The following is a 71,648-nucleotide window of genomic DNA, read 5'->3' as shown; positions in this document are numbered from 1 at the left end:
CCCTGTGTTGTTACAGTGGAGCCCTCTAGTGCTGAACCCCAGCTTTACCATTATGCATTTACTAGGATCTAACAAGGTACCTGCTGCTCCAGGCTCTGTGCTGCTGCTGCTGCTGCTGCTGCTGCTGCTGCTGCATGTGTGTGTGTGTGTGTGTGTGTGAGACGTTCATGGTCCAGTGTGTAAGAATTAGAGACGTCCAAAGGTGAGACTGCAGGTGAACTACGGTGGCCTTCACAGACCAGAGAGCATGCAATCATCGTGAGCTTCTGCATCAGAATGAAAACAGTCATGCGTCTGAGCTGCTGCAGAAACATGGCCAATAATAAATCATCTTAAATGTTACACACTGGTCCTTTAAAACACAGATATATAAACATTCAATTCGCTTATATATCAACGTTTATTCATGATTCATTTTTGGATGGAGAAAAAAAAAAGCATGCGTCCTCAACAGCTTTCTGCTGAGTGTTTGTTGTGCTCTGTTTCGGAGGAATGTCGCCATCTACAGGCGGCGCATGTAAAAGCATGTAATAAACGGCATCATTTCATATCTGTTCATTGTTGAATGACAATAAAAACTTGCTCTCAGGGTCATCAGCTGCGAGGAATCCGAGGTTTGTTCAACCGCTCGTCCAAATCCTCGGGGCTCCGGAAACGCTCCATCAGTGATCATCTGCTGCGACGCACGGCCAGCGCTCCAGCCAAAGGACGGAAGAAGACAAAGATGGTGCTCTCAGAGACTGTGGCTTCAATATCAGAACAAAGGAATGGCCCAGGAGGAGGAGGAGGAGGAGAAGGCATGTCAGTGAAGGAAGGAGGCGTGGATAAGCGTCTCCAACCTCGACCTCCTCTTGTCCACAGACCCATGTCCATGCCTTTAGAGAAGCTCCTGCAGGGGCAGCTGTCGCTGTGCTCCTCTGAAGCAGACTCCATCGTCGGTGAGTCTCCACATCACCAACATTTACAATCATGCAATTACTATCAACAAAAGTCTGTGAAACCACAAATCTGTCAAATTTGTTTCTAAATGTATTTATGAATGAATGAAACCACCACTGTAGACCGAGGGACCACTGTAGACCGAGGGACCACTGTAGACCGAGGGACCACTGTAGACCGAGAGACCACTTTAGACCGAGGGACCAATTCAATTCAATTCAATTCAATTCAATTCAATTCAATTTTATTTGTATAGCGCCAAATCATAACATACATGAGACATAGACAACATCAAGGAGAGCAGAGAACCCCAACAGTTCACACAATGAGCAAACACTAGGCATCAGTGGAGAGAAAAAACTCCCTCTTAACAGAAGAAGAAATCTCTGACAGAACCAGGCTCAGAGATGTGCGGTCATCTGCCTCGACCGGTTGGGGTGAAAGGAAAAATGGGGGACAGTGGAGAGGTGGGGGACAGAAAATGGGGGGAGAGAAAGGACAAGAGGGAGATGAGGGAGAGACGGAAGAGAGAGAGGGAGACCAGCAGCAGATACACAACAACTGTATCAGGTTACAAGTTTATACAGTTACTGATATCGACTTTTTAATTACAAAATAATAATAATGGTGACGATGAGCGTAGCCTCGGAAACTGGATCTTGATCCTGCAACCTGCATGATGAGAATACAGACAGAGAGAGAGGGAAGGAAGGAAAGACACAAACTAGGGAGAGAAAGAGACAATGTTAATGACATATAAAAAGTCATAATCATATCCTGAGTGTGAGAGAGTGAATGTGCGTGTACCACAGGAAAATCCCCCAGCAGTTTAGTTCTATAGCAGCATAACTAAGAGCTGGTCCAGGATTCCCTGGACCAGCTCTAACTATAAGCTTTATCAAAAAGGAAAGTTTTAAGTTTAACTTTAAACACAGAGAGAGTGTCCGCCTCCCGAACTATCATTGGAAGCTGGTTCCACAGGAGAGGAGGAGCCTGGTAACTAAAGGCTCTGCCTCCCATTCTACTCTTACAGACTCTGGGAACCACAAGTAAACCTGTATTTTGTGACCTAAGTGGTCTATTAGGGTGATAAGTGGTCTATTAGGGTCTATTACTGTAGACTGAGAGACCACTGTAGACCGAGGGCCCACTGTAGACCGAGGGACCACTGTAGACCGAGAGGCCGCTGTAGGCCGATGGACCACTGTAGACCAAGGGACCACTGTAGACCGAGGGACCACTGTAGACCGAGGGATAAACAGACTGAAGATCTTAATCATACTGAGAATACAGAGAAAACACAAAATATCATCTTTAACTTAATTATGTACAAAAACATTTACTTTAAGAAGAGCACAATTTCAGTCAGCTGACTGGGTGACAGAATAATAGATGTAAATATCACATAAGACAAACGTCCACAGTCTTTCCTCAAACAAAGACAAACATCAGGCACCACCCACACCCTGCCCACACTCTGCCTACACCCCACCCACACTCCTGCCTACCAAGACACTGTTCTCAGTGGAAACACAAGCTTGACCAGGACTGTACCATTCCAGACTGAACCAGACTGAACCAGACTGGACCAAACTGAACTAATCTGGACCAAACTGTACCAAATTACCAGGGGGTGGTGGCTCAGTGGTTAAGACCCTACCTTGTGTACCAAAGACATCATGGTCGCAAGTTCGATTCCACCCCTGGCTAAGTGTACTTGATTCCATTGTAAGTCGCTTTGGATAAAAGCGTCTGCTAAATGACATGTAATGTAATGTAATGTAAATTGAACCAAACTGAACCAGACAAACTGAACCAGACTGGACCAAACTGAACCAAACTGGACCAAACTGAACCAAACAACCAGACTGAACCAGACTGAACTAAACTGAACCAGACTGAACCAAACTGGACCAAACTGAACCAAACAACCAGACTGAACCAGACTGAACTAAACTGAACTAAACTGATGTGTAATAATGACTCTGTTTTAATGATTGCTGTAAACATGGTGACAGAAGAGCGTCCTCTGATGTCTTAACATGCCTTTTCTGTCCCATCTTCATTTGCTGTGCTTCTTTATGGTAGAGCACTGACAGGAAGTCCCTGCAGGTAATCTAACACACTTACTCTGTGACGGCATGTCAGCATCGCGTCCACCCACTGTACTTTATATGTTCAGAGAAATATACGTTTGACCTCATCTGACCATCTTTTCCTTGATATGGATTTGTCTGTTTTTTCATGTCCAGCTTCCCCTTCACCGTCGTACCTGCTGATCCATTTGTCTGTGCATTGGTTGGACTGTTACTTGTCTTCATTTTTAATTAGCGGTTAAACTGTTGGTCAATATTCATGTTATTTATAAATATTGTTTCCCTATCATTTGTGTCCTCAGGAGTTTGTCCCCTCACCAGGCCCCGGTCTTCATCTGCTGACCTTTTCGTCAAATCATCCTTTTCTGTTGGACCAAGCGTCTCCTCCTCATGTAAGGCAAACACAATACAAGACTTTGGCCAATCGGAAGAGACTTCATATCTGGTTATTGGTGGTGGAGAAGAAAGAAAGGAAGAAGACTATGCAAATTACCTTTCAGAAGATAATGAAACCAACAGATCAAAGATGATCTCCACAGGAACAGAGAGGAACTGTTTGGTGTCACCTTCCATAAACAGGATAAGACCAGGGAAACCAGAATCAGCATCTAACAGCACAACGTTCACAGTTGCCCCTTCAGTGTCCACCTCCTCCTCCTCTTTCTCCTCTGTGGCTCCACACCCCTCTGTCAGTGTGGACCATGATGTGAAGAGTCCCAGCTCTGTGTGTGACAGCACCATATCCAGACTCATCGATGCCATGTCCTTAGACCGTGAGCAAGACTCATGTGGTTCCATCTCTGCTCTGATTGGTCAGTTTGAAACCACTGCTGACCAAAGTGGTTTCTCAACATCTTATCCTTTGAGTCCCTCCCTTCAGGCAAACCTCAGGTCCACCACTCCAAAACCTCTGCAAGATTTAAGGTCCACTCCCAAGACCCATGCAGCTGTTCTTAACATGAAGCACCTGGTAAATTCCCAACAGGTTCCTCAAAACATGAATACTGTCAATCATGAACCACCTGCTTCATCTTTGTTCTCCAGTCCAGAAACCGCTGAGCTGGAGGAGGTGTACACCATCCTTGACGAGGAGGTGCTGTCACCTGTGTCAGTTTACAGCCTGAGGAAACAGATTCACTTTCAGGCCGACCCTGTGGAGAACAGTCTGAGCTCCTCACCTGCTGAAGATGTTCAGAGTTTTGAGAAACATCGCAGTAATGATGTGAACAGAAGGTTTGGAAGTGAAGAGCCCGAGGAGGCAGAAGAGAGAGTTTACGAGGAGGTGAAAGATCTCACACCATCTGAGACAGAATGGGCTTCTTCTACAAGGTATGACTGTTACAAATTTTTCCATGACACAGCTATAAATAACTTTGGTGAAGTTGAAATTAATGTTGATGAGGATCCAGTGGATATGATGCTGACCTCTTCAAGACATTGCAGCCAGTGGGATGAGCTAAGAAGTCCAACCAAACGCCATGCTATCTACCAAAACCATGAGTCCATTCACAACTACACCCAGCACAAACGGAGCCTGTCACATCATCACTTCACCTCATATGCACCTCATGCAGCATTTTCAGAACATCCGTCCCCAGTGAGTCGACCTTCGTATCAGCTGACCGATCACCATGGACACCACGACAACGTCCAGCCTTCACTCCTCCACAGAACATCCACCTCACGTCAGCCTTGTCACAACAGTCTGTCCAGTTCTAAGACCTTCAACAAGAGCAGAGACACACGGAGCTTCTCTCAGCAGCAGAGGAGCTTCAGCAGCAGCCAGATCCTCGACTGGTCTCAACAAAACCAGCCTCAGTATCAACAGAAGGAGCAAACACTGAGCGTCCACAATGGTTTCTCTTCTTCTGAAAGTCTTCAGCGTCAGTCTGCTGCGTCTTTAAACACCTGTAGAGACAGAGGGTTGAATACAGCGTCTTCAGACTGTGATGCAGTATACAGCCACGTGGACTATGACTGCATTAAACCCTCAACAGAGTCCTCGCAGTCACACACACAATCACACACACTGCAGTCATGGAACCAAAACGTCCAGGTCTCCAACCTGAGGCTCCAGCCTGAACCCAGAGCTTCAATTCAGTCAAACTTAACTTCTTTAGCAGCTCGTTCTCACTCGGTCAGCACCGATTCCACCGCTCCCAGCCAGAGTAAGTCCAAGTCTCTGGGAGATCTGACCTCTGAAGACATATCCTGCAACTTCCAGAGCAAATACCACATCATTAGTCGCAGTTTCATCTCCCCTCATGTGAGGAAACAAAAGAGAGCGGCCGCTTTGGGAGAAGTCTCCTTCCAATCCCAATCATGTGATCCACTCACAGAACAGCTGCGGAAGCTGGTCACGTTTGAGGTGGATGACCGTGACGGAGAAACACCTCCGTTTCACCATGAAGTAAAACCCTCAGTGTCCCAGCAGCAGGTAACAAGTGTAGCTCCCGATGATTCCCCTCCACTCCTCACCCGTCGTCTTTCTTCCAGGAGCCAAAGTCGCGTGCGTCACATCAACAGCCGAGCGCGTGAAAGACAGCAGGAGTCGCTGAAGACCAATAATCAATCCAGTGTTGGTGGAGTGGTTTTCAGGAACAAAGCAGCTTCACAGAATCCACCAGCGAACAGACACTCCACCGGTTCTTACATCGCAGGTTGTTACTTTGACGAGCTGGAGGACCGAGGGTTTCCTGAAGGGGCGTGTACGTCCCTGCGTCATGGAAACGGAGATCGTTTTTACACCGACAACGCTCTTACAAACTCCTCCAACTGTGCGTCAGAGCCCGAGGTTTACTTCCTGCTCCGACTGTAGCTCTGACCTTTGACCTGTCCACCACTGATTCTTGATGATGTTTTGCTGTGTTTCCATCATGGTCCGGTTCAGTTTGGTACAGTCCTGGGTCAGGCTTGTGTTTTGACTGAGAACAGAACTTTTACTTGGTCCGAAGGTCGCCTAGCGTCGTAGCGACGACAACGATGGAGCACGTCCAGCAGCTGTCATGGGTGGAGCCGGTCTAGCTCCGCCCTGACTGTACCACTTTAGTGAAGGGAGACATAGAATGGAACGGTTCTGGTTATTTTGGTTCTGTTTCTAATGGAAAAACAAAAACAAACGTACATAACCAAACTGAACCAGACTGAACCAAACTGAACCAGGCTGAACCAGTCTGAACCAGACTGAACCAGACTTCCACTCGATGCAAAAACAGCTTTTCATTGTTGTTAAAGAGAAACGATCCACAGTTAAATACGTGTTTACAGACCAGAATGTTTCTGTTTTTACAGAGAAATGAATCAAACATTTCATATAAACCACGGTTGGATGTGACAGCATGAATCTCGTTTATGAAACAGTCTTAATTGTAAATGTATTTGGAAACTGTGATTCCCTCCAAATTCTCGTGCTCTCTTTGTCCTTGTGATGTAAAAACTGTGAACTGACTGTGAACTTTGACTCTGAAGCAGAAAAGAAGTTTAAAACAGCGAGAAAACGTGTGAATGTGTAGAATAATCCAAGTTTGAAGCGATGGATCAAACACGAGTCTTCCCTCTGTTTTCAGTGGTTGTGTGAATATTATTGTCATTGTTTTGATTCACAGATGGATTGTGTGTGTGTGTGTGTTTCTGTTTGTGCATGTTACCTGTGAACATGTCAAGCATGTGACTATGCATCACTTTATACAATCGATGTTTTAATATTTGCACAGAACTCAGTGTGGTTTGAAATGTGTGCAATAATTGAGAAGATTAACTTGGACACGTGAACTCTGCTGTCTTTGATTTATAGAATCAGAAAAAGATTTGGATTTTAAAGCTTTTTATTTTTATAATTGCTTTGATACAGACTTCAGACAGAATCTGTGTTGGCTGTGGTTATTTTATTATTTTAGTCTTTTCATTATTATTCCGTCCTTTCTTTCTTTGTATTGTTGCTCAATGAAAACTCTGAGCATTTTCCTACAAATGCAATAAAATATTGAATCTTTGTTTTAAAAAACTTCCTTTGACTCTGAATTCAACAAACGACATAACATCACACTGCTGATGATGATGATGATGATGAAGCTGCTGATGATGATGATGATGAAGCTGCCGCTGCTGCTGCTGCGATGATGATGATGATGATGATGATGATGCTGCCGCTGCTGATCATGATGCTGAAGCTGCTGCTGCTAATGTAGCTGCTGCTGATGAAGATGCTGAAGTTGCTGATGAAGATGCTGAAGTTGCTGATGAAGCTGCTGCTGATGATGAAGCTGCTGCTGCTGCTGTATGTAATATTATATATAACATTATATATCTTCTTCCAGGTTTAGACACATAAGTAACAAAGTTAGAAACATTAAACGTTTGAATGACTTTAGAAAAGAAGCTGTTCTTTAGTCTCGTGATGTTCTAAAGTTTAAAGACATGTTCCTGCTGAGACAGCGAGGCCGTGGCAGCAGAGAAGATTCTCTCCATGCAGAAATCTGATTTGTTTGTTTAAGAGGAATATAAATATGTATGTGATTGTCAGGTTTGTGTTTCTCCATCGACGACAGGATTCTCATGAGCTGATGAGCTGACCAGAGACCAGAGGAACCAGAGACCGGAAACCAGAGGAACCATGAACCAGGAACCGGAGGAACCAGAGCCCAGAGGGATCAGAGACCGGAAACCAGAGGAACCAGGAACCGGAGGAACCAGAGCCCAGAGGAACAAGAGGAACCAGGAGAACTGGTGATGAAACTATTTTTTACACACATTTTTTACAGATTTACACCTTCACCAGACATTAAATCTGCTTCATTCATCCATTCATTCATCACTTTAAAGACAGAGTGATGGAGTAATGGCAGAGATTGATATTTTGTTTAACTGTCTGTACCCACCTTTGGCCACTAGATGGAGGTATAACACTTCTTACTGATGCACTGACGCTTCCTTCTATCTCTTACATACTGTTACTTTAATAACATGCAGGATTTTCTTCTTCTTTTTCATTTATTTTCCTTTCTCATCTTTGAACAGGAGAGGGCAGCATCACAACTCTCTGTGCAGCCTGACCTATTACTGAAAGAAAAGGAAATTTAAGAATCAACTTTAATTGAACATTAACCATATTTCCCATGGATACCATGGATCACCAGTAGGAGGCGCTAAACACCTGCTGGTGCATCGCCAGTGTATTCACAGGGATTCACATGATGAAGTTTCTTTACTTTTCCACTTCAAATAATCAAAACTTACTGATTTACTGTTGTGTTATTGTTTCAACAAGAGAATTGTTTAGACAACAACGAACATTAAAACGTAAATTAAAGCTTATAATAAACAGTGCAGACGTCAGGCTCTAATGTTTGTGTTGAACTTTAGAACCAAAGCAATCATGGATTCTTTGTTCCTCGACACAATGCCTCTGTGTCTGTAAGTATTTGAAAGGCTGCAGGAGCTACAGGAGCTACAGGAGCTGTAGGAGCTACAGGAGGTGCAGGAGCTACGGGAGCTGCAGGAGCTACAGGAGCTGCAGGAGCTACAGGAGCTGCAGGAGCTACAGGAGGCATGCTGCAGGAGCAGGAGCTACAGGAGGTGAGGCTACAGGAGCAGGGCTACAGGGCAGGAGCTTACAGAGCTGAAGGATCTGCAGGAGCAGGCACAGGAGGGAGGTGCAGGAGCTACAGGAGCTACAGGAGCTGCAGGAGCTAGGAGCTACAGGAGCTGTAGGGGGAGGTGCAGGAGGTACAGGAGGTGCAGGAGCTACAGGAGGGAGGTGCAGGAGCTGCACATGAGGTGCAGGAGTTGTAGGGCTACATGAGCTGAATGATCTGCAGGAGCTACAGGAGCTGCAGGACCTGTAGGAGCTACAGGAGGTGCAGGAGCTGCAGGAGCAGGACAGCAGCTACAGCTGCAGGAGCTGGAGCAGGAGCTACAGGGCTGCAGGAGCTACAGGAGCTGCAGGAGCTACAGGAGGTACAGGAGCTGCAGGAGGTGCGGGAGCTGCAGGAGCTGGCAGGAGCTACAGGAGCTGCTGCAGGGCTACAGGAGCTGCAGGAGCTGCAGGAGCTGCAGGAGCTACAGGAGGAGCTGGAGAGGGAGGTACAGGAGCTGCAGGAGTGCAGGAGCTGCAGGGCTACATGAGGTGCAGGAGCTACAGGAGCTGAAGGATCTGCAGGAGCTACAGGAGCTGCAGGAGCTGTAGGAGCTGCAGGAGGAGGCTACAGGAGGTACAGGAGCTCTACAGGGAGCTTGGGAGCTGCAGGAGCTGCAGGAGCTACAGGAGCTACAGGAGGAGCAGGAGCTGCTGGAGCTGCAGGAGGAGCAGGAGGTTTTCTGTGTGGAAAGCAGTTTTTAGTAAGTCAGTAAAGTTTATGCTTCGCAGTAAAAGCAGAAACATAAACATGCAGCAGATTTAATGCTTTAAAAGTGAAAACCTGGAGACGTGAAGATTTAGACACTGATGAACATTAAAGAATCAAAAACAACAGCAGATTCTGAAGACTGATGAAGACTGATGAAGACGGACGAGACAGAACCGGCTAACGCTAGCTCTAACTATGATGGACAGGATCAAAGGCAGCAGAACGGTCCAGTAAAACAAGGACTGAGGTTTCACGGCAGCTTCAGCAGAACTTTATTTTCCTCCAGGAACTCAGAAGATGTTGGACATGAATAAGAGCTTGGAAATTGGCCTTTAGTTTTTGGCTTTGTGATGAGCGTAACATGATGGTGGTAGGTCCCGGTGTGCTCCTCTTCTTGTTGTACACGCTCTCCAGTTTGTTTGTGAGTTCCCGCTGTTAGACTCTCCAAGGATCTGCGTCCGAGACAAGTTACACGTGGTATCTGAGATTCTGTGAGTCAGATAAATGTTTGCAGTCTTGTACGCGTCACTGTAGAAAGACGCCATCCGGTCTGCACGGTGCAGTGTCGGAGAAACACCTGGAACACATCTGGATCGCTGGTGTTTTTCTTCCTTCAGGTGCAGCAGCAGATTTTTCCGTCCAGGTTCAACAACTATATGTGTGAGAAATCTTGGAATCATCAGTTGAGAGTGAAAGACTGATAAACAGAGTCAGTCAGACATCGACAGGCGACCGGGATGGTTTGATTTTCAGCAGCAGAGACGTGAGATCCTGGAGGATCACAGAGTTAACAGATGTCAGTGAGAATCGATCGTCGATCGAAAAGGAGGATTTATTTTATGAGAAGAGAGGATACTGGGTCCTAGCTTTACTCTCTAAACCTCTGTGCTCACAGTGTCCAGCAGAGGGCAGCGTTACCTCGGCCTGTCCCGATCCGCAGTAGAAGAAGGAAGTAGCTGCTGTTCCACTTGCAATGATCGTACTTGTGGACTCCCGTGCTTGGCGAGTTTGTGCTCTGGTCGTACATCCTTGGGTATTGAGAAACTAGCGCCTCCTATTGATGATCCACCTGTCGTTTTTTAGTCAGGCTTCCTTCTTCTTACGGACGATAGGTGAAGAGTTGATGGTGTAGAAAGAAAGCCTCTGACACAGGACTCAGGCTTCAGACCGAGCTCTGCAGGAGCAGGGGCCATGCTTTTAAAAGTTCTCTGACATCATCCTATACCTCACATTTGCCCATTTTAGGTATTCTATCTTTGACCTCTGTTGTGAACAGAGGTGATGCATCTAAACCCCACAAAATAACCCTCTTTTGCTTCTCAGTGCAATGAAATGCACATCTTTAACACATTCAAGACAGAAATTAGCTGTGTTAATGTGTTCATCTAAGTTCATATACTTCACACCACTGGCATAAAAGCCCTCTGTTATCCACTGGACTTTCATTTTCAGTGAGAACGAGCTGAACGTCAGAAAAGCATGAACATCTGTCATCGCTCTGAAGATAACGTTTGCTTCATGAAAACATTTGATTTGCCCCGTCAGTCACTTCCTCCTGTTTTCATGAGTGAATGAAACTGTGGCAACGCTGTTTTTCATGATGAAGGTGAAACAGTGAGGTTCATGTTCACGCAGGTGTGCTCTCCTCCTGTTTACTTCTATTCCACTGTGGCTTTTGTCACTCTTATAAATACTCGCAGCAACATCTGTGATGTGCAGAGACGCTGAGACGTCGTGTTTTCTGTCGACGCTTCACCTGCGAATGTTTCATGTTGGTTTTATTGTTCTCGTGTCAATGACAGTGATCAGTCTGCAAATATCTGAGTGTTCAGGGATGTTGTGGTTCTTGTGGTTCGGTTCACTGTGGCTCGGTTCCGCTCCGTCCCCGCTGCTCGTGGGTCTGGTGGGTCTTGGGTTCGGATCACAGCTGGTTCAGGCCGTGGCTTGTTCCCGCTGGGAGACGCCTGGCGCCGCGGGTCTGTTCCAGGACGGGGACGTCGTCATCGGCGGTCTCTTCAGCCTTTATTACCAACCTCCAGCTTTAGATCATGACTTCTCTCGGCTGCCGCTCTACAAACCTTGCACCAGGTCAAACGGTGACTGTTGAATGTTGAAGTTAAATGTTGTGAAACACAAGACTAACCGAGGTTCTTCTGTCTCCCCTGTGCTCTCAGACTGCAGGCTCTTCCATTACAGTACATATATGCCATGGTGTTTGCACTGGAAGAAATCAACGAGAGTGTGAAGCTGCTGCCAGGAGTGAAGCTGGGTTATCACATTCACGACAGCTGTGCTCTTCCCCTCTGGGCTTTACGAGCCGCTCTGTCGCTGGTCGGAGGAAACAGCAGCAGCTGCAGTTTTTCAGCCGCGACTGACGGAGGAAAGAAAAGTGGAGAAAAGCCGGGTAAAAAACATGAATGCTTTACTGTCACTGAGCACACGGCGAGGGTCTGTCCAGAGCTTGATTATTATAGGATGCACATTTATGAAGGCGATGAAGGACACGATCTTTGGTTCTCTTGAGAAGAAGCGGTTTCTGAGCGTTAATGATTCTGTCAAATCAAAGAAATGCTTAGTTGTACAGAACCGAATCACGACATACGTACACGTTATCTCACGGCAGTTCAGACAGAAACAATACTGCAGAGAGAGGAGAGAATGTCTCAGGTCACACATGCTGCGATTCATTCAAACACTCAACTCTTCAGAAGAGTCTGAGCAGGAAGAGAATCTTTTAATCTGAACTGATCTGATCCAACAGGCTGAAAACTCAGAGTTTTCAACGAGTGAATCAGGATTTTAATGACACAGTTTTTCTCTTATTCCTCTTTTGGCTCCATTCACTCAGCTGTTCTGTGATGTTTGATCATGTTATCAGGTGATCAGGCTGTTCCTCTGATCATCGGCGGCGACTCGTCAATAACAGCTATGATTCTCTCCAGACTCCTGGGGCCGCTCGCTGTGCCTTTGGTGAGTTTCTATATTCAACTCTTTGTTTGCATTTTTGTATTTTGTGTTAAAGTGAGGCTGCAGGTGCTGGATGTTTCTAATGGTTAGTTTCATGTAATCAGTGAAAAGTGAACAATGTCTCACTGTCAGTGAAAGACAAGAAATGTTGAATTCATTCTTTGGTGAGAAGCTTTTATTGGTCGTTGGTGCAATAACACTGACTTTATTATAAAGATCAAAATGTCACATTTATTGTAAACTGCAGCAACGACATTGATAGAAAACTCAACAACCCAGAGCTGAAGTTCAGATTTGTGTGTGAGTGTCTTTTTCAGCTGAGCTACACGGCCAGCTGCCCGTGTCTGAGTGACAGGAGCCAATTTCCAAACTTCTTCAGGACCATGCCCAGCGACATTTACCAAGCACGAGCCATCGCGCAGCTTGCTATCAGCTTAAACTGGACATGGATTGGAGCTGTAGTGGCAAAAAACAGTTATGGCCTCATGGCGATAAAGGTGTTTCCACTGCAAATGTTACAGCATGTGTGTAAGAAACATGCACACGTGAGACTTTCCATTTTTAAATTCCAACTGCATTAATCAGATTTTTCAGGAGGAGACTCGAGGAGCAGGAGTGTGTTTGGCATTCGTGGAAACTCTCCGCAGAGAGAATATTGTGAGCGATGCCACACACGCGGCACTTGCCATTCAAGCCTCGACTGCAAAGGTGATTCTGATCTTCACCTGGTACACAGATGTGAGGGAACTGTTCCAGCAGCTGGACGCCAGGAATGTGAGACGCACACGGAATCTAGGAATCGGTCGAACTCTGCTCTTTGAGAAAAGTCACAGATAACTGTAAAGATTTTGTTGTCACTGCAGGTGACTGACAGGCAGTTTCTGGCCAGTGAGGCGTGGAGCACCAGTGGGGATCTTCTCCAACATCCTTCCTCTTCTAAAGTGGCAAGTGGGGTCCTGGGAGTGGCCATTAGGAGTTCAGCTATACCTGGATTTGAAAAGTATCTCAGAAATCTCAGCCCATCTCATCGTCCAAATGATAAGTTCTTACGAGAATTTTGGGAGAATGTGTTTCTCTGTGGTCTTAAAGACTCGGCTGCTGCTAACAGGCTGCCTCCGTGCAGCGGCACAGAGTCTCTGCAGACGGTGCACAATCTTTTTACCGACACATCTCAGCTAAGAGTGACGTATAACGTCTACCTGGCTGTTTACGCCGCAGCCCACGCTCTTCACAGGCTTCTCTCGTGTCCTGACAGTAAGAGTCTTCCTGGAAACAGCAGCTCCACCTGCTCCGTTCCAAAACACATCAAACCCATGGAGGTAAAATCACTTCTGTTTCTCACTGTGCAATTTTCACACCCCACTTTTCCACATTTCCCATTGTGGTTGTGTTGATGCTTTCAGGTCCTACAGCACTTGATGAAGGTGAACTTCACTACACCACAGGGGGAAATGTTTTATTTTGACGGAGCTGATGTTCCAGCAAAGTACGACCTCGTGAACTGGCAGAAAACTCTCGGAGGGAAACTCAAACTTGTCCTGATTGGTCGCGTAGATGGATACGACCTCCAAATGAATGAGTCAGCAATTCAATGGAGCACAGGGTCCAATCAGGTGATCCTGACTCGGGCCAACGTCCAAACATCTAATGAATAAAATGCTTATGATTTACTTGAAAATATGTTGTTTTTGTTCAGGTTCCTGTTTCAGTTTGCAGTGAGCGCTGTCGTCCAGGAACCAGAGTGGCCACAAGGAAAGGAGAACCAGTCTGCTGCTTTGACTGTCTCCCGTGTACTGAAGGAGAAATAAGCAACACAACTGGTGAGGAAATCACAGCATATGATCCGCACACACCAGCTGTGTGTGTGTGCTACGTTTCAGAAGGTTTCACAAACACAAGCTAAGAATCACATGTTTTAATGTAAAATCACTCGTCCAGACTGCGTTCAGGAAACGTGGAGCTGCATGGTCCAGTGAACAGCAGCAGCTGTGTTGTATTTGGCACATGCAGGCGCTGGTTTGGGCAGCACCCACTCATGGACCAGATGAAACTGACTCCAGCTCCTCCCACAAACACTCATGTATAATGTATTCATTGAGTTTCCTGTTTCCTGTGCCAGGTTCTCCTCACTGTGAACCTTGTCCACCTGAGTTCTGGTCCAATTCTGACAGAACCGCCTGCGTCCCTCGCCAGCTGGACTTCTTGTCCTTCAATGAAACCTTGGGTATAACACTAACTACAGTTGCTGTGTTTGGTGTCACGGTGACAACAGCTGTGTTTGTGGTTTTTCTTTACTACCGTCAAACACCGATGGTAAGATCCCAGTAACAGCAACAACACTCATCATCTTTGGTTTGCAGTTATTTTAGTTTGAACATAAAACATGTGAATGTCTTTTCAATATCAACTCTTTATTGTAGGTTCGAGCCAACAACTCTGAGCTGAGCTTCCTGCTTCTTCTGTCTCTGAAGCTCTGCTTCCTCTGCTCTCTGGTCTTCATCGGTCGTCCGTCAGTCTGGTCTTGTCGTTTCCAGCAGGCAGCCTTTGGCATCAGCTTTGTTCTTTGTGTTTCCTGCCTTCAAGTCAAAACCATGGTGGTTCTGGCAGCCTTTCGCTCGGCTCGTCCTGGAGCCGAAGCCTTGATGAAGTGGTTTGGTCCAGGTCAACAGAGAGGAAGTGTCTGCTTCTTCACCAGTATACAGGTCAGTGTTTCTTTTTAATTGTATCTCGTTACACATTTTCATGAGCCTGACTTTGTGCTGTTTTTGTTTCATCAAGGTTCTCATCTGTGTCATTTGGCTCTCAATCAGCCCACCGGTTCCTCAGCCTGACCTCGATGTGCCTGGTTTGAAGGTGACGCTGCGATGTGCCATGGCCTCGGTGGTGGGCTTCTCTCTGGTTCTGGGCTACATCGGCCTCCTCGCCTGCACCTCCCTCCTCTTGGCTTTTCTCGCTCGGAAACTCCCCGACAACTTCAACGAGGCCAAACTCATCACCTTCAGCATGTTGATCTTCTGTGCAGTCTGGGTGGCGTTTGTTCCCGCCTACGTCAGTTCTCCTGGAAAATATGCAGTTGCTGTGGAAATCTTTGCAATTATTGCCTCTAGCTATGGTTTGCTTTTCTGTATCTTTGCTCCAAAGTGTTTTATCATTCTTTTAAGGCCCGAGAAAAACACCAAGAAATACCTGATGGCCAGGTAGCAGAGGAAACTATGCCTTTGTTTATGATTGTGAGTCATCACATTTATCAATTCCATATGCATTTCAGTCACCATACTTTAAAAGTACTGTAATTACGTGTCGAGTATAGATTTATATTCATAACCTATTGGAGTTAAATCATAGCCCTTTTTTACTTCAGTGTTTCACATTTGTACAATTTCACAAACATTGCACAGCAAAAGAAAAATACCATCAATAAACAAATAAAAATAACATTCATGATGTTCTGTTTCTTTTCTGTTTGAGTTTTAATTCTAAATTCTGACAGAGATCAGATCAAACTTACAAACTACTAATTTGTTCAAAAAGTCCCAGAAATAAGAGGCCCCTCCCTCGTCTGCAGAAGATATTTAGAGCGATAGAACAATTCATTTGTGCTGGACTTCACCTTTTATTCTTGTAAGGGTTTGAACACCTGTTCACTTATGACATGAAGGAAACGTTCACCGTTTTGTGGTTCGGCACCTTAAAACCTTCAAGTGTAGAATAATAACTGCTTTCTAAGCCACAGGGCCGGTTCTACACAGGAATATATTAGTGGGCTCTCAAATCTAAAGCAAGCTTTTTTGTGTTTGGAATGTTGCCGGTACAAGTTGTATTTAAGCATGGTGCACTTTCACTTTCATCGGCAAGTTAAAGTAAATATGTAGCGACAGCTTCTCCTTGTGGTTCCAAACCACAGTCTATAACAGTGTTTCCCAAGCCTGGTCCTCAGGGAACACGGCCCTATGGTCTCTTCTAATGTTTCAAACCAAAAGAAAAACTGGATTAAACTGAACAACTGAGACATGTTTGTTTCCAGTAGAGATCTCAAGAAGAAAACTGTTTTTGTAATTTACTGACGTACTTGATATCTCAGTAATAAATGAATAATAAAATCAAACCTCTCATAAAAACAGAGATGACGAAATAATGGTCATATTTACATATCATGGTAAATTGATTGAAGGTGCTTGAAAAGAAAGAAAAGCAATGAGATAAAAGGATAAACAGATAAAATGATAAAAGGGTAAAAAGGTAAAAAGATGGCCTCACATAAAAGGAAGTCTATAAAAATGAGTTTTAAGAAGAGATTTAAAAGATGACACTGATCAAGCCTTATCTCCACGGGCAGGCCGTTCCAAAGCCGAGGCGTTCTGACGGAGTAAGCGCGGTCACCCTTGGTTTTGAGCCTCGGCCTCAGAACAGTTAAGAGAGACCCACCTGCGGATCTAAGGCTGCGACCAGGCTCGTATGGGGTCAGCAAGTCTGTGATGTTTTCAGTGGCTAGACCTTGATGAGCCATAAAAGTGATCAGTAAAATCTTAAAATCAAGGGAGCCAGTGGAGCCAGTGGAGTGAAGATTGGATTAATGTGATGCCGTCTGTTAAAACCGGTGAGAAGCCTGATGATTGATTTATGAGTTGCAGTAATCTAAACGGGAGAATGAGGAGAATGGGAGAATCTGACTGGTAGAGCGACTCAAGGAGCCTGGGGCTGTTTCTGCTGCTCGGACACTGGTCGAGCTAGTGGTTTAAGATCACAATTAACCAATAGTCGAGCTGTGAACAGATGCTGGGGGGATCATTTCATAGGGAAACGTCAACGTGAGGGTTGCACACGATGACATCTGTTGGTTTTCGTAGAACATTAGATAACATCTACTGGGGTCGTAAACATTAGGTATGGTATTTGTTCTTGTTGTAACTTTGATGTTTCTGTATAAATAGTGAAGCTTTCTGGAAGAAAGAGATAGAACATTTAGACCATCCATTCTGATCAGGGTCCCATTTTTGGTCTCCAAAAGTAGGGCTACTCCATACCACCCTGCAGGTAATGGAAGATTAGAGAGGATGAATCAAACCCTGCTTGCCATGCTCCGTACTCTGGAGTAGCTTGCCTGAATTGTTGCAAGCTTACAACAACACAGTACATTCGGCCACCGGTTTTGCTCCAACTTACCTTATGTTTGGCCGGCATCTCAGACTCCCAGTAGATGTTGGGTTGGTGGTTGTCCAGGAGAAACCAAACAGTGGGCTGGGGGACCATCATCAGAAGATGAAATATGCTTATGATCTGGCACACAAAAAGATGACCGCAACTGCTGAACAGACAAAACGTTGCTATGACCAGAAAGCTAATGCTACCCCTCTGTTGATAGGTGAGCGGGTGTGGGTTCGAAATCGAAACAGGCAGGGCCAAGGGAAGCTGCATGGAGGTTGGGACCACGAACCTCACATTGTACTAGAAACTGTGGGAGACTGAGAACTGGTGTACAGGGTAAGGCCAGAGGGGGGGAAGGGAGAAAGTCTTACACAGGAACTGTGTACAGGTTCCCTGCCACAACCACAATCCCCTGCCCCACAGCTGACTGGACAGAGAGAGGGACTGAATTGCCTATGTTGTATTGTGTTCCTGCCATCAACATGCCTGCAGATAACAACGAGGGACCAGCGCGACGGTCCTCTCGACTGAATCGGGGGTGCCACCAGAGCTCTATAGACTGTAAGGGGCCATTGCAGGGACTGCTATCGTAAAGCCGTGGGGTGTCAGTTTTTTGTGTTATAGGTTTTTATTATTTTGTTTAGTTTGTTGGGATTTAAGGATATTTGTTATTTTACATGTTGTGTTGTGTTTTTACAGATTTGATTGTAGTTGTGCTATGTTTTCTCCAACTGACTGTGAACTATCCACAGACCTGCCAATAGCAGTCTGATTAGCAACGAGCCACAGGTGGTGGTGAGCAGGAGAGCAACCTTTTATATTTCAGACACGAGTGCACGCCAGGAGACGACCGGCCGCCGAAGAGACCACCCGCAACTGAAGCGACTCCAGCCCAGAGAAGTGTGTGCGTGTCGCTTGGAGCGCCGAACGGGAGAGCAGAAGGCTGGCTGCGTGGCCAGGTGGAGTAAAGACAGCACATCAAGCCGTTTGAGTGTCGGACCAAGGAGCCGTAGGAGCAGAGCAGAGGAAGGTGACCTTCATCCCGGCTGGAGTTGAGGTGAAGCAACATGGGCTCGTAGAGGGGTGTGGTCACGATTCACCCCTCTCACAGCTAAGTACCCTCTCCTTCCTTTTTTACTGGATTTGGGCAGATTTGGGCAGATTTTAGATTTGGAGATTGATTTAACATGATTTGACATTGGGCCCGATTTTTATTTATCCCAGCTTTTTTTTCTCTCCTTGTGTATGTGCACTGACTGGAGGCCTGTTCGCCTCGGAGGAGGATGGGGACTGTCGTCGCGGCCAAGTCTGCGAGTGACTGTCCAGGGACACGAGGGACCCATGGGGAGACTTTGGGCTGGGATCATTTTATTATTACTTCCCTTGTTTTATTGTAATAAATGTGTGTGTATATTATTGATTAGAGTCATGGTTTCTTTTAACTCTGCTCAAACCCTGATTTTTAATTAAGAACCTGTGTGTTAGTCGACCTTTAAGGGTCCTAGGCCCTCACCCCTAGGTGGCGTCGGCACACCTAGCTTTCTGACAGTGGGCTTAATGTTACTGGATAACGGACCAAAACTGATGGGACTGGAGATGGTGTTTGGTGGGTTAAACAGTAATATTTCTGATTTGGAGTTGTTTAATTGGAGAAAGTTATGGGCCATCCAGTGGTTCACATCTTTTAGACTAAAAGAGCAACCAGGCTTCTCGGATCGTTGGGTCTCAGTGGGAGGTATATCTGTGTGTCGTCAGCATAGCTGGATGATTTGGCCGAGTGGGAGCATTTAAATAGAAAATAAGATTGGACCTAAAATAGAACTCTGCTGTACACTATAGGCTATTTGGGTTGTGTGAGTGGTTGCCTATGGTGACCGCACAGGCAGTTTTAGTACTACGTAAAACTCTAAAACTGGACTGAAATTTCTCAAATAAATTATTTTGCGCCATAAAAGATATAAGTTAGTTTTCTAAAACTTAAAAAAACGGAAGTTTAGAAATTGGTCTAAAATGATTCAAATCAGTGGGGTCTAGGTTGGCTTTCTTTAAAAGAGGTTGGACCACAGCATGCTTAAAAACAGAGGGAAAAACACCAAGGGTTAAAGAACTATTTACAATGGATAAAATACTGGGTCCAAGTGTGTTAAAACCTCTTTAAGAAATTTTGTGGGAATAAAATCAAGGCTGCACGTGGGTTAGTTTCATGTTTCATGATAAAATGTCTGATAAGAAAGAAGGTGAAACAGGTTGAAAATAGCTAAAATGTGTCTGGGGATAAAATTAACCTTGTCTTTAAATAACTGTAAAATCTCCTCGCAGCTCTTTTGTGTTGTATCATTAAAATAAGAGGGAGAGGGGGAGGTGACTAAATCTAAAACCTTAAACAGCAGCTAAACGTCAGCTCTCAGACCCGCAGCGCCCCCTCTGGAAAGGCGGATGCACCGCTAGCAATTATCAAAACATTGAGTAATGTCGTCGTCACGACCCCTCGCCGTAATCCCTTATGCATTTGATCCGGAGTCTGACCCAGAGTCAGAAGACAAGTGAACCACCTCCATCGCAACAACTGCTGCAGGACGCCTGTAGCTTGGATAACGTTGTGGTTACCAAGATGATAACCGGCTGTAGCCGTCTATCGCTAATGCTGAACGACAAAACCAGCACACATAGCTGCATAGCTATTTTGTGGGCACAATTTATTTATTCAATTCAATTCAATTCAATTTTATTTGTATAGCGCCAAATCATAACATACATTATCTCAAGGCACTGTACATAGACAACATCAAAGAGAGCAGAGAACCCCAACAGTTCACACAATGAGCAAACACTAGGCATCAGTGGAGAGAAAAAACTCCCTCTGAACAGAGCCAGGCTCAGAGATGTGCGGTCATCTGCCTCGACCGGTTGGGGTGAAAGGAAAAATGGGGGACAGTGGAGAGGTGGGGGACAGAAAATGGGGACATAGTAAAATTTATTCAATTTTACTATGTCATATCCGGGGCTCTGTACAACTGATACGCTCAGCAGCTACAACAAGAGTCGTTCTTCTTCTTCTATGGTTGAAAGTACGTCACCGGATGTGCCCGGACTCTAGTGCCTTCTGTTTAGAGGAGTGGTGAAATTCACCAGTGATGTTATTAGTCAACGGAAGTGCATTTCTGCTTCATAGAGCTCTGGATAACAATCAAACCCTGAGCTCTCAGCAGTGGCTGAACTGATTGTTATAGACTTTTAGTGCTTCATAGACGAGGTCATGACGCAGATACACACAAAAACACAGCGTTAGTTGGTACGTCCGGACTATGGCCTCTTTAACAAAGCTCATCACCGTTCATCAGGTCCATCACTGCACGCATCGAGGACAGTGTTGAGCCACAGTTGTCATAAATATGGAATCCAACAGAAACATTTAGTAGAACAAAGTCACTTGGTTCATTTCATTTCTTCTATTGCAAATATTATGGTCTGGGGAACTCCCTGAGGTTACATAGAATCTTGTGTTTAAAATCATTTCAGTCCAGTTTCAGAATAACAATGACACTGTTTGTCTGTAGAGTTTTGAAATAAAATTCTGAAGCTCTAATTGAATTTTGCAGATTCCATGACCAAAGTGCAACCGTTTCACCAAGTTCTGAGTGGATTTGAGAACTGTGAAAAGAAACAGATATGATGAGCGGGACATGAGGCCACACAGATAATCCTGTAAATCCTTAACCTCAGTGAAGACAATGAGAGCAGAGCATAAAGTTCTAAGTTACTTTGCTGCAACAGATTAAAACCATGCATCACTTTATTTTATGAGCGAAAATATGAATCAAATATTTGACACATGCGTCCATCATTGTCTCTTCTCAGATGTATAAACATAAACATCTTCGGAGCTGAGATTATCTTTGACTATTATAAGGATTATTTATATACTGACTATCACTACACCTTATAACTCGTAGTGTCATAAATATGTCAAACTAAATGAGCCAGTGATGAGTGAGCGTAATTAATGCTGCTGCTGAAGTTTATTTTGAATAATATAGAATTGATTTATCACAAAGGGCTTTCTGAGATCATTGTAAAGGTCAAACAAACATAAACATGCATCTAATGTCAAAGGATTGTTTTCTTTAAATATTCTTGTTTTTATGATTTTTTTGGAATCATTTTTTTTCCTCAGTGTAGCATCTTTTTTATGGAGCTCTGTATTTGGATATATGAATTAAAGTCAGACTTTTGACAACGAATCAAAACAAACACACCTGCTTTAACAAGGCAGTGGACTGTGTGATATTTAATTTGATGTTATTGTTATTTCTCAGCCAAAGGGAATATTAATATGGAGCTGATTTGCCTGTTAGGCCTCTTTTAATTAAAAAGGTGTTTGTGTCTCTGTCTCTGGGGGGCTTTGTCTTTTGGGAGCGGCTTTAATTTGAAAGAATGATGTGAAGAACAATGATTAACACCTCAGGCTTTTCCAACTTCATAATAACAAGAATAATAATTCATAACTGTGTCTCTGTGTCAACTCAGCTTTGTTTCTTTAGAAATATTGCATCAGGATTTCATCAGATCTGTTTGTGAGACATTGATGAGAATACTTTACTTTACCTTAACTTAACTTAAGTTTAATTCTGTTTATTGAAAGTCACCATTAGTTATCATTCTAATAATAATAATAATAATAATAATAATAACTAATGGTGACTTTCAGTGGTGACTTTCAACAATAATAATAATAATAATAACGTTAGTTAGTCACTATTAGTTACTTCCTGAGATCTACAATCATAAAAATTCAAGTGCAGTCAAATGTATAGAAAGATAAAATATTAATAACATAAATGAAGACAGTATTTAGATAGATTCTCATGCATCAGCAGAGCATATCATAATATAAGATGACGTTGTATGAGATGTAATGTAAATGTATAGATATATGTATTGTATAGATAATGTATGGATGAAATGTTGTATAGACGAAATGTTGTATAGATGTAATGTTGTATAGATGTAATGTTGTATGGATGTAATGTTGTATAGATGTAATGTTGTATAGATGTAATGTTGTATAGATGTAATATTGTATAGATGTAATGTTGTATAGATGTAATGTTGTATGTTGTATAGATGTAATGTTGTATAGATGTAATGTTGTATGATGTAATGTTGTATAGATGTAATGTATGTTGTATAGATGTAATGTTGTATAGTTGTTGTATAGATTATGTTGTATAGATGAAATGTTGTGTATATGTAGATATGTTGTATAGATGGAATGTTGTATAGTTGAACGCTTGTATAGATGAAATGTTGTGTAGATGAAATGTTGTATAGTTTAAATGTTGTATAGATGAAATGCTGTATAGATGTAATGTTGTATAGATGTAATGTTGTATAGATGTAATATTGTATAGATGGAATGTTGTATAGATGGAATGTTGTATAGTTGAAACGTTGTATAGATTATGTTGTATAGATGAAATGTTGTATAGATGATGTTGTATAGATGGAATGTTGTATAGATGAAATGTTGTGTAGATGAAATGTTGTATAGTTTAAATGTTGTATAGATGAAATGCTGTATAGATGATGTTGTATAGATGTAATGTTGTATAGATGATGTTGTATAGATATGTTGTATAGATATGTTGTATAGATATGTTGTATAGATATGTCGTATAGACGAAATGTTGTATGGATGTAAAGTTGTATAGATGAAATGTTGTATAGATGTAATGTTGTATAGATGATGTTGTATAGATATGTTGTATAGATATATGTATAGACAAATGTTGTATATAGTATAGATATGTTGTATAGATGTAATGTTGTATAGATGATGTTGTATAGATATGTTGTATAGATATGTTGTATAGATATGTTGTATAGATATGTCGTATAGACGAAATGTTGTATGGATGTAATGCTGTATAGATGTAATGTTGTATAGATGAAATGTTGTATAGATGTTGAACATGTGAACATTTCACCACTGAATAAATGTTGATCTTCTGTGTTGTAGTTGCAGTTTTCTTCAGCCGACAGCAGAGGCCAGTATTGGTGACTTTATGAAGAAAAAAACTGTTACTGTTGTGTGTTACACAATAGAAAGTTATATTTATTTATTGTTATTATCCAGACAGTGAGAACTGGAAACAGATAAAACAAGTGCTTATCATATTATGAGAGAGGTAAATATTTATTATTTCTTTCTTTGATTGTGTCAGTGGTTTATGTGATGTGCTATTTTGAAATTGCCCTGTGAATCAAAACATTTTCACATCTGACCACATTAAAGATTATTATTATTATTGTTGTTGTTGTCATTATTATTATCATTATTAGTAGTAGTAGTGGTATACACAACCACAGAATTTTCTTTGCGACTTTAGGTGCAACTGTACCATGGACAACACTGCCATCTCATGGTAAAGATTATACAACAACCAAAGGTTTTCAAAATGATAAGACATGATGATGATGATGATGATAACTAAGAAATTAAAAGAAAAAGCACGATACACAATAATTAATAAATAAACATAAAAAATAAATACTGAAATAATAATAAAAAAGTAAATAAACACTTCAAATGTGATGGTGTCCTGTCCCACACACCTGATTGTTACACGTTGGCAAATTTGTTAGTTATGTTTGTTTTGGGAGTCATGTTTTTGTCATTTCCTGTTTTATTTTGGTGAGGGTTTAGGGTTTCCTGTTGGTCTGCACATCGTCTATCTTGTCTGATTACCTTGAGTGTTTGCACCTGGTGTCATTCCCTGATTGTCAGCACCTGGTCCCCTTTCCCTTCTTAAGTCACTCATTTCCCCTTGTCCTTCTCCGTCTCCATGTTCTTCGTTCTACCTTGTTCATGCTTAGTGTGTAGAATCATCTTGATCTAGTTTTTGTTTTCATGTTTAGCGTTACGATCCAAGTTGATCTAGTTTACGTTTTCTGGTTATAGATTTGTTTTCACCCTTTTTCTTGCCTTTGGCGTTCTTTTTTGTTCATGTTTTTGAGAGAGCAGTAAAGCCTCGTTTTTGATTTCACATATCTGATATTGCATCCAAGCTCTGTGTTATTGACCCTGACACTGATTCTAGTGATGGGAAGTTTGGATCTTTTACTCTCGGACAGTAAATTGAACGAATCTTTTTTTGAGTCATTTCGCTCATTTCGTTTATTTTTACGGCGGGTGGCGCTATAGCCCTCTTGTGGGCGCTGTAAAAAAGACTGCGGTTCTCAAACACTTAACACTGAAGGCAACATCGTTTGCTTCAGCCGCCAAAGTATAATAAACAAAATGCCACAATCAATTCAAACCATATGAAAACCTAGGAAAGCAAATACACACCTCATTAAAGTGACTTGTGTCCTGTATCCTCCCTGCCGGTGACTAGGTAGCTGTCACGTGACCTGAGGACGGACGTTCAGGTGTGTAGAACTTAAAACCCTATGAGATAATAGTGAAAATGTGAAAGAACTACCACAGTATTGATTAGTTCGATCAGAACTTTCTGAACAACTTGTTTTATTTCTTTTGACACAAAGTTTAGATGTTTAAAATTTCTTTTATTTCATTGATGTTTAACAAGTTTATTTTAGTAGAAGTTTCTGTGTTGATGTCGCTGACTCTTTAAAGTGGAGTTTCCACGGTAACAATGAGAATGATATGATTGTCGTGGATGTAGCTGAACTGTCACACTTTGACTGTGATTATTGATTTGATTATTAGTGTGAGTGAACATTGATTGTGCTGCAGTGTTCATTGTTTTGGAAGAGTTGGGAAGGCCTCTAATTAAATGTCAGATTTAATTATTTTCCAACACAACAGCTGCTGAGCTTCAGTTTCACCGCCTCAGACTCACATGTCGTCAGTCTTATTAGAAACACTTGTCTTTTCTTGCCCAGCCTGGGCACTTTGTTCCACCCTCGGTCTCCTGGGAAATATGTTAATTGTCAGGTTTAAGGAGGTGATGTGATGGTGACACTATAACAAGTGTTCAGTGTTTCCCGAGTGTGTTGCACCTCAGTACATGTTGTTAATCATAATAAAATCAAAAAAATAAAACATTTAACATATAAGTTTATTTTTCTCATGTTCCTAAACCACACACAAGTACAATTTCTAGTTAATTAGAAAGTGAACTAAATGTATAATGATGTGACCAGAAGTTGGTGTCATTTTCAGTTAATGTATCTACTGTGTATAAACTGTGTGTTCTTGTGAACCAGTAGAACAGGGGAGTTTGGTGTCGTTACACACTCACAAACAGGGGACTCCACGTTGAACAGGGGACATTTTTCAGGTCCCCTGTTTGTCATGCTTTAAATCAACCTAAAATCATGTCTAAGGCGCTGTGGTGAATTTTTTTAATATTGAGCATAGTGGGGACTTGCAAGTGTGTGAGAGTTAAAGCTCATACTCAGCAGTGCCCCTGCTGGCTGATTCACTAATGCATGAGAACTCATTCACACACGTTGTTTCTTAACACTCCTCCATTGTCTTTCAGATGTCCTTGAGGACGTTTGACGTAAAAACAGTGTCAAATGTTCGATGTAGATTTGTGTTCAGTCATGTGATCAATCACATGACAGAAAACTGTAACACATGAGTTTTTCTACTGTGACTGTAAGAGAACGTGATTATTTGTGAAATTACAGATTAATATTCTTATAAGTGACTTGTGTGTTATAGCAGTTTATGGCCAGTAGGAGGTGCTATAGTGTGTTCTGCATATAGTTACTGAAGAGACGTTACCTGTATTAAAAGCAGCTGAATGAAAGATAAAGTTTCATGTATTGATTTGATCACATACTTTATTTAAATGTTCCACTGAGTGTAAGAAAAAGTAAAAATAATATTAATGTTATTATTATTATTATTATTATTATTATTATAATTATTATTATTATTATTAATAATAATGATAATATTAAATAATAATAATAATGTCAGATCATCTGTGGTGATTTCACGGCTCTGCTATGATAGTTAATCAATAATCTCATGCAGGTACTTCCTGAAACACTGTGTCACAAAGTCTGTCTAAGTATCAGAGCTTTGTTACGTCCCTGTAAAGTCCAGGGGATGAGGGAACTAACGAGATAAAAACAAGAACATCTGGATATTTTAAAAGAACTGAGGCAAACAGAAAATAACTGATATAAAATATTTATTTACAATAAATAAACATAATGTAAACTTAAAATGAGCTGCTCCAGAAGTAGCTAATCGGCCTCCAAGAGAGAGAAAAATACAATTAACTCAGAGAGAGAGAGAGAGAGACAGACAGAGAGAGAGAGACAGACAGAAACAGAGAGAACCATCCCAGCTTTTCCACAGCTTTTTAAGTCCAAAGCTTCATTGCTGAATTGGAATGGGCGGAGCCACAAAGCACAGAGCACACACAGGAAACAGGAAGTCTCACACATCATTGTGACACAAACGCAGATGAATGAATGCGTATTTTATAGAATTGAATGAAACCATCTTTACAATCTCAGCTGTTTGTAATCATCTCAACAACTGCGCAAATATATCAGATGAAATAAAACCAAACTAAAGACATGTTTGGTGTCTGTCATGAAGGTGTTTTTGTAGTGTAGTGTTATATAAATAAAAAATGTTTGTTGTAAATCATAGCATAATAAACTAAGAGTTTAACATTTACAACATATTAAGATTTATAACATGCATATGTAACAATATAGTGTTTACTGACAAGAAGTGTAATTACTTTAGTTCAGTGCATCACTGCAGTTCATCCATGTATCTGTAATCTGCTCATTTACACACAGACACTTCCTGTTCAATACAAACACATGCAGCTGTTTAAATGGGAGAGAATCAAAGGAAGGAAACTGCAGTAGAAGCATATCAACACCAGATGGCAGACTTGGTTAAAACATCACTCTCACATACAGAAGACACTTTGTAACTAAGGTGAGAATAGACTATTACAAACATTCATCCATTCATTCATGTTCCACCACTTCATCCTGCTCTACAAACATACTAAGTCAATCTTTGATGATGACAACGAATGTTTCATTATAACAACGACTACTCTGTGTGTGAACGTCTGACATTAAATACATTGACTTTACATTTATGAACACACAGTCTCACTTGTAAAAGAAATTCTAATCATGATGTTAGAATTTCAAGATTATCAACAGTTTGTAGTAAAGGATGAATAAAAACCATGCGTCATTCATTTATTCAAACAACACAATGACAATGTATCAGTGTGTGTGTGTGTGTTCCAGAACCACATACTGAAGCGACAAATCACAGAGTTCTGTCAAAAACGCTTTAACTGAAAAAGAACATTTGCTCTATATACAGATTATATACATTTATTCCATACACAGATTATATACATTTGTACTATATACATATTATATACATGTATTCTATATACAGATTATAGACATTTATTCTATATACAGATTATATACATTTGCTCTATATACAGATTATATACATTTGTACTATATACATATTATATACATGTATTCTATATACAGATTATAGACATTTGTTCTATATACATATTATATACATTTATTCTATATACAAATTGTATACATTTGTTCTATATGCCGATGTAATACATTTGTTCTATCGGCAGATTATAAACATTTATTCTATATACATATTATATACATGTATTCTATATACAGATTATAGACATGTGTTCTATATACAGATTATATACATTTATTCTATATACAGATTATATACATTTGCTCTATATACAGATTATATACATTTGTACTATATACATATTATATACATGTATTCTATATACAGATTATAGACATTTGTTCTATATACATATTATATACATTTATTCTATATACAGATTATATACATTTGCTCTATATACAGTTTATATACATTTATTCTATATACAAATTGTATACATTTGTTCTATATGCCGATGTAATACATTTGTTCTATCGGCAGATTATAAACATTTATTATATATACAGATTATATACATTTATTCTATATGCAGATTATAGACATTTATTCTATATGCAGATTATATACATTTATTCTATATACAGATTAAATACATTTATTCTATATACAGATTATATACATTTATTCTATATACAGATTATATACATTTATTCTATATACAGATTATTGACATTTATTCTCTATGCAGATTATATACATTTATTCTCTATGCAGATTATATACATTTATTCTATATGCAGATTATATACATTTATTCTATATACAGATTATATATATTTATTCTATATGCAGATTATATACATTTATTCTATATGAAGATTATTGACATTTATTATATATGCAGATTATATACATTTATTCTATATGCAGATTATATACATTTATTCTATATACAGATTATATACATTTATTCTCTATGCAGATTATATACATTTATTCTCTATGCAGATTATAGACATTTATTCTATATGCAGATTATATACATTTATTCTATATACAGATTATATATATTTATTCTATATGCAGATTATATACATTTATTCTATATGAAGATTATTGACATTTATTATATATGCAGATTATATACATTTATTCTATATGCAGATTATATACATTTATTCTATATACAGATTATATACATTTATTCTATATGCAGATTATATACATTTATTCTATATACCGATTATATACATTTATTCTATATACCGATGTTTGACATTTATTCTCTATACAGATTATATATATTTATTCTATATGCAGATTATATACATTTATTCTATATGAAGATTATTGACATTTATTCTATATGCAGATTATATACATTTACATGAGGAAGACCTCATCAGTCTGTGTAAGAATATGTGGACATTAATAATATGTCATAATAATTACACATGTTGATCACTGTGTTACTGTTGTTTAAAATAAACACATAATATTTTAACAGCGTGATGATGATGATGATGATGATAATTCAGCTACTTCCTGTTTGTGTAGATGTTACAGAAACATACGGTGAACTGGAGGTGCGGGGCGCGCATGTGTGTGTGTGTGTGTGTGTGCGCGCGTGTGTGCGAGAGAGAGAGAGAGAGAGAATTTGCACTCCGAGAATAGAAAGCCAAAGGAAGAAGAAGAAGACGAAGAAGGAGAAGAAGAAGGAGGAGAAGAAGAACAGGAGGAGGCGGATTGTTCAGACTGAAGCAGATACATTGATCAGCAGCTCGCGCTCATTTGATGGATGTTTGATCAGTGGATGTGATGCCCATTTATATCATCGACCGAAAATTTCCTGACACATCAGGTCAGTGTATCTCCCTCTCCCTCACTCTCCCTCTCTCTCCCTCTCTCTCGGTGCGTAAATTGCATGTTTGTGTGCGTTCGTATTTTCGCGTGTGCGCGTGCCGCCGCTGTGACACGGGACAGCCCTCCCTCCTCTCTGTTGAGTTACAAACGTGCAACAGATGAAGAGCTGCTCGGTCCACAATCATGAGGTGAATCACATTCATGTTCTCACATTATTCATGTTCTCACACCATCCATTCAGCGGTTACCCACACGCTTTATTGTTATTATGCGTTATTACTATTGTTATTATTATTATTGTCGTTAGCATTAGCATTGTCCCATCAGAACTGGTGATGTTTTAAATGTTGTTATTTCATTACATTAAAGACTTACTTACACAGATACAGAGTTACACAGTTACACAGTTGTAGAGTTACAGAGTCACACCGTTACACAGTTACAGTTGAACAGTTACACAGTTACACAGTTACATTACATTACATGTCATTTAGCAGACACTTTTATCCAAACAACTTACAATAAGTGCATTTAAACATTTGGGTACAAGCAAGAGCTAGAAGTAAGTAAGTTCTTAAAGTAAGCCAAACTATAAAGTGCTGGTCATAAATGCGGTGTACAAGTAAGTGCTTGCCTTTTTTTTTCTTTTTTTTGTCATCATTGTTGTCTTAGTCGAGGTAGAGTCGAAAGAAATGTGTTTTTATTCTGCGGCGGAAGATCTGGAGGCTTTCTGCTCCGGATGTCGATGGGGAGCTTGTTCCACCATTTGGGAGCTAGGACAGCGAACAGTCTTGATTTCTGCGAATGCCTCTGCGATCTTCTCAGTGACGGGGTAGCAAGCCGGTTTGTCGATGCAGAGTGGGTGGGCTGGGGTGTAGGTTTTGATCATGTCCTGGATGTAGGCTGGACCGGATCTGTTTGTGGCATGGAACGCAAGCACTAGAGTCTTGAAGCGGATGCGAGCAGCTACAGGAAGCCAGAGAATTTTGGTAAGTTGAAGACCAGTCGAGCAGTCGACCTGCTGCATTCTGGATGAGTTGCAGAGGTCGTATGGCACATGCAGGGAGACCAGCCAGGAGGGAGTTGCAGTAGTCCAAGCGTGAGATGACAAGAGCCTTGACCAGAACCTGGGCCGCCTTCTGGGTTAGAAGAGGCCGTATACTTCTGATGTTGTGCAACATGTATCTGCAAGATTGAGCGGTTGCAGCAATGTTGGCAGTGAGGGAGAGATGGTCGTCAAGTGTCACACCCAGGTTCCTTGCAGTATGAGAAGGAGTTACCACAGAGTTGTCGAGAGTGATGGTCAGATCTGTGGTGGGAGAACCCTTTCCTGGGAGACAAAGAAACTCGGTCTTTTCGAGATTGAGTTTCAGGTGATGGTCAGACATCCACTGAGAGATGTAGGTCAGACAAGCGGAGATCTGTTCTGTTACGTGTGTTTCGGAGCGGGTAAAAGAGAGAATGAGTTGGGTGTCATCGGCGTAGCTGTGATGGGAAAAACCATGAGAGTGAATAACAGAACCAAGAGAGTTGGTGTACAGAGAGAAGAGTGTAACAGTTACATAGTTACACTGTTACATAGTTACATATTTACACTGTTTCATTGTTACACAGTTGCATAGTTACACTGTTTCACAGTTACACAGTTACATAGTTAGACTGTTACATAGTTACACTGTTACATAGTTAGACTGTTACATAGTTACACTGTTACATAGTTACACAGTTTCATAGTTACACTGTTACATAGTTACACTGTTACACAATTTCTTAGTTACACTGTTACATAGTTACACTGTTACATAGTTACACTGTTACGTAGTTACACTGCTACATAGTTACACAGTTACATAGTCACACTGTTACACAGTTACATAGTTACACTGTTTCATAGTCACAATGTTACATAGTTACATAGTAACACTGTTACATAGTTACACTGTTACACAGTTTCATAGCTACACTATTACATAGTTACACTGTTACACTGTTACATAGTTACAGGCCTCTGATGGCCTTTACAGGATCAGGTGTTATTTTAAGTGAAAGTAGGACACATTCCAGTGGTTCTTCAAACTTAATGAGGTTCATGACGTCTGTGCTCTCACTGGACTCATGAATGTTCATGTTTAACGAGCAGTATATCATGAGCATTAGATTATAAAATGTGTTCATACATTTACAACTCATATTTATAAAGTGCAGAATCCTGCTCCAGTTAAATGTTAGCGACCATTCAGTTGTAGAAACAAAACCCAGGACTTTTCTTCAGTCCATCACTCATCGCAACATATACCTTTAATCTGTCTTCATGTCCTGTTTACTTTTAATACATTTGGCAGCAGTTTAACCTTTTGGAATGTACCATGTCAGGATTTGTGAGAATGGATTTATTACGCTGTCTCTCCGACTGAGTTATGCACACATAGTTTTATTGTAGCCGTGGGACTGTTGTCACAAAAAAATAGAAAAACTAATATTACATTAAAAAAGGGCCAAGATCCAAAGTTCATGCTTGTTTTGAACCATTATACAGTTTCATTATGTCGCTCATTTGTCTTTGTTAGACTCACCCATTCACTGTCCTGCTGCAGATGTTATCATTTAGCATGAGATCATGTGTTTTTAAGTGATGATGTGGTTATTGTGGACATTAATGACCAGGATGAATAATGACTGTGTCCTGGAAAGTCTGAGTTTACTTTCACATTCAGTGGGAGAGTGAATGTGTGTAATAACAATTAGAATTTGTACTTTATTAATCCCTGGAGGGAAATCAATCCTCTGCATTTGAGTAACTCTCTGTTAGAAGCCGTCCAACCGAGAGCACTGAGCTGCCATGAAGCAGTGGGAGTGGGGTGCCTTGCTCTGGGGCACTGCAGCCAACCTGTCAAGATTCAAACTGGCAACCCTCCAGTTACAAGCCAAACTCCCTTTCCGCTTGTCCATGGACTGCTGTACATGGGTGTAGTAGGCTTTGAGGACATGGACACTCAAAGGGTTTTGTGGGTTAAGACTTGGTTTGAGGGTTAGATTAGGGTTAGGTTAGGTTACCCCTGAATTAGCATTAGGGTTAGGGTTAGATTAGGGTAGGGTAGGGTTAGGGTTTGGGGTAAGGGTAAGCGTAAGGGGCCCAAGAATGTATTATGTCTAAAGGATTTTTGTACAATAATGTGTGTGTTTTGGTTTAAAGAGTTAAGATACTTTGTTTCTGGTTGTGCAGCAACACTCGCACCAACAAAGAGACTCTCTTATCTGCTCAGGTGCCTCATGAGACCCCCACCCCCAACACACACACACTCGTGATCGTACAAGTGTGTGTGTGTGTGCAGCGTCAGTAAGGGATTAGGGATTAATTGCCTTCAGAGATAGAGTGAAGTGTTTGTAACATGAACTTTGTAAAGTTGTCACTTGATGTGAGAGGAGAAAGAAAACAAGAGTGAAGAGTAGAGGAAACTTTTCCTGTCTGTTTGTTTTTTGAACAGAACTTTCACTTGAGGGTAAGAAGTAAAAAAAAACTGGTTTCTAAATAATCAACTTAACATAATGTTTGTTTGATTAATGTCAAGTTTGTCACACGACATATTCAAATACTTTGTCACTACAGTAATGTAAGCAGTAAGTTGAGCTTCACTCAGAAAACGTTTTGAACTTGTTTGTTCTTTTACCTTTGACATGGTTTCAGACCATCATGTATAGACAAGTATCAAGCTTTTATTGTCCCTAATGGGACTAACGTGGACTCATGTCTTCACTGTTGTGGTGCAGGTGAGTTGATACTGTCGGCAGCTGAAGGAGGAGACCTGACGATGACAGAGACAAAACCCCCAAATTTGGCGAAGAAGCCTCGCTGGACCTCGTTGGAGATTGGACTCATCACCATCGTCTCTTTACTCTTCATCATTATTGTTGCCCTCATCATTCTGTGTAGCACACAGAAGACTGGTGAGTCATGAGAAACACTTTATTAATAAAGAGTTCTTGAAGTTCTGTGTTTAGACTTAGAGACTGTTTCTAAAAGTTAGCATAACTTGTTTTTTCAAAACAACTTGTGTTTTGAACAAAATCCCAGGTTCTTTATTGTCATCTACTATGTAACAATGCAACATTATTACCAGTAATGACATTCTTGTCCTCATTTCAAAGTTCACAGCCATCAGTCACTCTGAAGTTCATTCATGTTTTCATTCAAGAGCTGAAAGAAAAAGACACAAGTAGAAGCTGATTTAACAATAGACTTACATTTAGACTGAGCTTATCGCCCCCTGGTGGCGACAACAGTGTGACTGTGCAACTGCTCCTTCTTTTCACTTCATTCACTTTTTTATTCTGATGATAAGTTTGAAATTCAGCATCATGTCTTCATTATGTCACATGACTTCATGTACTGAGTACCTGTCATGTGACCAGTCACATTATATGTGTCAATATCTATGTATACATTCCAGGAACTGTCTGTGTGTCTGTCTGTCTGTAACCTGCATATCTCTCAAACCAATAATCCGCTTGATTTCAAACTTGACAGGTGTCTTGCTACGGGCACGAGTCAGTGCAGTGCCAAGTTTGACGTGGTTTGGACAATATTTATCAGCTGCTCTACCGCAGCCACTCCCCCTCTCACTCACACAGCACTGTGAGCTAGCTGATTGGATGTCTGTGTCTGTGTGTGTGTGTTATTTGCATATCTCTGTAAAACCAATGTGCCAATTGATTTCAAACTTGACAGGTGTCTTGCTACTGGCACGAGTAAGTGCAGTTTGACGTTGATTGGATAAGAAATGCAAAAGATATCGGTAAAAGAAGCACACATTGGCCTTGGCCACTCTCGCCGCTCTACTGTAGCCACTCCCCCTCTCACTCACACAGCACTGTGAGTGAGACAAAGCGCAGTGAAGCTGAGGCAGGTGACGAACGCAGTGCCCCCAACCACAGAATGTTACCCCCACTCCCCTCCGGAAGGCGTTACAGGTCTCTGCAGGTTCAGAGGAAGCTTCTTCCCTGCAGCTGTCACTGTGACAACCAACCAACTGTTGTGCAACCATGTAGTTCTATTTCAATCAGTATTTGCTTTCTACCAAACACAAATAAAAATGTCACTGAACTTTTGCTGTGTAATCGTAACAATGAGCACTGAAACACACCAAACCAACACGCAGCACGGCCACTGCACGAGTAACGCTGATGAAAATCATGACTATCATTGAAACATGTTCATGTTTAATGTTAAGAATGAAGCAGAGGCGTTTTTCTCAGGTGCAAAAGTTAAACCAAAGACACAGCTGTGCTCCTTATACGACATGTTTTGTGACACTTTCTGTAAATAATCCATGATGTCATGGATTATTTAACAATAACTTTCCTGATGCTTCACATCAGCGTCACCGTGTTTTCACAGATTAATCTGGTGATGTGTTTTGGTCATTATTCACACATTCAGGTTCCTTTAGTTTCAACTGTGCAAACACATTTAATAATAGTGAAAAAACCTGAATCCAAAATAATGTGTGCTGTGACATTCAGAAGGAACATGTTACAGATTATTGATGATGGATACAACAGATTATTTAATACAATAACAATAACTTTTTTATATATTTATGTTTTAAATATCAACATAAATGATTGTTGTCAGTTCATGAAGTATTTATGGTTGAACATGTGTGAACACATGAGGAGGAAGAAGAACATCAACATAATGAAGACCATGTTTTGTTTTGTATTTTCCTGTAGATAAAATCTGCACCACAGCTGACTGCACACGGTCAGGTAAGCATGTGTGTGTGTGTGTGATTCTCTTTCTCAGGTGAAACAATGACTGAATGAAGTCATGAATGAGTTATGTGAATTCACAGATTAAATGAATCATGTTGACACATTTGTTAAAAACTCCACAGCAACTGTTCCTTCATGCTGTCACTGAATAAATCAGACACTCACTCATTCACTCACTGTCTCAGATGATGCTGCTCATGAAGCTTTATGATGTAAAGTACCTAAATTCCCCACTAGGGGTCTCTCTCTCAATCAAAATGGTCCAAAGCAGGCTAAACAACAGGAAATGTTTACACTGCTGCTCAATCATGTTTATTAACCTGCATTTAAATATTACAGTGATCACATGTGGTGTCATTTAATGTCATTTTAATTGTGATTAGTCTTGAATGACTGCATGAAGACGATGTTTGTATTCGATATATTTGTGCATTTGTTGAGATGATTAGAAACAGCTGAGGTTGTAAAGGTTTCATTCAACTAAAATACTGTCATTCATTCATCTGTGAATGATGTTTCAGATGATGAAGCTCTGAAACTTAGACAAACTTTGTGACAGGACACAGTGTTTCCTGCGTGAGATTATTGATTAATGATCACAGCACAGAGCCGTGAACTCACCACAGATGATCTGACATCATTATTATCATTATTATTATTATTTAACTCTTCTCGGTGGAACATTTAAATAAAGTCTGTGATCAAATCAATACATTTTTACATTTTATCTTTCATTCAGCTGCTTTTAATGTAGGTAACGTCTCTTCAGTAACTGTATGCAGAACACACTATAGCACCTCCTACTGGCCATAAACTGCTATAACACAAATGTTACTCGAAAAGAATATTAATCTGTAATTTCACAAATAATCACGTTCTCTTACAGTTGCAGTATTAAGTAATAGTTTCAAAATACCTCTGCTTTTTACATGAAATCCCAGTGGAGCATGAAACATGAAACCTCAGGTTACAGAACTGTTCTCTTGGTGACAAACGTCTCCATCAGTGAATCTGTGATCGACCTCACAGTCTACTTTAAAGACATGTGAACCCACACTTACCAGGATTAATTACACCTGGTTTGACCAAGCCCCGCCTTCTCACTCTTGTCTCACTGTCATCTCACTCTGTCACCCTTCTTCACTGTCGCACTCACTGTCACCTCACTCACCGTCGCCTCACTGTCGCCTCACTGTCGCTCCTCACTGTCACCTCCTCCGTCTCACTGTCTCACTGTCACCTCACCTCGTCACTCGCCTCATCGCCTCACCGCCTCACTGTCACACTCGTCACCTCACTGTCGCCTCATTCACCGCCTCACTGTCGCTCACCCCTCACCTCACCGCCCCCACCTTTCTCACTGTCCCCACTCGCCTCACTGTCGTCCTCACTGCCTCACCACCTCGTCAGTCCTCACTGTCGCCCACCACTGTCACCTCACTCCTCACACTGGCCTCACCTGCCTCGTCTCACCCCACTCACTGTCACTGTCACCTCACACTCGTCACCTCACCTTGTGTCTCAATGTTGCCTCACTTGCCACACTCTTGTCTCGGCCACGCCTCACTCTTGTCTCACCTCACTCTTGTCTCAATGTCTCTTGTCTCACCTCGCCTCCCTCACTGTCACCTCACTCACGACTCACTGTCGCTCACTCTCGCCTCACTGTCACCTCACTCTTGTCTCACTGTCGCCACACTCTTGTCTCGCTTGTGCCTCACTCTTGTCTCACTGTCGCCTCGTCTCACCTCACTCTTGTCCTTCACTCTTGCTCACTCTTGTCTCACTCTTGTCTCACTGTCTTTCAGCCTCTGGTCTCATTGAGAAAATGGACACCAGTGTGGATCCTTGTGATAACTTCTATCAGTTTGCCTGTGGAGGCTGGCTCAAAAAGAACATCATCCCAGAAACCAGCTCCAGACACGGCATCTTCAACGTCCTACGAGACAACATGGAGGTCATCCTCAAAGGTCAGATGCCCGCACACACACACACACACACACACACACTGCCTTCTCCTTTCATTACAGTAAAACGTGTGAATGATAGAAGTGTAACTATAAAAGAAGACAGAGAGAGAGAGAGCTGCTCTTCAGATATTATCAGTGTGTGTGTGTGTGTGTGTGTGTTTGTGTGTGTGGTGACAGGATCAGTCGGAACAACATGTGAGATCTTTGTCCAGTAGTAGGAAGATCTACTGTGCAGAACCTTCAGAACCCTTAGAGGAGACATGTGTTGACATATATACGTGTGTCACACAGTGGTGCACATGGCCATTACTGTTGCCTCGCAATAAGAAGGTTGCTGTTCTTCTTGTGTCTGTGTGGGTTTTCTCTGGCTTCTGTCTAAAAACATGCAGAGCTTAAGGGTTTGCTCTCTGTCTGCTGGGATCTGATGATTTGAGTCTGGATTTGAAGAGGGGAACAGAGTCAGAGTTCTGGTCTGGTGGGAGGGAATTCCAGAGACTATGAAGGCCACTGCTCATGGTGCTGAGTCGGGCGGAGCATGGAGGAGGAGGTGGAGCGATACGGAGGTGCGAGGTTGTTGATGGCCTTGAGGGCATGCAGGAGGATTTTGAATTGGACCCTGAAATAGACCGGGAGCCAGTGGAGTTGTTGTAGAATGGGAGTTATGGTTCTGGTTCTAGTTCTGATGATGCAGCAGCTGAATTCTGGACCAGTTGAAGTTGGAGGGATTTGTGAGGGAGACCTGAGAGACGAAAGTTACAGGAGTGGATGCAGGAGGTGACGAGGCTGTGAACAAGGATTCAAGTTGTATGGGGGGTAAGAGAAAGGGGCGGAGTCAATTAATGCTGCTTAGATGGAAATATGGAGACCAGGTGATTACTGATGTGGGATAAACAGAGCTGGTTGTCAACTGAAATTTGTGTCACTTAAAAATAAAAATTAACTAATTCCCCTGAGTCAGATTCCATTGATTGACAATGAAGAACAATCCTGATCCTGAACTGTCCCTTTATCATTTTCCTTGTGTGTGTGAATGCTTTATATTTTAAATTTCTCAGAAACCTACAGACCAGGTTCACAGGTTAAAATGAGTGTGATGTGGTACAGGCTGTGACCGTCGTGAACTTTGCTCTGGAAGTGACATCAAACATGTGACCTCTGATGCTCGCCGCTGATGGACCAATCATGTTCCTGTCACCAGCTGCAGGAGGCAGAAACACCTGGACAGTGTGGTGCAGCTTCAGGCAGTCATCAACGCGTCGTAAATGCGTCGTAAACATGTCGTAAACATGTCGTAAACATGTCGTTTACGTTGTTCCCTTCTGCTGTCAAAGGTCTGAACCGTGTGAACATATTTCTGTTTACACGCTGCGCAGTCATTGACTGAGTGTTGTTTCACACAGAAAGAGTGAAAAGTTCTCTCTTTATTTATCATCAGCATGTCTAAGCTCAGTCTGGTGAATGAATGAATGTCCATCAGTGAAAGGGTGAACTCACTGCACGTTGTCAGCTTTATGTTTGTCTGTGAATGTGTGAAAACGTCTTTCAACATAAAAGAAAGATATCACAGTAAAACAATATGAATTGATGCAGATGGTATTTTCATAGTGAATCGTGTTTATTTCAGATTATTTAGATCAGGGGTGTCCAAACTACGGTGTTGTGTGGCCGGCAGCTTTGGTTTTATAATGTATGTGTTATTTATGGCCAGCCTTTGTTATGTGTCGTATCATTAGCTCAGCTGGTCTGGTGTTGAGCTTTGTAACCTGTGACAGACAGCTGTCCAGATGATTCCAGATGATTCCAGATTTGGAAGTTGTCATTTTTTAGATTTGGTTACATTTCCATTTAAAAATGATGTCACAATCCATTAATTTACTGTGGTATCGCCGCACACTAGAGAGTATCCATGATCGGTGATAAAACAGCCCTCATTCAAATACAAAGTTGATGGTTTTAAGACCCACAATAGTGATTTGAAGCATGAAGTGGCTTCTTCCAAACTTGCATAATTTTGAAAAAAACGAAAATCTCTGTTTGCTCAGTTTGCGCTGGTTTAGCCGTGGCGGCTCACACATGTACTGTATGTTGGTTTCAGAGTCAAAGGTGTGAAGTGAAAAATAATAAATTATTGAAGGAGAAAATGTAAGTGAAGAGAGTTTGTGTGTGAAGGTCAGAGTTCAAAGTGACTCAGTGTCCCAAAGAAGAAGAAACATCAGATGGCACACACACACACACACACACACACACACACACACACACACACTCCCGCCCTTTCGTATCCCATGTACTTGTGTGTGTGTGTGTGTGTGAGAGAGCGGTTAAACATTAGCAGCAGGCAGTCTGTAATCCGATCACACACACATGATCTGTGGCCTTTAGCAGGAAGCAGCACAGTGTGTGTGTGTGTGTGTGTGTGTGTGTGCGCGACTTCATTAAGATTAAATGAGCACGTAAATAGTTCTCACATGTAATGAGAGAATGAAAGGATTACAAAAATGAACGGGTGAAAAGGCTGAAGTGAAGAACAAAGAATGAAATGAACATGACTGAAAAAATGTGAATTAGATTTTTCCAGAACTGAAGCAACATGTTAATGTTTTAGAGATTGAGATTATATGAACCATTTTAAATAATTAATTATATTATGTCACATATACACACATTATATCGCGGCGGGGTCACACCCTGGACAGTTAGCCAGTCCATCGCAGGGACACACATAGAGACAAACAACCATTCAAACCATCATCACATTCACACCTACAGACAATTTAGAGTGACCAATATACATAACCATACAGACATACATCACACATATACACATATATATACATAAATACACACATATACACATATACACATATATACACACCTATATCACACACATACATACATATATCACACATATACACATATATCACACGTATATACATATATCACACATATACACATATATACACACATATATCACACATATATACATATACACACATATATCACACATATACACATATATCACACATATATACATATACACACATATATCACACATATACACATATATACATATATCACACATATACATATATCACATATATACATATACACATATATATACATATACACATATATCATATATACATATACACATATATCACACATATACATATATCACATATATACACATATATACACACATATATCACACATATATATCACACACATATATTACAAATATACACATATATCACACATACATACATATATCACACATACACACATATATCACACACATATATTACAAATATACACATATATACACATACATATATCACACATACACACATATATCACCCATATAGACATATATCACACATACATACATATATATCACACATATATCACACATACACACATATAGACATATATCACAGATACACACATATATCACACATATATACATATATATCACACATACATATATACATACATCACACATACACACATATATCACACATTACTGTGTAGTAATTATTATCTTAAATTAACAGTACTTTTACTTGATTAATTTCTTTGGCTACTCTACCCACCTCTGATGGTGATACCACATTCCAGTGCTCGTCACAGAGGAAACACGTGGCGACTTAATATGTAGCTGCTGCTGCAGAGGCTCCTCACTGTGACTGCTGCTTATTACTGCTTGTGTTTTTATCGTTGAATGAGGATGGACAAAAACAAACACATTGCAGAAGAACTCAATCTTTGGCTGTGCTTCTTAACAAAGACTGAGGCCGACGCCAATCTCACTTCTGCTATGCTACGGAACAAGAAGCCGCAACGTGTAGCCTCAAACTTTCTCCAGATCTCATGAAAAATATATGTATGTATATATATATATATATATATATATATATATATATATATATATATATATATTCCTTTTATTTAATCCATCAAAAATCAAATCCAGAATAATCTAATTGAACCATGACCTCTGAATTTTCTTTGTTGTCTCCGACTGTTTCCTTCACGTTGTGCTCTTGTTGTAGGAGTCCTTGAAAAGACAGTGGAGGGAGAAGCTGCTGCTCTCATCAACGCAAAGACTCTTTACAGATCCTGCACCAATGAGAGTGAGTCAAGTGTTCATCATCTCATCTCATCTCATCATGTTTACATCATTGTCCCATCAGTTCCTTCAAATCCAGTCATGTCATGTCAGTTAACACCACACACATACACACACACACACTTACAGTTAAACATTAATGATTAAACATCTGGTTTATTTTATTATTTCCTTGTCGCTTTTCAGACAGACTTAGATTTATGTTTCTGTAATAGTGAATTTCTTCAGAGAGCTTAGTTAGTAAATCATGATTGATTATCATTATTATTACTATTATTATTATTATTTTATTATTATAATAACTCCCTGAATCCTGACAGGTTTAATTGAGCTCAGAGGAGGAAAACCACTGCTGGAAATGCTGCCGGATATATTTGAGTGGCCTATAGCTGTGGACGACTGGGAAACCAAATATGGTGCAGTATCATTTTCCACTGACACCCACTGCAGACGTCTTCCACAGACTTTTCTCACCTTCTCACTTTCCCTGCCGTATTCTGTAGGTAACACCTGGAGGTTGGAAGACGTCATTGCCAAGCTGAACGAGAAATATGGAACTCCACTGTTAGTGAACCTTTTTGTTGGCACAGATGACAGAGAATCCAATTCACACATCATTCATGTAGGTGTGCAAATGTATCTAAAGAATCCCTCTCTCTTTCTCTTTCCTATTCACATACTCGACGTCATCATGCTCATAATATATATAATATAATATCAAGCTTAAAAAAACCATTTAGACTCTTTGTCTTTGGATTTTCCAGTTTGACCAGCAGACAAACCTCGGCCTCTTGTCCAGAGATTATTACTCCTGTGTCGGACCCTTTGCAGAGGTAATTTACGACACACACACACACTTCATGTGTTCATTTGGGCCAAAGCCACAGAGTCTGGGTTTCATGTCCTCCAGAAATCAGACGTGATGTGAGGTAATCAGGAAACATCAGTAACCACTTTATTGTGTTTACTTACAAGCTTTATGTGAATGTGTGTGTGTGTGCAGTACATGGCAGTGATGATAACAAAACAAACACATGTTTTACTTTTAGAACCAAAGATACTGTGTGTGTGTGTGGGTTTCCTGTCAATAAACACTGACCTCGTCGTCCTAATCAGGCACAAACTCATTTATGATGAACTGATTAAGTTTAGGACCAGGATTTAAACTGTGGTTATCAGGGCTGTTGGAACGATTTTTGGGAGAAAAAGTAATAATTACTATTCAAATGTGTATTTCTTTAATGCATGTGTTAAAACGTGGAGACGGAAGCCCCGCCCTCTTTCCTCTGCCTCTTTCCGTGTGAAAAACAAAATGTTTTGCTCACGTACGATAAAACACCCGGGGAGATCTCCACGTTTGAAGTTCGAACAGGCAACAATTCCGTCTTTTTCTGCCTCCCTCCACATCACAGGGTTCACAACTGCTCGTCAGAACAATATTACACACAAACTGGTTCAAAGACCTGAGACCGATCAACATCCCGCAGGTGTTCAAACACTTCATCCAAGAGCTCGAGCTAAGGTACACGGTTCTTAGCCGCGCGACCATCAGCGACAGAGTTGCCATGGAAGCAGTCGACGCACATTTCATAGACGAGGAATGTGAAAGATATCAATCTCAGACCAGACACGCGGCCAAACTCAGGGGAGTAGAACGTGAGTCAGTGTTCTCCATCACCACGGGCAACGCGGCAAATTATGTTAACACTGTCGCGAGACCCCTGCAGGACGCCGGTGCGTGTGTGTGTGCGTGTGTGTGTGTGTAAATGTAAAATGTAAAACTAGTTTATTCCTGTTCTGAATGTTAAATTTGAGTTTGAATTATTTATCTACATCTCACTTTCACCAGAAACTGTTGCAGTTCCACAGGTTGTTGAGCAGGGGGCGCTCCATTCATTCACAGCAGCCACAGAAAAAAATACGACTTCACAAATACTGTGCGATCCAATTTAGCATAGAATAGAATGATAATAATGATAATTGACTGTGTGAGTGAACACACATTTAAAACGTTAAAAAATACACACGTTTGAAAACGTATGATGATAATGGGGGCGGGACTAGATAAGCTTTTGCTTCTCCCGCTTTCCCTTTCGGTGATGTGTATCGTGTGAACTACACTGATGTGTGATGAGTGATTTAAATGTCATGACGGAAATAAACATGTAAATAAATAAATAAATAGATAAAAGAATTAGCTTATTCTTCATTATCACAGTGTTCTGTGCCGCTGTGTTTCAACAAATGAATGAGTGAGTGCTTGTGTTGGACAGGCGTGTCAGGCCTATGAACAGTTCATGATGGACCTGGCTAAGCTGATCCGCACCGACCGAGGACTGACAATCAACGAGAGCCGCATCAGAGAAGAGGTGATGAGAGTGATTGACCTGGAGAGAGACATCGCCAACGTAAGTTTGCTTTCACACGTCATTTCCCTTTTTGTGAGAAAGCAGCTGAAGGTGACCTTGATTGACTGTATGACTGTGTAGCCCAAAGGTCGCTCCTCTCTCGACTGATCCTTACTCAGCAGGTTTTTTGTCAAGCGCTCTCCATCACTTCCTGCTTCATGACCTGTGGTCCATGTGCACATGGAGCGATGTGTTGAACTTTAGTTTTATTCTTTCAAAGTCTACTGACACTCCTGAGGACCGTAACAACCCAGTTCTGCTTTACAACAAGATGAACCTGAGCGATCTGAACGACAACTTCACGCTCGAGGTCGACTCGCAGGTGAAGAATAATCTCTGTCTGTCAGAATGTTTCTTTTCCTCTTTCTCTTTATTGCGTTCGTTTTATTCCTTTTTGTGCTTTTTGCCCTGAAGGTGTTTAACTGGAGTTACTTCACAGCTAAGATCATGGCAACGGTCAACATCACTGTTCCTGAAACAGAGAAAGTCATAAACTACTCCCCCAATTATTACAAGAGACTCAGCCTAGTTTTGACCAGATACAACAAGAGGTATGTGAGTGGGTGAATGTATGAGTATGTGAAGAGCAGTGTCACTCATGACTGGACACCTGATCTGTCTCCTCGTCCTCTACAGAGATCTTCAGAACTACATGGCGTGGCGTTTTGCTATGAACATGGTTGTGGGTCTGAGTAGAGCGTACAGAGACACCAGGAAACCCTTCCGCAAGGTAAACGATCCACAATCATTGAAAAGTGTGCCGCTCAACACTGAACACACATTTGATCATAAATCACATTTACACGTATGACACTTACATGAGATTTGACTTGAAAAATGACAGGATGTCAGTTTTTATTTAGAGGAATAAAGAATATTGTCCAGTAGGAGCCGGGTTGTAGGTGACCACCACCACCACCACCACCTCTCCATTCACACCACCATAGTCCTGGTTCAGGACCAGACTTCATGGACAAAGTCAACCAGTCAAGACAGGCTGCTTGTTTGGGGCCGTGAGGACAGCGTGAGACAGCAAGCTGTCCTCACGTCGAGACATAAAATGTATATGAGCCACAGATCTCACTAACATGTGACATGTTCACTCTCTTTTCCTGCATTCACAACTCGTGAATTGGTAATAATGAAGGTATAAATGAAGAATTTCCACTTTAAAGGCTGTTCTAAGTGTCTTCTGCCCCTGCAGGCTCTGTCTGGTACTGCAGTAGAAGCACCAGTGTGGAGACGATGTGCGCTTTACGTCAACGCCAACATGGAGAATGCTGTTGGTCGTCTTTATGTGCAGGAGGCGTTCTCTGAAAAGGGCAAAGAACTGGTCAGTGAGGTCCAATATCATTGTTATTATTATTATTATTAATATCATTATTATTATTATTATTATTATTATTAATAATAAGAAACTATGAAATGATTAATGAGAAACTCAATGTTGGACAATAAGCATCATCAGTTCTTTTATTGACAGAAATACGAATGAAACTGTCTGAGTGAAGGTGTTATTATTGCCGTTCAGGTTCACTCATGTTTTTATGTAATGTGTTTATTTTTGAACATGGTCTTGTTGTTGTCCTGCCCTCACCGCCCACACTGCACATTCATTTCTGTGTTTTCGAATACATCCCTCCATCATCTGGGTTCATATTTCACTCGCTGTAAATCACGGTCATTTGCTGCGACAGCAGCATGTGTGTGACTCATGTTCCACCTGCTGAAAATGTATCTGTGTGTGAACGTATGTGTATCAAAGTAACACACAACTGCTTCCCCAAATACACAGCGTGTATTATGTGAGTGAGTGTGCAGCTGACACCTACCAGGCGCTCTTCACATACTAACGCTACTAAAACATACTAAGACATTTACTGATACTTTACTGCAGTTTTCATTCACTACTTTACTGCAGTTTTCATTCACTACTTTACTGCATTTTTTATTCACTACTTTACTGCAGTTTTCATTCACTACTTTACTGCAGTTTTCATTCACTACTTTACTGCAGTGTTTTCATTCACTACTGCAGTTTTCATTCACTACTTTACTGTAGTTTCCATTCACTACTTTACTGTATTCACTACTGCAGTTTTCATTCACTACTATTCACTACTTTACTGCAGTGTTTTCATTCACTACTTTACTGCAGTGTTTTCATTCACTACTTTACTGCAGTTATTCACTACTTTACTGCAGTGTTTCATTCACTACTTTACTTCAGAGTTTTCATTCACTACTTTACTGCAGTTTTCATTCACTACTTTACTGCAGTGTTTTCATTCACTACTTTACTGCAGTTTTCATTCACTACTTTACTGCAGTTTCCATTCACTACTTTACTGCAGAGTTTTCATTCACTACTTTACTGCAGTTTCATTCACTACTTTACTGCAGTGTTTTCATTCACTACTGCAGTTTTCATTCACTACTTTACTGCAGTGTTTTCATTCACTACTTTACTGCAGCTTTACTGCAGTGTTTATTCTACTTTACTGCAGTTTTCATTCACTACTTGCAGTGTTGTCATTCACTACTTTACTGCAGTTTTCATTCACTACTTTACTGCAGTGTTTTCATTCACTACTTTACTGCAGTTTTCATTCACTACTACTTTACTTCAGTTTCATTCACTAGTTTTCATTACTTACTGCAGTTTCATTCACTACTGTACTGCAGAGTTTTCATTCACTACTGCAGTTTTCATTCACTACTTTACTGCAGTGTTTTCATTCACTACCTTACTGCAGTTTTCATTCACTACTACTTTACTTCAGAGTTTTCATTCACTGCTTTTACTGCAGTTTTCATTCACTTCTTTACTGCAGTTTTTCACTACTTTACTGCAGTTTTCATTCACTACTTTACTGCAGTTTTCACTACTACTTTACTGCAGTAAACTATTACTACTTTACTGTAGTGTTTTCATTCACTACTTTACTGCAATTTTCATTCAGTACTTCACTGCAGTTTTAATTCACACTTTACTGCAGTTTTCATTCACTACTTTACTGCAGTGTTTTCATTCACTACTTTACTGCAGTTTTCATTCACTACTACTTTACTTTTCTTCACTACTTCAGTTTTCATTCACTACTTTACTGCAGTTTTCATTCACTACTGTACTGCAGAGTTTTCATTCACTACTGCAGTTTTCATTCACTACTTTACTGCAGTGTTTTCATTCACTACCTTACTGCAGTTTTCATTCACTACTACTTTACTTCAGAGTTTTCATTCACTACTTTACTGCAGTTTTCATTCACTTCTTTACTGCACTTTTACTGCAGTTTTCATTCACTACTTTACTGCAGTTTTCATTCAGTACTTCACAGTTTTAATTCACGACTTTACTGCAGTTTTCATTCAGTACTTCACTGCAGTTTTAATTCACGACTTTACTTCAGTGTTTTCGTTCACGACTTTACTTCAGTGTTTTCATTCACGACTTTACTTCAGTGTTTTCATTCATTACTACTGTACTGCAGTGTTTTCATTCACATTCAGATGTAGAAATCGAGCACTAAATCCAGCTGTGCTGGGCTGTGTCCACCAACCTTCTCACGTTCACTCATACTAAACTGATTTGTCCAAAATCTGATCAGAGGAAATGAAATGTAACCAGAATGTTCCTGCACTCACATGTGACCTAATTCAGGGAAGTAATAGTTTCATAACTTTGTTGTAAAACAGTTTTTTTCATTTGATTCTCTCCAGAGTCACAGAAAGAAAACGAAAAACTCAATGAACAATCTGACCATGATAATCTGGAGGTTTCATATGCCATCGTTTTGCATCAGTGACAAATTAGTGATTATTTCTCTTTCTTTTTAAACCGTGTGTGTGTGTGTGTGTGTGTGTGTGCGTGTGTGTGTGTGTGTCAGATGGAGGAGATGATCAAAAATATTCGGGAAGTGTTCATTACTAATCTGGAGGACTTGACCTGGATGGATGCTGAAACCAGGAAATCAGCAGAGGAGAAGGTCCTGCTTCAGATTAACAGTTATGTTGTCATGTTCATGTTGTCATGTTGTATTATTTTGTGGTGACTGAGGCATTTGTTTATTTTCTTTTAGGCCAGAGCTATTCAGGAACGGATTGGCTATTCTGAAAACATCATGGATGACAAATACCTTAACAATGAGTACAAAGATGTGTGTGATCAGGATTTCCCCTTATTTTCCACAATTTTTCGCTATAACTTACCACTGAAACTTCACTGTAAAATCACTGTAGCTTTACTATAGTGTCACTGTAGCTTCACCGTCACGTCACTTTAATTCACCTTAACTTCACTGTAGCATCAGTGTAGCATCAATGTAACTTCATTGTAGTGTCACTGTAACAACGTCACTGTGGCGTCAGTGCAGCTTCACTGTAGCTTCACTGTAGCTTCACTTTAATTGACCTTAACTTCACTGTAGCATCAGTGTAGCATCAATGTAACTTCATTGTCGCGTCACTGTAACAACGTCACTGTAACGTCACTGTAGCGTCAATGTAGCTTCACTGTAACGTCACCGTAGCTTCAGTGTAGCTTCACTGTAGCTTCACTGTAACTTCACTGTAGCGTCAGTGTAGCTTCAGTGTAGCTTCAGTGTAGCTTCATTGTAACAACGTCACTGTAGTGTCACTGTAGCCACATGTCAGTTAAATGGCTGTTTTTCTGCAGAATATATGAGCAGGTGTTGAAAAGTGTCATCACACCTCCTCGTGTGTTGTTTTCAGCTGAACTACAGAGCACATGAGTACTTTGAAAACATCTTACAAAACCTGGAGTATGTGCAAAAGAGACGTCTGCGGAAGCTCAGAGTCAAAGTCAACAAAGACGAGTAAGATGTTTACTTTAAAATGTTAAAACCAAGCTTTTAAATCACATCGTATTGTCTTACACAAGCTGTTTTGACTTTGTCCCAAACACACACACTGACAGTTAATATTACCATGTCTATTATCATTATTATCATTATTGTTATTATCTTTGTTGATTTTAAATTGTGCTGCACTACGCAGGTGGATCTCTGCTGCTGCTGTTATCAATGCTTTTTACTCACCCACCCATAACCAAATAGGTATTTTCACATGCACACATTTTTTTATTTAAGATGTCAAACATGATTGTGTCAGTTTTTGTAAAGACAATGTTTCCTCTGTTGTCAGTGTTTCCTGCTGGTATCCTTCAACCACCTTTCTTCAGCAAAGGCCAGGCTCAATCTCTCAACTATGGAGGCGTTGGAATGGTCATCGGTCATGAGCTCACACATGGCTTTGATACCTATGGTATGATTTTAATTTAAAAATGTTTTCCTTCACTTTTAAAGTTTTAGTTTCATTTTCAAGATTTCACTCTTTTACAAACAAGTCAGAGGCATTTCATTAAACAACAACAACAAATGATTGTGTCTCCTTAAGGAGAGATTCAGTGTCAGTCCACAGGTGGAGCATGACATGTAAAGTACTTTATTAAAAACACCAGTGATTTCACTACACTATCACTTTCAGTCGCTACATGACGTTCTTTGTTTCTCCCGTTTCTGTATTCGTATCGATGCGACACATGATCTTTCTTTTTGAAGTCGACTGAAGCACATTCATGTGGATTCTTTAGGCCGTAATTATGACAAGAATGGTGACATGAAGGACTGGTGGACACCGGCCTCCACTCAGAGATTCCTGAACCTGTCAAAGTGCATGGTTCATCAGTACAGTAACTTCACCTGGGACCTGGCCAACGGACTTAATGTACGTCACCTCTCTCAACTTTGTGTAGAATTCATATATACATATGTATATGAATACATGAATATCTTGATGTTATTACATTATGTCATATTCAGTGTTGACATGAATCATAATAACAATCATATATGTGATTTACAGTTAAATGGTAATAACACACTTGGTGAGAATATTGCTGACAATGGAGGAATTCAACAAGCGTTTCAGGTGACGTTTCAATAATATAATCAGATATTGATTGACAGATTATTTGAACTCATATGTCATTGTTATGATGTGTGTTATTACTGATCATGTTATTATTGGATATGTTGTTTATTATTTGTGTTGTTTATTTAAAGGCGTATAAGATGCATGTGAAGAAGCACGGAGAGGATTTACCACTGCCTGGAATCAACATGTCACATGATCAGCTCTTCTTCCTTAACTTTGCTCAGGTACGTTTTGATCAAATACAAACATCAGTCTTCATGCAATCATTCAAGACTAATCAGAATTAAAATGACATTGAACCACATGTGATCACTGTAAGATTTAATATTTAATAAAACTCCAGAAAGATCAAGATCATACAAGACTACACATTTATTTCTGATCAGATTAACAGCTGACCGGATGCATTGAGCAGCAGGATTAACATATGCTGTTGTTTAGTCTGGTCAAAGAATAAATCGCCCTGGTAACGTATGGACCAGTGCTTTACTGTAACTGACCTGAGGCTAAATTCAGCCAGGATAAATATGACAGGGTTAGTAACATAGCCCGACTTATCCCTTATCCTAGTTTCGTGCAACAGGGCCCAGAGCAGGCAGCTATGTTGTTGTTGTTGTTGTTGTTGTTGTTGATCTGATCATTGTTGTCATGTTGTAACACTGTGTGTGTTCAGGTGTGGTGTGGAGCGTACAGACCAGAGGACGCAGTTAAATCTGTTAAAACTGAACATCACAGTCCAGGAAAATTCAGGTAAATTCACGACTAGTTATTTTCCATCAGTCAGACACACAACAGGCAAACAGTGGACCCTAACGTTTGTGTGTGTGTGTGTGTGTGTCAGAGTTCTAGGTTCCCTTCAGAATTTCCCAGAATTTGCCAAAGCTTTCAACTGCAATAAGAGCAACTACATGGTTCCAAACAACGTGTGCCGTGTGTGGTGATCCACGGGCCTGTGCAACAGATAATGTTCCCGAAACGGATCATCATCCCTGTTCCTCCACCCCCCCCCACTGGAGGACTGGTGTGTGTCTACAGGAAGTGACGCTCCCTCCTGGACGATCCATGGCAGTTGGACTGATAATGGAGTTTGCATTTCCAGACACTGTCCTCTAACTAAACGTAACTATGGGTCGTTTGCAGGAATTACAACCCATAGGTAAGGTTTTTAAAACATAACAGCAATCTGGTACCGTGCGTGTGTGTCGTCATCAGTGAAGTTTCCACCTGCAGTTCTCTTCGTGGTGACCACGCGACACGCGACTAATTATTATTGTCTGTAACTTAGTGCCTGTCTTTTTCTGCCCTAACCCTAACCTCACTAACACTTGTGCCTAGTTCACTCACTCACTCATTCACTCAGGGTTAGGGTTAGCCTTCTACCACTTTGTCCTCCACGTGAGGGTCACAGGGACACATAAAGACAAAACAACCACCCACTCTCACACCTACAATCAATTTAGAGTGTCCAATTTGACTAATCCTCAAATCTGCATGTTTTTGGACAGTGGGAGGAAACTGGAGAAAACCTACACACAGGAGAACATGCAAACTCCATGCAGAAAGACCCTTGTTCTGAAAGGCAAGTGTGCTAACCACTACACCAACCGTGGTCCCTTGAGTTGTACAATACCAGTGCACTAAAAACCTACCTGTGGTCGACAAAAACAACCCATAGTTACGTTTCAGTTGGAGGTCAGTTGAAGGACAGGTTGGAGTACATCTGAAGGTCAGTTGAAGGACAGGTTGGAGTACATCTGAAGGACATTTGGAGGACAGTTTGAGGACAGGTTGCACGTCAACCACAGGCAGCAGTGGACGGTTGCCACGTGGAGAACTGTCGTCCATTCAATCTCCTGCTTCTCACTGGATTTTCCAAAACACTTTGAGTCAGTAGCAACTTGAACAACTGGAAGTTTAAAGTAAAACTTGAGTCCAGTTGCTTGTGACTCCATGTGTTTTAGTCACACACACACACACACACACACATTGAACCACTGTGTGGTTTCAGCCTTCAACTCCAAACTGACACACCATACAATCTACTTCTGAATGTGAATTCATTTTGTTGAAAGATATATTTAATGATAATAAGTCATGATAATGGCGGCTGTTTTTGATTATGAATCACAGAAATGTCTTTATGTTAATATCTATGTATTTTCAGCTTTTATCATTGATGCTCATTGTTTTTGCTTTACGTGATTATAAGTCTGAATATCCACAGGAAAACAAATGCTTTGTTGAAGAACCAGAACAACAATGCTCTGGTGTTTGGGTGCTACAGCAAGCACCTGCTAACTTAGCTTAGCATAAAGCCATAAAGCTCTTTATATAAAACCATAAAACCTTAAGGTTGTGTATTTAATGAGTGGGAAAACAAACTGATTCTCTGCTCAGACAAAACATCATTTGTTCATTTGAGATTATGAGGTGATTCTATTCTTTCTTTTTTTTCTGTATGCTAAACTAACATGAATCAACTGTAGTTATTCTTTTTAAAAGCTACAATGATTTTGTGACTGTTTTGTATGTTTCTGTTTTTGTAAGTTGGTTTGAACGTTCAGTTTTTAGAATTATTTACACCAACAATTACACTCCAACTGTAGACAGACAGATCAACCTCACTTACCTCCACTTACAATATATATACTCTATATTATATAATGGCTGATTATAGGATAATGATTGTGATATGCTGTTTGAGGAGCATTTTGTTTTCTTTCAGAATAAATCTTTGTTCCATCAGGTTTTTGTGTTTAGTTGAACGTTGAAGTCTTTACAAATAGAAATAAACGACATATTAATACAATTCCAATGTTATGTCTCACACACGTACATAAAGGAGAGCGTAACATGTAGTGACTGTATTTATTGAGTTGGTTGTGTCCACGCACACACACACACACACACGTAACAATGACAGAACCATTGATTTATTCATTAATTAAGAATCCTAATGTGCAGCTTGTTGTGGGTGTGGCTACTGGACAACCTTGAGTTGGTCTGTGTGGTCCCTCGTCTACCATTGGAGGAGATGGGCGGAGTTGGAGGTGGACTGGACAGCGATTGGTGCGGCCGCAGAACCTTCAATTGTCTCACTCCCACCGGAAGAAGACAAGAAGCGTCTCCCAGTCCACACCGGGCGCCTCTGAGTGTCAGCGCCTCATGTTGAGCAGCAAATTGTTTGTGATCATGTTTGTGAGTGATGCTGAGGTGCATATCTTTGAATCAGTGGCTTTTAGAACAGATTTCTCCTCATGTAGGATTGATGTTACTTTGTCTAATGATGTCTAGTGATGCTGTTCCCCTTGTAATTTTATTTTTAAGTAAACTGAGTTAAAAAGTGGAGTTTTATTTTGTATTTTGACTGATGAGTTACTCAGCTCTTCCTTTTTCATTTTGCTTCTTGTTTTATTTGAACAGCATCTTCTGCCCTTTTTCTATTTGCCAGTTTATTTTGTGAATTATCAAATAAATTCTTTATTTAACCATATGACATCTTGGTTGTTTATGTCGCTTCCTTTCTAACCCTGAGTGACTGAAAGTGCGTTTGTTAGTTGTGTTTGTGTGCGTGAAAGTACACAAACACAACAGTGTAACCATGTGTGAACACACTTCCACTGTAAAGAATCTACATGAGCTGCTTTTATTACGTCCTCAGCCCCTTTTTACTCAGGAGCACGTTGGTGGATAAGTGAAGGTTCACACCACCCACATTCCTCATGCTCTCATATTCTCACCCTGCCTGTCATTAGCACTGAGGCTAGTTATCATCACAGCTAACATTACAACACGTCAGCATGTTCCTGGGAAAGTGTCAACACTGTAACCCTGAAGTCACATGGAGCACGTGGGAAGTTTGTAACTAAGAATAAGACATTTTACACATGCTCCACCTTTTGTCTGTGCTCTCAATAGAAATGTGTGCTCACCTCTGTTGACCTTTGTTCACCTCCTCTCACAAAATGACTCGCCTCGCCATCCTGTGCCCTTTGGTGACCCTCATGTGTGTGTGTTTTACTTTCTTATTTTCTCTAAATTCACTGACAAAACACCTGCTATGAGTTTCAACTCTGGATTTTGTGTAAAATATTTTAATGAGTTGTTTCATCTTCCCTGATTCACGGTGTCATCAGTGACACCCTGTGGTTGTTCAGTATTTAAATGCTGCTCATTTGAGCTTGTGATGAGTGATTAACTTATATCAAAGTGACCGCAGGGGGCGCTGTGCCAACTACAGAAACTACAACAAATACAATATCTACAGAAACCGCAGAAACACTGGAGGTTGTGTTAATTCATCTTTAAATGTAATCATACTCTTACTCTTACATTGATTTCCAAACATAACTAAAGAAAGTGCAGTGGATTTTCATTCTACAGTTTTTCTCTTCACATCATTTGAGATAGTGGATCAAATCCAAATGAAACATAAACAAACAGACTCATAGTAACCATGGCAACAGCATTGTCAGCCCGAACAATCCTTGACGGACACACACACACACACACACACACACAGACTAATGCATATCCATTTCTCCTTTATTTCTGTTTTAGTTGAACCACCTGTGACACAGCTCATTGAAAGTGTGCTGCTGGATATGTAGTTAATGGATTTCACATATTATGTTGACAATGTAAATAATATTATCCAATCTTTTGAATTATTACTTGTTTAAACTAAACATGTAATAATTCAAATGATTTTAATCAGAATATTACTAATATAATCCAATAATTTTAATTGTAATACATGTTTACTTTGAACAAGTAATAACTATTAAATAAATAATTGTATTATATTAGTAATATTCCTATTATAAATGTATACATATACTGTATCTGATTTAACACAAATACCTTGTGTGTGTGTATGTAGTCATTGCACCTTTCTGTTCTGTTTAATGTTATTTGAAGCCCATGGTTATAATTATATGTATACATATGTAGTGTCATAATAACTTCATCTCTGACGTTTAGAACAAACCAAACCGTTTGAAAATCGGTAGAAAACTGAGCAAGTTCTGGTTATTTAAAAAGTTTGTGAATCACTACAACACATGTGATGGGTGAGTGAGCTGACTGTGGCAAGATGGCCGCCCTGTGCGGAAGTCCGACACTCCGCCCACCTGCTCGTCTTCACGCAGGTGTTTGTCAATCAGCTGATGACCGCTGATTGCCTCCTCCTCCTCCTCCTCCTCTTCGTATTTAATCTTCCTCCACCGAACAGTTCCGTGATGTCACTTTGAAAGAGAAGCTGCACGAGCTGTGGAACGAAGAAAAAAAGACTACGAACGACTGAAACTGTTCCGGGAGGAGGGAACTCGTGGCGCTAATGCACCAACCGCCATAAAACCTCAAAAACGAACGAGGGAACTTTAAAAAAACAAGAGAAAAGGAAAGAAAAGTACCGCGGCGTGACGTCAGACGCCGAAAAGGTGGCCGCGTGCATCAGCACCTGTATAAACACGGAGAAAGGCGCTCCAGGATGGCGTGTTCGACCTGGTCCAGATTGGTGGCCCGTCCAGAATGGTGAGTAACCTTTGTCAAGTTATCTTAATGGTAGTGGTGAAGATTTAAGTGAAGCCTTATGAAGCACCGAGGATTTCCTAACAAGTGTGTCCAACAAGCTTCAGCGCTTCAGTGACATCTAGCGGACAACTGAAGCCATAACAACCTCCCAAGAGCACGACTGAAGCACTGACACTGTTTCAAGTGTTTTGTTCATTCATACTTGCCCACACTGTAAAACATCCCAGATTAAACCAAATAATAAAACTAAATGATATGAAAGGTTAAATGTTGGTTAAGGGTTTAATTAAATTAGTACAGTTAACTGTACTATTGTTAAGGTGTAATGTTTATTCACGGAAGTAGACAGGTTATTTGTATTCATAGGTTTTATTTATTTAGAATAGTCATGTTTACACTGTGGCAGGGTGCAACGCTGAAGTTAGCATCTGATTCTCCAGCTTCCGATTTGGCACTTAAGGGGAAAGTTAAGTGGAAATGTACTGAATGTGTCCACTGATTATCTTTTTCTGGGACACTTCTTGATGTTTAGATGTTTTGGGTATGACATTAACTTTGCTTCACACCCACTATTGTATTTGTGAAACTTTTATTTTATTTGTGAAAATGCTAAAGGGGAGATTTCACCGTTTCTGTTTCATACCTAGACCTCATTAGACCAGGTCCTGATCAAAACCCACTATACCTAGACTTCTCAAATCTGGACTGGATTAATCTACAGACCCTCAAGATTCATTAAAAGCAGTCTCTGATTTGTGAAACCTTTATTCTATTTGTGAAGATGCAATAAAGGCCAATTTCACCGTTTTTTTTCAGCATATAGACTACTTTGGACCAGGTCCAGATCAATTTTATTTTTTAAATAGAGCTGATTTACTCTGCGATGCATTTTCAGCAGTGCATAACTGGAATATGTGATATTAATATAATAGCAGCAGTCACTGTAAGAAAAGATAATTTTTCTTCAAATGTGATAGATCAGGTTATTATTATAATAATAGATAGAATAATATATTGAATATATAAAATATAATATTGCCTAGTCAGCAGATTAAAACCCAAACTTTTCAAATACAATGTCAACATTTTTTAACACCAAATTCCGTTCATTTACTCATATTAAAAGTTAAAATTATGAAATGCCATATTGTCACTGTGTTTATTACACTGTCAACATATATTATGACTATGACTAGGTTTGTTGAAGTAATAGCATTTTAAAGATTTTAGAAACACAAGCAAGAAATTTTAAAGCAAAAGAAACACAAGTCTATATAGACTGCCCAACAAAGATTTAGTACACTGATAACACAGAGAAGACTTGTAACTATTTCTGTAATAAATTCTCTGGAGGCCTGTGATCTCATGCAGCCAAAACCTGTCATCAGATCTCAAAGGAAGAAACATGAGCAAAAACAAACACCCAAAATTCAAAACTAAACTTATTTCCTACTGCTGGATACAGGTAGAGCGGGTTGTCCAACTGGAAGGTTGGTGGTTCTAATCCCAACTCCTTCAGTCTGTGTCATCATATCGTAGTGTCCTTGGGCAAGACACTGAACCCATTGCCTACTTGCCCCCCAATGGGTGTCTCATTAGGTGTATGAATAAAGTCTCGCTAAAGTCATACAATTTTGTTAAATGATCCTTTTTGTATTTTCACAAATAGAATAAAGGTTTGAGAAGTCTAGGTACAGTGATATTTGATGTAGACCTGGTCCAAAGTGGTCTATATGCTGAAAAAACAGTGAAATGGAGTGTTTTTATATTCTATTTTCACAAATCAGAGACTGTTTTTATGAATCTTCAGGGTCTGTAACATATTATGACAAAAACAAACCCTTTGTCTTTAATCATTCTAAACTTTTAATGTAGTCATTAAAATACAAACTTTTTTTTAAAGGAACAACATGCTTCCTGCTCACGGAGACCTGGTCGGACGCGCCATATACAAAAGCCTGAGGCTGTCAGAAATAGGTGAGTGACACCTTTAGAGATTATTTACTACATCATACAAAATGTTATGGCTAATTTTCATAATGTATTTAACTGATGGCAACATATCAGATACGTTTAATCACACATGTAAAATATAAGTTTTGTGTTTTACTGACATTTTTTATATATTTATACTTAATCAACTTTATTCTACAACACTTGTGATTATGTTAATTTCTTTGTTTCACTGTTAGAATAGAATGTTTTCACTGAAAGTCAGTGTTTATATCTCAGGCTGGGTGAACCATGTCTGTACCTCATACAAACACCTGACCTTGTTATTTTACACCTGTAACAGTATGAACTTGAACATGGTCAAGGCTGGAGACTGGACTCAAACATTTGTTTTGTTTGTCTGTTGTTTTTCCACAGATTGATCTTCATGAAGATCGTCAAAGAGTAGGTGTGATGATTTAACTCGGGGTGGCCGCTGTGTCCCCCCTCTCTCTTGGCCGCTGTGCCTACATCTCTCTGCATTGTCCAACATGGCCACGTTCTTTCTCTTCTCCTGATTTCCATCTGTCAGATAGCTGAGGGTTGTACATGGAGCATACGCCACAGGTTGGTTTTGTATGTTCATGTCCACTTTATTTGGTGGTCTGATCTGGTCCTTGTTGGTTATATTTTTGTGGAACTGCTGAGCGAGTGATTTGAAAGAGTGATGGAGTGTTTGAAATTCTCTCTCTAAATGAATGGGTTGTGTGTAACTGAGATGCCGTGATTGAATAGTTAAGATGGTATGAGGATATGATTATGTTCAGCAGTTCACATTAAAGTAGATCTGGTGTCTTGAAGGTCTTAGATGCTTGATAAGTTATAATGCACTAACATTTCCTTTTTAGGTCCGTCTACAAAGGGTGAGTCCATATTTTTTTATGTCTTCTCTGGGGGGGGCTACCTTCTTGCCCTCCATGTGTGCTAGGGTTTGCAGAGTAGGGGAATAAACAAAAGAAAACTTGTGTGTTGTGTTTTTTGTGAGTGAAGGTACTTAGGTGTCGGCAACTGACTTGCTAGTCTGGCTGCTCACAGCTAACTACTGAGTTTACATGCAAAGGTAAGAACACGCCTCCACAGAGAGGCGTTTTCTTGCCTTGCCACCTAACCACTTTTTCTTTCTAACTGTTACGCAGGCCGCGGGCCATCGCTGTTCCGGCCGCCGTGTCGATCTGTCCTGGCCCTCCTCGTGCCTTTCCTCACTTCTAAAAGGAAAAAAAACTTTTGTTTTAGCGCTAAGATATCGTGATGTTGGAGGACCAGATCTTAAATGAGGTTTAAGTGGATGTTGGTGTACAGTTAAAAAACTAGATGGTAGGAATAAAGTTAATGTTGTGCCTTGTACACTCTGTCACAAGGTTTAGACTTCTTGGCCGCTGTGCCTTTTTTTTTTTCTCTCTCTTTTCCAACGTGGCCATTAATCTACCGTTAGCCCTAGAGCGTTAAAGTAGATCCTGGTGATCTACAAATATAGTCCCTGGCTTTGGATGGCAGCCGTGCCTTAGCCTTTGTATGGCCATTACGTCCTTTAATGCAAGTAGGCCATGATCGCTAACTGTGCCCGCGCCTTCGTGACATACTTGTGTTCTTGTACGTCTGGCCTTGCGCGTATAGTCACTTTACATAGGCCAACATGGGTGCCCTCCGCGTCCATGCACAGTAAGTGAACTAACCTGTACTTTTCTTCTAGCATCAATCAAGAGGAGCACCGACATCCCTGCATGTCCACCTTAATTAGATTGCGTTTTAGTTACAATAAAATTTCAAATGTTAAGTAGTTTTTCTCTCTTGTGCGTGTGTGTGTGTGGTGTGCATGCCAAGACTGCCGGCCATGGCATGTGTCACTGTCTCTCGCTGTTCTGTCTGTCCTGTGTGTCTGGTCTCTGTCCGCCTGTCCTGTGTGTCTCTGGTCTCTGTGTGTCTGTCCTGTGTGTCTGGTCTCTGTCCATCTGTCCTGTGTGTCTGGTCTTGTCCGCCTGTCCTGCCTGTCTCTGCGTCTGTGTGTGGTCTCTGTCTGTCTGTCCTGTGTGTCTGGTCTGTGCCTGTGTGTCTGGGTCTAGTCTGTGTGTGTCAAAGTCTGTCTGTCTGTCCTGTGTGTTGGGTGTCTCTGTGTGGTCTGTGTCTGGTGTGTCTGTGGTCTCTCTGTGTTGTCTCTGTCTGTCCTGTGTGTCTGGTCTGTCTGTCTGTCTGTCCTGTGTGTCTGGTGTCTGTCTGTCCTGTGTGTCTGGTCTCTGTCAGTCTGTCCTGTGTGTCTGGTCTCTGTCTGTCTGTCTGTCCTGTGTGTCAGATTTAGTCACTTTTTTAGTCTCAACTTAAATGGATGATTTTAAAGTTGATTAGTTTGAGGCGTCTGATTTCTGCAGGACATTCTGGTACCTTATTTTGAAATGGCTTTAATTTAAACATTTTATTTTGGTCTTGAATCTCAGTTATCGTAGTTGTAACTTGGACTGTTGACAAACGTGGAAGCTGATGAATGGTGTAGTAAATGCATCAAAGTTGACTGTAGCTTGTCTAAAGTTCTTTCAAAGTGCTGTAAAAATGTAGTAATTGATTATGATGAGTGAGACCAGGTCTTCCTTTATTCTCTGGTAATTGCTTTGATAAGATAACTGGTTCCTGATTTGATTATGAAGCTAAACCTTTGATTTATATGCAAGTGTAGTCACATTAGATTGTAGGTGTTATTCAGCCCATGGATAATGTTAGTGTATGGTAGTTTTTAAATCTGGCATTTGTTGGCACACTTTTATTATCCATTTAAGTCTTAAACTTTACGCACTGCCGTCAGCCTTTGTAGTCGCTAACTGAAATCGAATTCAATATTCATGCTGACTTGTCTCACTCTGCCAAGTTTATTTCCCTCTAAAGGAGTTGAACATTTTTGTGTTCATAGTCTTATTGTGCGTCATGTTGGGAGGCCTCCCAGCAGGGGATTTGATCTTCCCCTGTAAAACTATGCGTTACTCGTCTTAGGGATGCAGGGCTATCATCTGCATAGTTTCTTTTATAAATGAGATTGTAGGTTTCAGGATTAGAGCGCGTTTCTTTTCTTTAGGAGGACACAAACCTGGCAGAGAGACAACTCGGATTATTTAAGTGAAATTGAAGTTATTCTGTAGGCTGAATTCAGAAAGAAATCAGACAGAATTTGGCTTCATGTTAAAGACTGTTGTGAAGTACCCTCTTGTAGCAGGAGTGAGCAGCTGCAGCTTTTTAATTTATTTTTCGTTATTTGAATTGTTTCTTGGATTGACTCGGTGTCTGGAGCTTTGTGGTTAACAGTGATCATGTAAACGTGGTCTTTTGCTTCTTATTTGTGAAGCTGGCAGCTGATTGAAATGATAGGACTTTATGGTTTGTCAAAAGTGGGATTTTTGATAGAGCGTAGTGTTAACACCTCACCATACACTAGCTATTTCAGCGAACAAGTGTATGTAGTCCGTTATTACCCATGACTTTCTTTTAAATTTCATAATTTAGGCAGCTTGTAGAGTCTTTAGGAAGATGCTTAATCCCAATGTCTTGGTTGGTTGCATGAGAAACTTCTATCTCTTAGATGTGTTGGCGAAGTTCCTCCTCTGATTGTTGTAGACTTGCCCTAAAGTTTCTCTCCGCTTTAACTCTTGTTGAGCTTTGCATTAAATGATTCCTCCAACTTGTCTCCATATCAATGTTTTTCTCCCTGCAGACTTCCACCACCCACTGCTGCTGTTGCATCTGCTAAAGGTAGCCGTATCCTGATTCACTGCGTCTTCATGTGTTGGGTAAGAAGTGTCATTAGACTACTAACAATGTAAACACCTTCAAATGCTTGATCTCATTTACCCAAATGCTTCATCAGTTTAGGACAGAAAATCATTGACTTTGACATTGTTGGGGTCAGTAATCTGACCTCGAAATGTTTGGGAAACCATGCAAAAGATCGCAAGCTCTCTGCATGACCCAACAGCATCGATGTGTGAGTTATTTAATTGCTCACTTTTTAAATCAGTCAAGATTTTATGAGCTGGGTCTTCTTCACACAGCAGAGAACAAGGTACAGTCGACTCATAACATGGTAAGGCATTTCGTCCTTCCCCTTCTTCTCTGTGTGTGTGAGGAAATCTGGCCACGGATCCTGACTGAGTGGCATACCATGACTGTGCAGTTTCCAAAATCAGACAAGGATCCATCTGATTTTGTGACTCGGCCCGTCGTGATATGCATGTATCTTCCTCTGAAACAAAGGATTGGAATGGACAGGTTTGTAGTGTAAATCACATCACATGTAGATGATGAAGCATTTGTTTAAATTGGGGTCGAGCATTTTCAGGTGTCTACTTTGTCAATACTCTGATGCCACGTCTTGCTAAACACACGAGAAGCTCTGAATTGTGAAACTGCTGCCTCTCGCAGATGTAACAACAGCAATGGTTGTTGAAAGGCTGCAGGGAGAGAAAATGAGATCTGAGGACAGGAAAGTGGAATTGATTTCATGCTTAGCAAAATGAGGGTTTCAGCAGTGGACATTTTTGTGGCGAGGCTACGGAATCAGAAGGAACGTTTGTCTGGGCAACTGTGAGATTTACACTTTTTCATGCAGCCAACAAAGACATTGGGGTTAACATCGTCCCAAATGGCTGGCAAAGATGCTTATAACTGTCAGTGTAGGACAGGAAAGGCAGGTATAGGTTAGGGAGGGCATCCATCAGTGAGCTCTGACTAGATGTGAGGACCTGTCACACTTGACCAGGTGAGCTACCTAAAGATTTGTCATTTGTTTACTTTTTTTTTCTTGTGACTTATCAAATTCTTCCTTGTTTTGAAGAGATGAACGCTGCAGCACATTCCTGGATCAGAGGACTCCATGTTGGACACCACGACCTGGAGAAGTCCCGTCCTGGATGGCTGTGGTGATGACCTAACCCGAGATGAACCGACCCTTCTACGACGAGGATTTTGCCCAAGATGAACCGGCCCTTCTACGAAGAGGACTTCGCCCAAGATGGACCGACCTTTTCCACGGGATGTCTTCAGGTACGTTCTTTCAGATGGTGCTCGATATGTTTAATCCATATTTACTTGTGCTGACTCTTATTTATTTTATTTTTTTTGTTAGATGCTGGACCTTGCCAAACTGTACTGGTTAAATGGACTTTAACACCCCCGTCCCCACTGACCCACAACCACACATGACAAAACACTGTACATGTGATGCATCACCCTCTCTGCATGAGCCAACAGCATCGATGTTTGAGTTATTTAATTGCTCAATTTTTAAATCAGTCAAGATTTCATGAGCTGGGTCTTCTTCACACAACAGAGAACAAGGTAAATTGAGTCGACTCGTAACATGGTAAGGCATTTCGTCCTTCCCCTTCTTCTCTGTGTGTGAGGAAATCTGGCCACGGGTCCTGACTGAGTGGCATACCATGACTGTGCAGTTTCCAAAATCAGACAAGGATCCATCTGATTTTGTGACTCTGTCTGTCATGATATGCTTTTATCTTCCTCTGAAACAAAGGATTGGAATGGACATGTTTGTAGTGTGAGTCACATCACATGTAGATGGTGATGGTGTACAGACACTGCTACTTTCAGCCTGTAATGTTAGACATTGAAAACTTGTATTTATTGCCTTCTTTATATCAAGTAAAACTTTTGTTCTTAACTTTATGGTTGACTTGTATTTTTTCTGTGATGAGTGTTATTTTGACAAGTTAGTGCTTTGAACTTAAAGATGTGGAATTCTTTTAAAACGAATTGCACTGATCTGTTACTGTAGACTTGGCACCTTTTGACACTGCTCCAAGTGTTCGGTTGATCTTAACCAGAAAACTCAAACCCTATATGGATTTGTACAAGGTTTTAAAGGGAATATAATAAATTAGACTCTAAAGCAGGGAATGCTACAGTGGATGGTGATGCTGCTACTTTCCCCCTGTCTCACAACTTCCTTACTTCTAGCCACTAACACTAAATATGGCTAATGCATAAAAATATGCCACTGAACATTAGACTTTGCTTTAAAATGCCTTCTTTTAACTACAGATGTATTTTTACTATTTTATTTCATCTGGCTTTTCATTTTATCTTTAAATTCTGTCTTACCATTTTATGCTTAAAGGTTTTATTTTTCTACTATGGAAAGCACTTAGTAGAGTTGTTTGGAAAAGTGCTGGAGTACCTGACACCAGCAGCAGTATGAGCAGCCACACATGCAATGCTAATATTTCTGACTGCCTCAGCCTCAGATAGGTGATGTGATGAATCACAGCCAGATAACAGGAAAATATTCAACAGTTAAATGAAACACCAAAGTGTGAGGCACAGATGTACAAGATGTTCCCAAAGTAAAGATCAGACTGGGAACAAGCGAGCGGTGGACAAAGAAGACGCTGGTGACCCAAGATGGTGAAGGGCGAGGACACGATTCTTCAAGTCTCAGAATCCGAACATCATGAATTCGACAAAAGAAAGATGACCGACATTTTGGTTGTGAGATGATGCTTTTTGTCGCAAAAATCTGACTTTGGACCATTGCCATGGCAACAACGTTATACGATCTGCCATCATATTCAGCATGCATTATCTACCATGTGTTTTCACCAATTTCGAGTTTGATACTCTGTAAAAGTTATTCCCGAAATCGTAAGCAAACATTTTTTTTGTTTATTTTCTGCCACCACCAGGAGGCAATGTTTTCAAACTTGAGAGTTTTTGCATAGACATCTCCAGCAGTGACCCATCATCGATCACCACAAGTTTGGTTGAGATCATCAGAAAGTTATAAGAGTTTCGTTGTGTGTTGCGAGAAATGCGATATTTTCGGCAACTTTGCCGGCTCTGTCCTCATACGCCATGTGACATTTTTACTAACTGTAAACTCCTGAACTTGTCCACAGTGACCACACCAAGTTTGAAGGTGATCACATGAAAGCTCTAGGACAAGTTAGTTCAATTGGTGCGAAATGGCCAAAATTGCCTCCGATTTGGCGTGCAATCCAAGATGGCGGCCTTCCTGTAGGATTCACAGGAAAGGACTTTGGACATGGACTTTTTTGACCGTCCCCACCTAATGAACGTGTGTACCAAGTTTCGTTCATGTACGTTAAACCCAACAGCAGATGACCTAATACAAGTTTTTTCCCCAAACAACTAATTTTTTCACCAGGTCTGATGCGGTTGCAAAAATTGGTGAGTTTTGTGGTATGATCAGGGTCTCAAAAACGTGATTCATTGTGAGAAAGAATAATAACTCTTGTGATTTTAATAGGGTTCTACGCACCTTGTGCTTGAACCCGACTAATAATGACTCATTTTCAGATCTTTTTATTGCAGTGTCTCCACCTGGCGCTCCACAGATTGTGTGTGTGCGTGGAAAGCAAGCGTACGCTGTCTTTTGGTGATCACGCACTGAAGAAAGTTAGAGTAAAGCCACACTCAGCAGAAAGAACCACAGAAGACACCTGTCAGGAACCATCCAGGGCCACTATAGTTATCTACAATCTTCACTTTTACAAAGAGAGGACTTTTCCGATATATGTATATGTATATCTTTGTTGTTGTTTCCTTAATGAAAGATGATGACCCACAATTATCTGTGACTAAAACTGTTTAAAGCTACAAACCTACAGTATCTCAAACCTTTTCTCTACAGGGACCATGTGCCCTGCACGTGTTAGCTGTTCATCCATGTCACTGCTATCTCGTCCCTCCAGCACATAGTACTTCATAGTTGTACTTCTTTAACATCTGTTGTAGTGGGGTAAACCCTCTCGTGTTCCAAATGGAAAAACGAAAACATCTGGTCATAAAAAACAATAATAGTGATGACAAGACTGAGTAAATAACTCCCACTGAGTCAAGGTAGGAACCTAATTTAACTTTCCCTCTTTTGTTTATGTCTCAACTGTCAGAGAACCTCTGTCATCACATTTCAACACTCTAAACATATGTATGTCGTGTTTTCTCATTCTAATGAATGATGTATTATTTATTTATGTTCTTTTACTGAATACACGATGTAGTGATGATAGAGAATAATACTTGAAATGAAACAGAGCCAGGTTACGATCAACTCACTGTCATATAATACATGTAAATACTCCAATACACCGTTTTCAATCTGACAGATGTCAGGAAACCAACATTGCTTCATCTTTCAAATGATTTCTTTGCCTCTGAAGGAACAACAGATGAAACGGTGGTGGATAATCGATGTTGGCCTGAGGGCAGCTGTGGACAGACGCAGAGATGTTTGACATTTGAGTTTGTTATTGTAGGAAACAGCCAGGCGTGCTGCTTCTATGTGAAGTCGTCTGGAGTGTAAGGATTTAATGAATGACAGCAGGTATTTCCACTGAGCATACCTCAGAGACACTGGGCCTCAGCGTTCTCTCACAGGTCAAATCAGCACCAACGCTGTTGCCAAATAGCACAGGATGTTCTTCACATGTTATTTCATACCTAATGTTTGATACAAGAAAAGGACTCCTCTTTGTCTTTCTTCTGCTTTATATCAGTTTATTTAGTATATTTAATTATGTCAAATACTAGTCTTTACAGCAGCATGTTCGTAAATAATAAAATAATGATCAACCATCAGGGAAAGATATTTTAAGAGGGAGGACATGATGAATGACAGAAACCAGTGTTGACAGCACACTGCCACCATCTGGTGGTATTAAGTAGAAAGCCATACAAGAACCTTCATATTTTTATTTTTCCTCACTTTTTCAACACAAAAGACCATACATTAATAAATGGGTTGAACATTTTCTTCTAAAACTTGTCTGTGGCAACTCTGGACAATAAGTGTTTCCTGGAGTTCTTCTCTGGCCTCAGGATTATTATGTAGCACTTTGGTGCAAAGATGCAGCCCAGCAGTCCATAACTAGAGGCTAAGATAGCAAACACTTCTGTGACCGTGGAGTACTTTCCTGGAGAGCTGATGTAGGCGGGAACAAAGGCTACCCACACGGCACAAAAGATAAGCATGCTGAAGGTGATGAGCTTCGCCTCGTTAAAGTTGTCTGGAAGTTTCCTCGCCAGAAAGGCCAGGACGAGACAAAGGCAGGCCAGCAGGCCGATGTAGCCCAGAACCAGAGCGAACGCTACAGGTGAACCTTCATCACACAAGAGAATGACTATCGGACTCTCGCGTGGCATCAGTTTGCGTGGAGTGGGTGGAGCAACAAACAGCCACACTATACAGATGATAACCTAAATAAAGAAAAAACAAGTTTGATTAAAAAGTTATTTAAGTTTACAAAGAGTGTCATTCCAAGGCTTTACCTGGATCAGTGTAGAGAAGATAATGATTGCTTTTTGCTGGGCGGGTCCAAACCATTTCATCACTTTTGTGCCTGGAAGTGTCGCCTTGAAGGCCATTAGCACCACGATAGTTTTCCCCAGAATACAAGAGACACAGAGGACAAAGGTGATGCCAAATGCAGTGTGCCGCAGCATGCAGGACCACTGAGACGGCCGGCCGATGAAGGTCAGAGAACACAGGAAACACAGAGTCAAGGACAAGAGCAGCAGGAAGCTCAGCTCAGAGTTGTTGGCTCTGACGATGGGAGTGGCTCTGTGATGGATGAATATGACGACCACAGTGCAGGTGCAGAAGAAGCCAATTAGGGAAATAGCCGTCAAGACGACGCCCATAGTGTCACTGAAGGAGAGAAATTCCACCTCTTTGGGGATGCAGGCCATCCTCTGAGAGTCGGACCAGAACTCAGGCAGGCACCGCACACACTCAATGGCATCTAAAGGAAAGAGAAGAAGGCGCCGCATGACTTTTCACTCAAAGATGAGATGAGAAGAGAAAACATAGCTGGTACAAAGTAGGTCTTCCTCACCGGTTTGATTGCTGATCTCTCCATCTGTGCAAACCACACAATCATGGCAGCAGATAGGAAAGTTGGGTCTGATTGCTTTCCGGGTTCCTGGGGGACAAATGCTGCTGCACACTGACAAGGGTACCTAAGCAAGAGGAATCACATGCTACACCGCTCACAGAGCAAGCACACAACCAGCAAAACTTCAAGTTAGTCCCTACTTTGGTACGGTTTCCATTCCATATGATGTTTTGTTCCTGAATCTGGAGCTCTTGTTTTCCAGACATCTCGTCAAATGTACCAACAGTGGTGATCTCCATTCCTCCATTTGCTGCCAGCTGCCAGTTAACCAGGTCATACATGGCTGCAGGATCACCATTCTCATCAAACTTGATTTCATCACCAAACGAGTTCACGAATGTCACCTGTTTTATGTGATGAAGCAACTGAGGAAAGAAAGTGTTTCTGATCATTTGAGTCTGATCATCCAGACAGGATTATAGAACATGTGGAACGTTACCTGCCAGGGCTGGATGTTGTCTGGTTCTGGACAATGCGGGTCTCCTTTTACACAGCTTCTTATTGCGTGAAGTGCATGAGCAATAGCATAGACAGCCTTGTAGACATTGTAGGAAATCCTTAGCTGTGAAACGTCTGAATAGATATTTGTCACATTCCCCAGTTCTTCACTTCCAGAACATGGAGGTTTCCTCTCATCAGTATGTTCCTGGCCGTTGGTCGTCAAACCCAGGCTGCACTGAAACACCTCTTCCCAGAAAGGTTTTAGAAAGGGATTTTCAGGAACATCTGCACCTGCAGGATTCAAGCGAAGCAGAAAGTCTTGCAATCCAGGAATGTGTGTCTGACGAATGGCAAAGCCCATAGAACCTTGAAGAATTTGGTGGTACTTTTTGGGAGAAGAGAGGACAGCAGCCGTACTCCACGCCTCACTGGCCAGCCACTGTATCCCAGTGAGGTCCTCTCTACATGCAAACAATATTTATGATGACACAAGAGGCATTAAAAAATCAAGCTTTAAAAGAAACTATACTATAAATACTAGAGCAGATCAAGTTGTCGTGCCTGAGTGCTTCATCAAACAAAGCAGCTGCATCTTGTTCTACAGCAAACACAAGAACCACTCGAGCCCCAGAGGAGCGGATCTTTGAGACTATGGATGAAACTGCTGCTGGTGCTCGGTTCTTAGGGATGATCTCATGGAGGGCGACACAAGCACCTAATGTTCTGACCTAAGACAGAGAGACAACTTACTTGACATTCACTTTAGTATTGGTTATTGTAGTTATTTCATTTATAAAGGTAATATATTGTAATGATGACAGTACAGACTAACCTTATCAGCAAAAATATTTGCCCCACCACGGCCATAGTCATCGTCGCCTGCAATCACACCCACCCAACTCCAGCCGAAATGCTTGACAAGCTGAACGAGTGCGTCTACCTAAAAGAAGACCGAAAAATACAAAGTCATTCACAGTATTTTAGAAATAATGTGGTGGGTTTTTTTATTGTTATGTCATTTGTTTGCTCCCTCTAACCTGGAAGAAGTCACTGGGCATGGTCCTCAAAAAGGCAGGGAACTCCTTTTTGTCACTCAAACAAGCGCAGCTGGAGAAATAACTCACCTGCATGAAGAAAACACACTTTGAAGTTGAATAGAATAATGTCTGACCCTCAGCAAAACAAACTGACCTGTGGCATGTGGAAGACGCCGAGGAAACGAGCCACGACAAGAGACTGCGTCGAGCCGCCGTCTCCGATCACTGCGGGAATGTTCCCGTGACACGTTTCCTTACTCTGCACCGAGCTCTTCTCAGTCCCCATTAACTCCATGGCCGCCCTCAGAGCCTGGTGAGGTGTGCTGCATGAGTCATAGATCTTATAGCCCAGTGTTATGTTGGGGAGGAGTCGTCCATCTCTGTTGATCTCCTCGATTGCAAAGATCATAGTTTGCATCCAACGAAACGTCCGAAAGTTAAATCTGAAAGAAGAAAAGGAAAGATGTTTTCATTTTTACCACAAAGACATGATGTTCCTCACAAACGTGGGCTTTCACTCGCTCACTCACTCACTCACTCACTCACTCACCTGCAGCAAAATGAACAGCTTACCTTGTACACTGTGTGGGTGGAGGTGCAGACGTGTAGGAGACACTGTGCTCCTCCACCATATCATGAAGAGAGAACAGTCCCCCCAAGGTGATGTCCCCCTTCTTCTCCAGCACAGGCAGGGACATGGAGCCTGGGATGATTTGACATTGTTGGCTGGACTCTTGTTGGGTGTTATGAGGAAAAATCCCACAACACATGAGACTCACAAAACCAACTTGTGTTATTCTCCATGAAAGAGTGCGTTCTGATGATCTCATCTCAAAATGATTCATGTGATGTTTGTGCTTCACCAGCAGCTCTGACAGCACACACCATTCTCATATCACAGTGTAAGAGCGTCACAGACAAGTGATCCGCTCTGGAGTGCTGCAGCTTATATAGGCTTCATATCACAACATCTGTCAACCTGAGCATGTTTCCCCTGAGCTGCCGATCAATGGAAAACAACATTCAGTCAACAACAACAACAACACGGTCTGGATTGTGCACTTGAGTCCACGTGACAATGATAGGATGAGTTCTGTCTCAGTGTCTCAGTGTCCACGCACACACACACACACACACACACACACACACACACACAGAAATACTACAAACCCTAAATGAACTTTAATGCAGAAAAAGGAAGAGAAGCAGGATTGTTTATTTCATCAGATTTCTTCATACTTGTCTTATTCTTATATTAAATCAAACATGCTATGATGATGATGATGGTGATGATGATGAGTTAATGAGGATATCATTAGAAGAAAAAAGCCTAGAGGCGATAAAACAGTATGAAGAGAAGGGAATACTACATGCAACATGTTACGCTGCCTCAGGCCTTTGTTTATACAGTTAATGTGTCCCAGTGTGACACACCCACTCTTACACTGCTTTCCTTTCAATTAACAAAAGGTTAACACACAGAGTTCTCTGAGAAGGAAGGAAGGAAGGAAGGCAGGAAGGAAGGAAGGCAGGAAGGAAGGCTCGTTCTTGTTTCTGAAAACAAGCTGATTAAAAGTGAACAAATGTGACATTGATGTTGCGTGACAGTTTGAGTCTCAGGAGGTTCACACAGTTCAACATAATTGGATCCTCTGAGTTTTGGCTGCTCCACTGTGTTCTGTAACTGTTCACATGTGACTGCAAACTGGGAAAAGACGAGAAAATGAAATCAAGCAGTGAGAAACTCATTATGACAGCGAGTCGATCACGAGCGAGTCAAGTCAACGTGGACTGAAACCAAACACATGACTGTTGTTCAGGTGTGCTTTCATTTCTGGAAACTAAACACAACTCAAACTTTGGTCAAATGAAACAACACAAAACTGATTCTTTCCACCAAAACACTGCTGTGTGATGTCCCTATGTCTTATGAGGACATCACAGCTACAGTATGTGATGTCCCTATGTCTTATGAGGACATCACAGCTACAGTATGTGATGTCCCTATGTCTTATGAGGACATCACAGCTACAGTATGTGACGTCCCTATGTCTTATGAGGACATCACAGCTACAGTATGTGACGTCCCTATGTCTTATGAGGACATCACAGCTACAGTATGTGATGTCCCTATGTCTTATGAGGACATCACAGCTACAGTATGTGACGTCCCTATGTCTTATGAGGACATCACACTGCTGTGTGATGTCCCTATGTCTTATGAGGACATCACAGCTACAGTATGTGATGTCCCTATGTCTTATGAGGACATCACGGCTACAGTATGTGAAGTCCCTATGTCTTATGAGGACATCACAGCTACAGTATGTGATGTCCCTATGTCTTATGAGGACATCACAGCTACAGTATGTGACGTCCCTATGTCTTATGAGGACATCACAGCTACAGTATGTGATGTCCCTATGTCTTATGAGGACATCACAGCTACAGTATGTGATGTCCCTATGTCTTATGAGGACATCACAGCTACAGTATGTGATGTCCCTATGTCTTATGAGGACATCACAGCTACAGTATGTGATGTCCTTATGTCTTATGAGGACATGGTCGTTGGTTATTGTTCATTCATGCTGGTGGAATGATCAACCAAGTGCTACCAGAACAACCACTTACCTTAGCTCTGCACTTACCTTAGCCCTGCACTTACCTTAGCCCTGCACTTACCTTAGCCCTGCACTTAATTTAGCCCTGCACTTA

At 41.0% G+C, this 71,648-nt stretch overlaps 4 protein-coding genes and 1 long non-coding RNA gene across 11 annotated transcripts in view; 4 read left to right on the top strand and 1 right to left on the bottom strand.

Moving 5' to 3' along the window:
* The window catches only part of plch1 (phospholipase C, eta 1), a 23,899-nt gene extending 16,861 nt beyond the window's left edge, over positions 1–7,038 (top strand). For 2 of the 4 annotated variants that reach the window (XM_044017157.1, XM_044017158.1), the window contains exons 21-23: positions 17–76; positions 590–938; positions 3,338–7,038. In XM_044017157.1, the coding sequence (XP_043873092.1) occupies positions 17–76; positions 590–938; positions 3,338–5,853 (2,925 nt within the window). In that variant the 3' untranslated portion in view covers positions 5,854–7,038. Of the gene's footprint in view, positions 1–16; positions 77–589; positions 939–3,027; positions 3,052–3,337 lie in introns of all 4 variants that reach the window. The other 2 variants (XM_044017160.1, XM_044017159.1) reach the window with 2 other exon arrangements.
* A 567-nt stretch (positions 7,039–7,605) lies between these two features.
* Positions 7,606–15,781, top strand: LOC122761965 (extracellular calcium-sensing receptor-like). 3 transcript variants are annotated; one of them, XM_044017163.1, is made up of 11 exons: positions 7,606–7,760; positions 11,554–11,783; positions 12,258–12,349; positions 12,664–12,843; positions 12,932–13,120; positions 13,210–13,665; positions 13,750–13,959; positions 14,043–14,166; positions 14,466–14,659; positions 14,767–15,048; positions 15,125–15,781. In XM_044017163.1, the coding sequence occupies exons 2-11, from the start codon at positions 11,588–11,590 to the stop codon at positions 15,545–15,547; spliced, it is 2,346 nt and encodes a 781-aa protein (XP_043873098.1). In that variant the 5' UTR covers positions 7,606–7,760; positions 11,554–11,587; the 3' UTR covers positions 15,548–15,781. The 3 variants fall into 3 exon arrangements, with proteins under 3 accessions (XP_043873098.1, XP_043873097.1, XP_043873096.1); XM_044017162.1 differs by lacking the exon at positions 7,606–7,760 and adding an exon at positions 11,078–11,467 and having other exon boundaries at positions 15,157–15,247; XM_044017161.1 differs by lacking the exon at positions 7,606–7,760 and adding an exon at positions 11,079–11,467.
* Positions 15,782–29,592: 13,811 nt separating this feature from the next.
* Positions 29,593–51,372, top strand: LOC122761970 (neprilysin-like). Of its 2 annotated transcripts, none has more exons than XM_044017166.1 (23): positions 29,593–29,784; positions 33,555–33,731; positions 35,517–35,552; positions 37,367–37,528; positions 41,578–41,658; positions 41,975–42,070; positions 42,158–42,276; positions 42,419–42,487; positions 43,928–44,062; positions 44,283–44,384; positions 44,477–44,613; positions 44,699–44,792; positions 45,267–45,395; positions 47,953–48,051; positions 48,145–48,222; positions 48,797–48,900; positions 49,082–49,140; positions 49,229–49,348; positions 49,677–49,810; positions 49,949–50,014; positions 50,149–50,244; positions 50,694–50,770; positions 50,862–51,372. In XM_044017166.1, exons 1-23 carry the CDS (start codon positions 29,742–29,744, stop codon positions 50,959–50,961), a joined length of 2,313 nt encoding a protein of 770 aa, XP_043873101.1. In that variant the 5' UTR covers positions 29,593–29,741; the 3' UTR covers positions 50,962–51,372. The 2 variants fall into 2 exon arrangements, with proteins under 2 accessions (XP_043873101.1, XP_043873102.1); XM_044017167.1 differs by lacking the exon at positions 29,593–29,784 and adding an exon at positions 33,195–33,286.
* A 10,683-nt stretch (positions 51,373–62,055) lies between these two features.
* Positions 62,056–62,760, top strand: LOC122761969. The gene is made up of 3 exons (XR_006358636.1): positions 62,056–62,282; positions 62,358–62,566; positions 62,649–62,760. It is a non-coding gene; the product is annotated as an uncharacterized LOC122761969 (long non-coding RNA).
* Positions 62,761–66,039: 3,279 nt separating this feature from the next.
* LOC122761967 (extracellular calcium-sensing receptor-like) lies at positions 66,040–69,835 on the bottom strand. Its single transcript, XM_044017165.1, has 10 exons — positions 69,504–69,835; positions 69,085–69,373; positions 68,931–69,017; positions 68,726–68,833; positions 68,455–68,621; positions 67,892–68,354; positions 67,593–67,817; positions 67,393–67,516; positions 66,827–67,299; positions 66,040–66,754 (listed from the first exon to the last, which is right to left on the bottom strand). The coding sequence occupies exons 1-10, from the start codon at positions 69,773–69,775 to the stop codon at positions 66,314–66,316; spliced, it is 2,649 nt and encodes an 882-aa protein (XP_043873100.1). The 5' UTR covers positions 69,776–69,835; the 3' UTR covers positions 66,040–66,313.
* Positions 69,836–71,648: the final 1,813 nt, after the last annotated feature.

Source organism: Solea senegalensis, unplaced genomic scaffold (assembly GCF_019176455.1).
Source record: "Solea senegalensis isolate Sse05_10M unplaced genomic scaffold, IFAPA_SoseM_1 scf7180000015120, whole genome shotgun sequence".
In the NCBI taxonomy this organism is placed as follows: Eukaryota; Metazoa; Chordata; class Actinopteri; order Pleuronectiformes; family Soleidae; genus Solea; species Solea senegalensis.
This window is presented reverse-complemented; position numbering and strand designations above follow the sequence as displayed.

Coding starts and splice junctions, on each gene's coding strand:
- LOC122761965 (XM_044017161.1), top strand. CDS start 11,091: ATGTGCAGAGACGCTGAGACGTCGTGTTTTCTGTCGACGCTTCACCTG. Junction 13,121..13,209: donor AGCAGCTGGACGCCAGGAAT/GTGAGACGCACA, acceptor TTGTCACTGCAG/GTGACTGACAGGCAGTTTCT. Junction 13,960..14,042: donor GGAGCACAGGGTCCAATCAG/GTGATCCTGACT, acceptor GTTTTTGTTCAG/GTTCCTGTTTCAGTTTGCAG.
- LOC122761970 (XM_044017166.1), top strand. CDS start 29,742: ATGCCCATTTATATCATCGACCGAAAATTTCCTGACACATCAG. Junction 35,553..37,366: donor AGCTGACTGCACACGGTCAG/GTAAGCATGTGT, acceptor ACTGTCTTTCAG/CCTCTGGTCTCATTGAGAAA. Junction 44,614..44,698: donor TTGACCAGATACAACAAGAG/GTATGTGAGTGG, acceptor CGTCCTCTACAG/AGATCTTCAGAACTACATGG.
- LOC122761967 (XM_044017165.1), bottom strand. CDS start 69,775: ATGAATCATTTTGAGATGAGATCATCAGAACGCACTCTTTCATGGAGA. Junction 68,355..68,454: donor TTGTTTGATGAAGCACTCAG/GCACGACAACTT, acceptor GTTTGCATGTAG/AGAGGACCTCACTGGGATAC. Junction 67,517..67,592: donor GGAATGGAAACCGTACCAAA/GTAGGGACTAAC, acceptor CCTCTTGCTTAG/GTACCCTTGTCAGTGTGCAG.